Source organism: Simochromis diagramma, unplaced genomic scaffold (assembly GCF_900408965.1).
Source record: "Simochromis diagramma unplaced genomic scaffold, fSimDia1.1 OVJJ01000446.1, whole genome shotgun sequence".
In the NCBI taxonomy this organism is placed as follows: Eukaryota; Metazoa; Chordata; class Actinopteri; order Cichliformes; family Cichlidae; genus Simochromis; species Simochromis diagramma.
The window spans coordinates 288,661-342,634 of NW_024386822.1; the positions used below are offsets into that span (position 1 = coordinate 288,661).

Below are 53,974 nucleotides of genomic sequence, written 5' to 3' on the forward strand. Positions count from 1 at the left end.
CGCCGTCCGACACCCACCACGACGTTTCCCCCCCACCACAAACGCAAAAAGGAAACAAACCAATCACACGAACGAAAAAGGGACGAGCCCCCATTTATGTTACGCCCCCAGTCTAGGCGGGTAGGGACGCACTTAAGGTTGGAGGAGAGAGAGACAAATCCCTGCCCTCGTTCCCAAGCCAAACATCCAAACCAGTTGTGAGTAAAAAGGTGTTTTTATTTAAGGAAAAGAAGCATAGCTCCAGGGTGAGCCCAGGCCAAAATAATAAACAAAACCAACTAAGTCCCACCAGAGAAAACTAACTAAACCCTAGGAAAGAAAAACAGAACAAACAAATGACAGAGCTATCCCTCGCTCCCTACCCGGAAAACAGGAGAAAACGATTCCAAAAGAAAAGGCAGCTCACCCCTTCCGCTTCAACCCAAGAGTGCCTAAGCGCTCAACTAATTCACTAGGAGCGGCTTTCACAATTTCACACTCTCACAAATACACAAGATAAGCACGGGCTGGGAACACCAGGGTCAGGGCCGCGACGGCTGGCTGGCCGGCTACTCGCTCGTTCCACTCTCTCTCTCCCCCCTCTCGGAGCTGTCAGAGCGGCCTTTTGAAAGTAGTCAACCGCTCCATGGTCCAATCAGTCGCTCACGACTCCTCATTAGGGGAGGGACCTGGAAAAGTCTTAAGCACAGTACAGAAAACACAGACAGAAAACAGCCCACACATGGCCACAGCCGTAACAGGTAAAACAGAAGAGGAGCATCTGCGTAACCTTGAGCAGGTGTTGAAGAAGCTCTCAGAAGCTGGGTTGCGTTTGAAGCGCAGTAAGTGTGTTTTCCAAGCCCCTAGCGTGACATACCTGGGTCATCGCATTTCTGCACAGGGCCTGTCCCCACTGGAAGAGAAAGTGAGGGCAGTAAAAGAAGCCCCGAGTCCAAAGAATGTAGCTGAACTAAGATCATTCTTGGGCTTAGTGAACTATTATGGGAAGTTTTTGCCTGACCTCTCCAGCATGCTTGCTCCCCTGTATGGGCTGCTGCACAAAGACAGTCAGTGGAGGTGGTCCCAAGCACAGGAGAAGGCCTTCAGACAGGTAAAAGAACTGTTACAATCGGCACCACTCCTGGTGCATTTTGATCCGGAGAAGGAGGTGGTCCTGTCCTGTGATGCCTCCCCGTATGGCATAGGAGCTGTTCTTTCCCATCGTATGGAAGAGGGGGAAGAGAAACCGGTCGGATATGCGTCACGCACGCTCACAGCAGCAGAAAAGGGCTATTCACAGCTTGAGAAGGAAGGCTTAGCAATAGTTTTTGCTGTGAAACGATTTCAGCAGTACCTGTATGGCCGCCCATTTACTGTTGTTACAGACCATAAGCCCCTCCTGAGTCTCTTTAGTGAAACAAAAGGCATCCCACCCATGGCTTCAGCCCGGGTTCAGCGCTGGGCATTAACACTGTCGGCATACCAGTATCGCATTGTTTATAAGGCGGGACCTGAAAATGCGAATGCAGATGCTTTCAGCCGCCTCCCCCTCCCGGAGGTTCCCGACCAGTCGAACTTGCCCCCAGAAACTGTGTTTTTGCTGGACAAGTTGGCGAACTCTCCGGTCTGTGCTAAAAACATCAAAGCATGGACTGAACGGGATCCAGAGTTATCTCGGGTTAAACAGTGGCTGTTGCAGGGCTGGCCAGCAACAGTGGAGCAAGATCAGCTCAAACCGTATGCCAAACGTCAGCAGGAGCTCAGTGTTCAAGATGGCTGCATCCTGTGGCGTTCCCGAGTCATTGTTCCGCCTCCAGGTCGGTCACAGATCATTGAAGTGTTGCATGAGGCTCATCCAGGGATTTCTCGGATGAAAAGTCTGGCAAGGTCATTCGTGTGGTGGCCGGGAATGGACAGTGCCTTGGAAGACAAGGTAAAAGCCTGTTCTCAATGTCAGTCAAACCAAAAAATGCCACCACCTGCCCCACTCCACCCATGGGAGTGGCCTGGCCGTCCATGGTCCAGGCTTCATCTAGATTTTGCCGGCCCCTTTTTGGGCCACATGTTCCTGGTGTTGGTGGATGCGCATTCAAAATGGCTGGATGCCCACATAATGCCGACCATCACAGCCCCAGTCGTCACAGACACACTCCGGAGAATCTTTGCAACACATGGATTACCAGAGGCAGTGGTCACGGACAATGGGCCCACGTTCACAAGTGGGGTTTTCCAAGAATTTATGGAGAGAAATGGGATCCGACATATCCGCACAGCACCCTACCACCCTGCCTCCAATGGCTTAGCGGAGCGCGCCGTGGAGACGCTGAAAGACGGTCTAAAAAAAATGCCAGGTCTTTCCATAGAAAAGAGGCTCTGCCGTTTCCTGTTTCAGTATCGCATCACGCCTCATACAACCACAAGCTTGTCCCCAGCGGAGTTGCTGATGGGGAGGAAGCCCAGATCTCATCTGGACCTTCTTCGCCCAGATGTGGGAGATCGGGATTGGTTCTTCAGTATCACCAGAAGGGCTGGTGGAGCAATCTAAGTCACCTGAGCCGAACCCGGCCACAGGAGCTCAGCAGGCTCCTAGCCTGGAGAACCCAGCAGCAGGACTGAGAAGGTCAAAGAGGCAGCACAAGCCCCCTGATAGACTGAATTGTTAAAATAATGTGGTGTTGAATTCTCCCTCTCTTTTCGTACTTATGCATAATTGCTATGTTGTGGGTTTTTGCTTAACCCCCTTAAGCAAAAACCCACAACATAGCAATTATGCATAAGTTATGCACACTCCCCCCCCCGGGGAGTGTTATAGACAGTGTGTTGTTAATGTATGTTTGGGGGCGTTGCATCCCGGAACCTTCAGAGGTTTTTCAGGGTTCTCCCTGCTGGAATGTTAGGTGTGGGACAGTTTCCTGTATGTGTGCGACTAGCTGTGGTTGTTTCTAAAAGTGGTCAGTAAACGTCCTAAAACTGGCACTTGAGTTTCCGAGCATTTTTGTCCTGAGGTTATAACAGTAATAAATCCCACAGCAACAGTACATTCATGTAGTTGTAAAAAATATGATAATATATTATCCATCCAAAATATTCAGAATACCTTACTCTCATTGAGTAACGCAACGGAATACGTTACAAAATAGATTTTGGGGCATGTAATCTGTAATCTGTAATGGAGTAGAATACATTTTGAAAGTAACCTTCCCAACACTGAACATAACAAAGGGAGGATTCAGGGTCACCTGGTCCAGCCCTAACTATATGCTTTAGCAAAAAGGAAAGTTTGAAGCCTAATCTTGAAAGTAGAGATAGTGTCTGTCTCCTGAATCCAAACTGGAAGCTGGTTCCACAGAAGAGGGGCCTGAAAACTGAAGGCTCTGCCTCCCATTCTACTTTTAAATACTCTAGGAACAACAAGTAGGCCTGCAGAGCGAGAGCGAAGTGCTCTAATAGGGTGATATGGTACTACAAGGTCATTGAGATAAGATGGGGCCTGATTATTTAAGACCTTGTATGTGAGGAGCAGGATTTTGAACATGAGTTTCGACTCATGGGACTGGGATCTTTCCTCCACCATAGGCAAGGCAAGTTTATTTGTATAGCACAATTCAACAACAAGGTGATTCAAAGTGCTTTATAGAGACATTAAAAAACAAAAACAATAAAAAGCATGATTTAAAATTGATTAAAAAAACAGTAGATAAAATCAGTAGTTAAAATGTTAGTTTTGAAATTTAAGCTTAAAAGTGTGGATTTGGTGCTTTATTCAAATGCAGCTGAGAACAGGTGAGTCTTCAACCTGGATTTAAATAAACTGAGTGTTTCAGCTGATCTGAGGCTTTCTCAAATCAAATCAAATCAAATCAAAATCAAATCACTTTTATTGTCACATCACATGTGCAGGTACATTGGTACAGCACATGTGAGTGAAATTCTTGTGTGCGAGCTTCACAAGCAACAGAGTTGTGCAAAATACAAGAATGGCTACATCTGAAACTAATAAATATATGTACAATATATAATAGTATATGCATTTCTGGATGTGTATACTAAATGTTTTTCTATGTGTGTGTGTGTGTGTGTGTGTGTGTGTACACATATTTTACAAATTAAATAGAGTAAACAATAAATAAAATATATAAAAATATACAGAGTGAGACATGTGCAAAACAGTGGCATTCCTGTACAGTATGGAGTGCATAATGTTAAAGTTCCAGTAGTGAAGCTGAGGTGTCTATGACGTGTTCAGCAGTCTGATGGCCTGATGGAAGAAGCTGTCTCTCAGTCTGCTGGTACGGGACCGGATGCTGCAGAACCTCCTTCCTGATGGAAGCAGTCTGAATAGTTTATGGCTGGGGTGACTGGAGTCCTTGATGATCCTCCCCGCTTTCCTCAGGCAGCGCTTCCTGTAGATGTCTTGGAGGGAGGGAAGCTCACCTCCAATTATCCGTTCAGAGCACCGCACTACTCGCTGGAGAGCTTTGCAGTTGTAGGCGGTGCTGTTGCCATACCAGGTGGTGATGCATCCAGTGAGGATGCTCTCAATGGCACAGTGATAGAAGGTCCTGAGGATGCGGGGGCTGGGAGTTTGTTCCAGATATAAGGAGCATAAAAGCTGAATGCAGCTTCTCCGTGTCTGGTTCTGACTCTGGGAACTGATAAAAGACCGGATCCAGATGACCTGAGGGATCTGGAAGGTTCATACTGGGTCAGGAGGTCACTGATGTATTTTGGTCCTAAACCATTCAGAGCTTTATAGGCCAGTATCAGAACTTTAAAGTCTATCCTCTGACGGACAGGCAGCCAGTGTAAAGACCTCAGAGCTGGACTGATGTGGTCCACTTTTTTGGTCTTAGTGAGGACTCGAGCAGCAGAGTTCTGAATGAGCTGTAGTTGTCTGACTGATTTTTTAGGCAGACCTGTAAAGATGCTGTTACAGTACACTGTAAAAAAAAAACTGTAGATTTTACGGTAAAACGCTGGCAGCTGTGGTTGCCAGAAATCTACCGTAAAATTACGGGTGAAACATTTTCTTCTTTAACGGTAACAACGTATTGTTATTGTTGATTTTACGGTTAAAAACAGTGCTAGGGTCAATATTTTACCGTAGAAGAAAATGTTTTAACTTGAAGAAAAAATCATGTTTTTCCCTAGAATTAACATGAAAATAACATATAAAATAAAGTTTGTGCCAGAAAACACAACATTTTTTCCCTGTAAAATTAACTATCAAAAAATAATAAAATACAATTTTATTCTGTAACCGTTTTTAGACTAGAGTGCTCTTAAGTGTTCTACTCTGTAAGCTTAATACACAAACCATGATTTTATTCAAATTACTAAATGTAACACAAAAATGTCCACCTTAAATTTCCAAAAAAGTATTTTATTTAACATCTTTGATGTTTTGAACATCAAACATTTACATTTGTACTCAACAAATCACAAATAGTTACTAGTTATCTCCATGACAGTAACAGTGAGGAATCACAGAATTCTTACAAGTTCTGTTCAAACTGTGCAAAACCAGTGCTGTAAGTTGAGCACACATTATACTTCACATTACCTTTAGCAGACAATTCAGACACCTTTAAGTGTTTTGGTGCTGTTCTCACTACATAAATGTCAGTACACGTAGAATCTTGACTTTTCAAATTATCCAAATACAAATATAGAGAATTAAACATTTTTTCTATAATTGAAAGAAAATCTGAATTGAAGAAATTACAGGAACAAGTTTACACCTGCATATTTTGCACACAGAACTGAGCAGTAAACCTGAAAATGTACATCTTAAAACTGCATCAGGTAACAAACAAAAACTTTACACTTGTTTTGAGAACTTCAACTGCAAATTTTTGGATAACTACAAAATGCCAGCAATGTACATGCAGCATACTTTTACACTATTGGAATACAAATATCTTTAAAACTGGGAAAATTAAAATCCAAGAAACAAAATCGCAGGTTTACCACATTTTTACCAGATACATTTTTCAGATATAAAACAGTGAATCAAAAGTAGACCATGTACTTTTACAAATTGTGTCTAGTAAAACTTCACATTGTTAAACTTCCCACTCACAATCAGAAATGTAACAATTGTTTCAAAAACAGAACATCTGTAGAGTATGTAACATAGTATACCTTTATCACTTTGTCTCAAACAAGAGGGGTAGGACTAGATCCACTCATGGTCAGCAATGTCTGAGATGAGAGTGAGGACTCTGGGATTGACTGAGAACACTTTTTTCTTCTTGGATTCAACCTTGGTGCCTCTATCAGGATTTATGGAAAAGAAACACCTTCATGAAAAAAGGGCGAGAGAGATTGAGGAAATTAACAACCTGAGGTGGGATATCAAATGGCCAAGTTTGAAAAGCACAAAAATAAATCCATAATAAAATAAATTTTACCGTTGAAGGAACTCCAGTGTTGATCGTAGTTCTACAGGGTAGTGTATGTTAAAGCAGTAGTAACTGCCAAACATTAGGCAGATAGCAGAGGTGAAGGTTGTGATGCGGTCGTTGACAGTCTTCTTGTCAATGCTCAACATGAATGTCTCAGCAGCGAAGCAGGAGGAACCTGAGAATTAAAACAACAACAACAACAAATTAAAAACTTTAATAACAAGAGCTTTAATGTCAGTCATATATAGAAATACAGAGATACTTGTTACATGGATCATAGGATGAGTTATGTTACTAGTTGAACTTATATGGTTGTGTTATCCAGTGTATTAGTGAGGAAGCAACAGAACATGAAACTAAACAAGCCAAGAGTACAAGAACGTGGCAGTTACAACAGAAAAAAAAAAGTTGAATTTTGCTCTTTCAGCTTACCGCAAACAATGATGAAGGGTGTTAGTGGGATGTTGACTAGAGAGAAGTACACAGCCAAAACCTTGTGCTTCTTTTTGGCAGAACCAAGTGGGTTCACTACTTCAAATGCATCCTGGTATAGAACCAGCTTGAGGCAATGTGGATTTTCCTGAAAAAATTTGTTTGACACAAACACGTTACCATCACAACAGTCCCTGAGAACATCTGGTCTTGAAACATTATTAGGATTCACTGATATGAGACCTTGCCAAAAACTTGATTCCAGCATACCCTTCAAAATATTTAGCAGAGGAACACAATAGGCAAATCTCTCCATCCTGTTCTCGTCCCTGCCCAAAAACACTTTTCTGGGTTCAACATACTTGAACACATCTTTAAAGCACTGGACTCTTGAATAAGCAGTTCTCAGGGGCCATGTGTGACAAGCTGAGAACAAGTCAGATTGTTTTACTGTGTCACAGATTTTTATGTCTTCATCTGAAACTGACATATCTTTTAGAAGTGACCTTAGTCTATTCAATGTATACATCTGTCCCAATTCATGTATATTTTGTATTTCTTCAACAATGGTTTGAATGGTAGATGCTGGCAGAAGATGCTGTCCCTGTAGTTTAATGTAAAACATACATACATGTCTGAGATACAGGTCACTGAAATTAGACCCATCCATACCAGGGTCTTCTATATCTGATACACTGGCACCTTCCTGTATGGTGGCACTTGTAGATGGACTCTCTGAGTATCTTTGTTTAAACCACAAATCACATTTTCCTAACGTTTGTGTTTTCTAGACATATGGGAGGTAAATGTAGATTTTACAGAGAACTCACTTTGGCATCCTCTCACTGGACAAGTTACATGCCGTCCCTCTTCTATGGGTTCCTGTAAGTGAGCAATCAAAGCTTTAGTTCCCTCACATTGGCATTCACAAAGTGAGACAGTGCAATTCAAACCCATTAAGGTAGCATTCTGAGAAACAGTTGCGGTACCAGTGTGGTGGCGGTAGAAGTGAGACTTTAAAGCAGCATATCCAGAAAACACCTGCTTACAACTTACTTCAACACATTTAAAAATACACCGGGGTTCATTACGATGCAGTCTGCAATGCAAAACATAAGCTTTCACGGACTGAACCGATTCTCCACATATGCTGCAAAAATACATAATCAATATGACACAGCTGCGAGGCTAGCTAACTTAAAGCTTCAGCCGGATGTCAAACAAGGCGGGAACATCCAGGCCGCATTTAGACAAAGCATTCAAACATAGCTATACTAATTAGACGGTTTCCATTAATACACCGATCTCCAAAACACGTCTCAAAACGCGCACTGCTGGTTTTGCAAGGCTCTTTTCAGCCTGATGTCGCTAACGCTAATGCTAGAAACGAGCTAAAGCTAACGTAAATTTATCATTTGCGCCTTCACTGCCTGCAACACAATGCTGTCGATAAATAAACCAAGTTGGATTATTTTCTTACCGTAGTAACTGAAGACGAGCTGTGGCAGACGTTAAATTAAAAAAAAAGAGAAACAAGTCCACGAAAATGAAGATAGCGTGCTGCCATAGTCCAAAGCAAAACTTGTGTGTGTTAGGATGCCTGGGTCGTTGACCCAGGGTTTTTGAGTTTATGATATTATTTATACTTTCTAGTTTTTGGTTTCTTTGAGTTCTGTCTTATGGTTTATGTCTCTGTCTTTAGTTGCTCTGTCTCCCCTATCACCTGCATCCCCTTGTCTAGTTTGCGTCTCTGTGTGTCCTTAGTGGCTATATCCCCGTGTCCAGTCAGTGTCTGTGTCTGCCCTGGTCCCACGTCTCTGTTCCCTCTGTTGCAGTGCGTGCGAGTCTGTGTCTTTGTTCAGTTTGTGTTATGTGTTTCCTGTTTTACTTTGAAAGTCCATGTCTGATGTTAATGTGTCTGGTTTTGCTTCCCCTTGTCTCGTTAGGCCTGATTTGCCCCAGCTGTGTTTCCCTCCTGTTACCCATTCCCTGATTGCTCCCTCTGTGTATTTAAGCCCTGTGTTTCTCTGTGTCCATGTCGTGATCTACCGTTTACGTTGCTGTGTGTTAGTTTATTTTTTTTTTTTTTGAGTTTTTCCAGTTATGTTATGTTTGCGTTCAGCATTAAAGCTGTTTTGGTTTAAGTTCTGTCTCCGGAGTCTGCACCTTGGGTCCTATTCCTGTCTGCACACAGCCACATCTAACAGAAGATCGCGAACCAGAACATGGACCCCGCAGACTGTTCCACCTCGGATTTTGAGGCTGAGATGAAGGGGTTGGTTGATTTGCTGGACCGCACCGCTCAGGCCGACAGCTTACAGGCTATGGCTGTGAGACTGAGCGCGGTCGAGGCAATGATTACAACCAACCCCCGGCTTCATCAGTTCTCCGTGGACACATATCTGAGCCACACCATAGCCGCGTGGAGGGAGCATGTCAGAGCCAGTGAGCTGGCTATCTCTCTCTCCGCACCAACGCAGCAGCAGCAGACGGAGCTTGCTGTAAAGCAACTGCGTTTGCCACAGCAGGACAGTGTTTCTGCTTGGACGTTCTGGAGAACTGCTCCTGTGTGGTGAGCCGGAGGATCTGCAGCCCGGTCAGCTGGAGGCTTCGCGTCTCGGTTCGCCTGCTCCCCCTTCCCGGAGTAAATAGCGTTCACGCCACTGCCACTCCAGAATGACTGAGCATACTCCAGTTTTGGGAGAAAGTGACTGCTTAGTGTTCCGGCCAGCCCCTGTGGCTGCTGTTATGTCTAGGACTCCTTTTGTTTCTCTGGCAGATTCTCAGCCTATGACTTTTTCCGTGCCTCAGCTGGCAAAAAGAACTGGAAACAGAGTGCCACCTGCCATAACTAAGTTGGCTAAAGACCTGGGACTTGGCGTTGCAGAGCTTATGGATCAAGCTAAGGTTAGTGTTTTTCGGCCTATTATATTTTCACCTGTTTGCTCATCCGTCCAGCCGTCTGTCTCCGCTGGAGGGCCCGAGGGGCCCGTCCAGCCGTCTGTCTCCGCTGGAGGGCCCGAGGGGCCCGTCCAGCCTCACGCCTCGTCAGCTGGAGGGCCCGAGGAGCCCGTCCAGCCTCACGCCTCGTCAGCTGGAGGGCCCGAGGAGCCCGTCCAGCCACCATCAGCCTCGTCAGCTGGAGGGCCCGAGGAGCCCGTCCAGCCTCACGCCTCGTCAGCTGGAGGGCCCGAGGGGCCCGTCCAGCCGTCTGTCTCCGCTGGAGGGCCCGAGGAGCCCGTCCAGCCTCACGCCTCGTCAGCTGGAGGGCCCGAGGAGCCCGTCCAGCCACCATCAGCCTCTGCCTCTGCTATGCCTGGTCCGGCTTCGGCTTCTGCTCCGCCTGGTCCGGCCCCCGAGCCTGCAGCTCCGCCTGGTCCGGCCCCAGCCTCTGCAGCTCCGCCTGGTCCGGCCTCCGAGTGTTCAGCTTCGTCTGCTCCTGAGGTCTCCATGCTGTCTGTTCCTGCACGTCTTGTCCGGCCTACACGTCTTGTCCGGCCTGCTCGTCCTGCTCGTCCTGCACGTCCTGTCCGGCCGATGACTGGAGGTCGTTGCCGTCATGGACAGCCCTCTGAACTACGCCGCCGTCATGGACGGCCCCCGGAACTACGCCGCCACCAGTGCCTCCCGCCCGGCCGGCCTCCTGATCTGCTCGGTCGCCGTCGGTGCCTCCCACCCGGCCGGCCTCCTGATCTGCTCGGTCGCCGTCGGTGCCTCCCGCCCGGCCGGCCTCCTGACCTGTTTTCTGGGCTATTGGACCATCAGCCTCCGGGTCGCCCCCCTGACCTTCCCGGGTTTGGACTGTTGTGCCGTTAGCCTCCGGGCCGGTCCCCCTGAACTTTTTTGAGACTATTGCCTGGGCCTCTGCGCCTTTCGTGAGCTCTTTTGTTTGTTTGCTTTTGGACTATGCCTGGGCCTTGGTGCTGTTGTTTTGGACTTTGTTCCTGTGTTTTGTTCTGTTGCTTTCCAGGCTCCGTTGTTTGTTCTTTTTTTTTTTTTTGTTTCTGGCTCCTTGTTTGGTTTGTTTCGAGCCCTCCATCCTGTTTCCCCCGCCGCCCACCCTGGTTGGGTTGTTTTTGTTTTTTTTGTTTTTGATGTTTTGGTTTTGGGCTGTCTGGAAGCCAGCTCTTAAGGGGGGGGGGGGTTGTCAATCCGCTGGTGTTAGTTTATTTTTTTGAGTTTTTCCAGTTATGTTATGTTTGCGTTCAGCATTAAAGTTGTTTTGGTTTAAGTTCTGTCTCCGGAGTCTGCACCTTGGGTCCTATTCCTGTCTGCACACAGCCACATCTAACAGTGTGGGGCTGTACAGACGTTATCTGCGGTGGAGCCTGATGCAGTGCGCTGATTGGCCCGTTTGAAATCAGGCGCCTTGATGTGAAACTGTGCTCTAAACGTCAGGGGAAAACGCCTAGTTTTGGGAGGAGGTGCTTTTAAAATCTTTTTTCATCATATGATAATTAACTATGAATAAATAGAACAGACAACAGATTATTGTTTTAACACTTTTGGGATTATATGAATTCACTCAATAATATAGTATATGTCTATCATTAGCTGTAGGTCTCTCAAGTTGTTGTTAGCTTTTACATTTTAAACTCATGGTTTATTGAGTTCAACAGAATGTAGATTTAACAGCTACATCCCATATTCTTTACAAAAACTACATCCAAAAATTGCCCTAATACATTTCTAGTATAAAGATCTTGGGACATATGTACCTGTTATATGAATATGTTGTATTAAAGGTGCTATGAATCAAGAATGGATTTAATGTAAAGTGCTTTGGGCTTCTTGAAAACCGCTATCTAATCCATTATTATTATTATGTGAAATTAATGCAAAAATCACAAAGTCATATTACAGCATGTATCCATTACCAGCACAACCATGCTTACATTCAGCAATTAAAACCTGTATTTTTTTCAATAAATAAATGTAAAAAAAATTGTGTTTGCCTGTTCTAAACTTTATTGGAATCTTCCGTTAAAAAAACTATGCAAGAGTGATTTACAGTAGGTTTATGTATTTTTTTCAGAGAAAAAAATGTACATATTACGGTTTTTCTACATTTCTTTATTTACGGCAATTTCACATCAAATCAACAGTTTTAAACTGTTTTATAGTTAACAGGTTTTTCCTGTCGTATTTTTACTGTCTTTCACTGTAGTTAAGGGATCTTTTTATCATTTGCGGATTTTAGCCAAAGTCAAGTCTTACCTTTGCAGGAACGATCTAGAAAGAGTGGTCCATGCTTTTATTACTTCACGGCTAGACTACTGCAATTCCCTCTATGCTGGCCTAGATCGTTCCTGTCTACATCGCCTTCAACTGGTGCAGAACGCTGCCGCTCGCCTGTTGACCGGTTCAAAAAAAAGAGACCATATCACTCCGGTTCTCTGCTCTCTCCACTGGCTCCCAGTTGCCTTTAGGATTGATTTTAAAATCTTACTGCTGGCTTTTAAGGTTTTAAATGGCACTGCACCTTCTTACCTGTCAGAACTCCTTAGTATTTATCGCCCCAGGAGATCTTTGAGGTCAGCCGACCTGATGCTTTTAGATGTTCCTAGGTATAAATTAAAGACAAAGGGAGAGAGGGCGTTTGCTGTGGCTGCACCCAGACTGTGGAACAGCTTACCTCCTCACGTCAGACTCTCCAAAAGCCTAGAAACTTTTAAAACCGCTCTTAAAACTCACCTCTTTTCATTGGCTTTTAGAAAGGTCTAATTTATTTGTTTTATCTATTTTTATTTTATTTTTATCAGCGAGGTGTTACTACGAAATTGTGTTTTATTGTATTTTTATCTGTATTTACTGTACAGCACTTTGGTCAGCTTTGGTTGTTTTTAAATGTGCTCTATAAATAAATTTGACTTTGACTTTGACTTTGTTAAATATACGGATCTTTTTTACAGTGTAATCAAGCCTACTAAAGATGAATGCATGGACTAGTTTTTCCAGGTCCTGTTGAGACATCAGATCTTTTGTCCTTGAAATATTCTTGAGGTGATAGTAAGCTGACTTTGTTATTGTCTTAATGTGTTTTTCTAAGTTTAGGTCTGCATCCATCACTACACCCAAATTTCTCGCCTGGTTTGTGGTTTTTAGGTGTATAGATTGAAGTTCTCTGGTGACCTGTAATCGTTTTTCTTTGGCGCCAAAGACTATTACTTCAGTTTGTTTTTGTTTAGCTGGAGAAAATTGTGGCACAACCAGTCATTAATTTCCTCAATGCATTTATCAAGAGCCTGCACAGGGCCTTGGTCTCCTGGTGACATTGTGCTTGCTCATAGGGGGTCATATGATTGTTGGGTTTTTCTCTGTATCTATGAAGCGCCTTGAGGCGATTTTTGTTGTGATTTGGCGCTATATAAATAAAATTGAATTGAATTGAATTGTGATATATATTTGTGTGTCATCTGCACAGCTGTGATAGTTTATTTTGTTGTTCTTTATAATCTGTGCCAGTGGGAGCATGTAAACAAACAGACAAAAACTTCCTGAAACTGGGGTTCTCAGGAAAAGAGAGGGACAATTTGCATGAAATTATGAGGTCATTAAGGATTAATATTGTGATGACTTTCTGTCTTCAGTGATTATTGTGGTAATACTAGCGTCATACAGCAGGATACTCCGCCGCTGGTCTGCCTTTTGCCAACACACCTGCTGACAATCAGCCACCTGCGACTCATGAACTCATCATCGCAGCCATTACTCAAGATGGCAGCTGAACTGCAGTCTTCGCTGGATCGTTGAACTCTCTCCAGTTACTGTGGCTACTGACCATCGTCTGCTCTAGTTGTCTTGCCTCTGAATGCTAACATGTTCCCAGTCTCCCTGTGCAGAGCTCCCTGGATTGCCTTCCTGGACTTTGGTGAGCCTGTGGCTGCCAGTGAAGAGTGTGTGAAGACTGGATGTTTCTTACCTCTCCCTGGATCCCTGGAGTCTCGCTCCCCCACCTGCACCACTGTATGTAGCACTTTGTGATTGCACTGTAAATAAATGCACACCTAAATGTGATAACCTTGAGTCCTAGAATCTATGACGGTCATTTCAGTAATGTTTCCTGCACTATTTGTGCCATTAAGAATTAAGAGAGCTTCCAGGCATAAGGGGATTTAACCCAGTACAAGCAGGTTGAACCTAATGAAGTGGCTGGTGACTGTAATATCAATACATTTCATGGTAGTACTGCACTAAAGTCATTCTCTAGCTTCACCAGAATAAACACCCTGAGGCTGCTTTTATTGTTGCTGGCGACTTCAACCACACCAACTTAAAGACAGTCCTCCCCAGATTCCACCAACATGTCTCCTGCCACACCAGAGGAGACAAGACTTTAGACCATGTGTATTCCAACCTGGCTGGAGCCTACAAAGCCACACCCCTCCCCCACATTGGACAATCGGACCATCTCTCCCTGTTCCTCACACCTAGGTATTCACCACTCATCCAACGTGTGAAACCTGCTGTGAGGACAATTAAAGTGTGGCCAGAGGGGACAGACGCAGTGCTCCAGGACAGATTTAAAAACACAGACTGGAATATGTTCACCCACACAGACCTGGACCAGTACGCCTCATCTGTACTGGATTACATCTCCGAAACCACAGACAGTGTCACCACCCAGAAACGGATCACCATGTACCCCAACCAGAAGCCTTGAATGAACCGGGATGTTCGTCTCCTCCTGAAGGCCTGCAACACTGCCTTTAGGTCAGGAGATGCACACGCCTACAGCACAGCCAGGGCTAATCTAAAGAAGGGCATCAAAAAAGCCAAACACCATTACAAAAAGAAGGTAGAAGAACACTTCTCCAACTCCAACCCCCGACGCATGTGGCAAGGACTCCAGACCATTACAGACTACAGGACCACCAAACCCTCCCCCGCATCCTCTGATGTCTCCTTCCTCAACGAGCTCAACAACTTTTATGCTCGTTTTGAGCGAGGGAACCCCACAACCACAACCAAAGCAGACATGACGCCAGACCACCAACCTCTGACTCTCTCCCCCACCGATGTAGGAGCGGTGCTGAGCAGGATCAATGTCCACAAGGCTGCAGGCCCTGATGGCATCCCCGGGCGTGTTCTCAGAGCGTGTTCTGGGGAGCTTGCAGGAGTGCTCACAGACATATTCAACCTGTCCTTGGCCCACGCTGTGGTACCGGCCTGCTTCAAATCCACCTCCATCGTCCCGATACCCAAAAACTCCAACCCATCTTGCCTCAATGACTACCGCCCAGTAGCACTCACCCCCATCATCACTAAGTGCTTAGAGCGACTGGTCCTAGCACACTTCAAATCCTGTCTCCCCCCCACCCTGGACCCCCACCAATTCGCATACCGCCAGAACAGGAGCACAGAGGATGCAGTCTCCATCGCACTGCACTCTGTCCTCTCACACCTGGACAACAACAACACCTACGCCAGAATGCTGTTTATAGACTTCAGTTCAGCGTTCAATACAATCCACCCCTCACAACTCATCAGGAAACTGACAGACCTGGGCATCAGTTCCCTCATCTGCAAATGGTTACTGGACTTCCTGACCAACCGCCCCCAACATGTCCGGCTGGATAACCGCTGCTCATCTACAATCACGATGAACACCGGTGTACCACAAGGCTGTGTGATGAGCCCTTTCCTCTACTCCCTCTTCACCCACGACTGCAGACCTGCTGATGGTTCCAACACCATCATTAAGTTTGCAGATGACACCACGGTGATTGGCCTCATCAGTGACAACGATGAGGCCGCCTACAGGGAGGAGGTGGATCGTCTGGCTGAGTGGTGCGACAGAAACAACCTGCTGCTTAACACCGAGAAGACCAAGGAGCTCATCGTGGACTACAGGAGGAATGCTGACCCACATCCACCCATCCACATTAAGGGGACGGCTGTGGAGCGTGTGAGCAGCTTCAAGTTCCTGGGAGTCCACATCACCGAGGATCTCATCTGGACGACCAACTGCTCCAAGCTGGTCAAGAAGGCTCACCAGCGCCTCTTCTTCTTGAGGACTCTGAGGAAGAACCACCTGTCCTCAGACATCCTGGTGAACTTCTATCGTTGCACCATCGAGAGCATCCTGACCAACTGTATAACAGTCTGGTACGGGAACTGCTCTGCCTCGGACCGGAAGGCGTTGCAGAGGGTCGTGAAAACTGCCCAGCGCATCGCTGGAGCACCACTTCCTGCCATAAAAGACATCTACAGGAAGCGGTGTCTGAAAAGGGCTGGGAAAATCATCAAAGACCCCAGTCACCCATCACATGGAATCTTCACCCTCCTGCCCTCTGGGAGGCGCCACAGGAGCCTCCGGACTAAGACCACCAGGTACCGGAACAGCTTCTTCCCCACAGCTGTCAGACTCCTGAACTCTGCCTCCTGACATCTGACCCACGTTAAACTCATGGACTGAACATACACACACCCACAATGGACAACTGTACCCTCAAACACACAATAATAACATGGACTGAACCACCACTCACAACCACTAGCACTTTATATAGCCTCTGTAGAAACTATCTACACCCTCACTTATCTTAACTGCACTACTGTATAGCTCTGTGTAAATAATCATTCTGTACATTCGATAATCTTTAATCCTACAACTGTTTACAACTTGCATAGTTCCCATTTCTGTATAGCTGTATATCTCAGATTCTGTAAAGTTATTTATTTCATATTCTGTATAGTTTTTCATATTTATATCCTGTTCATATCCTGTACATAGCTTGTACTCACTACAGCCTGTACATACTTATAGTTATAGAATATTCACAACATACTTCATACCGTGTACATTATAACATACCATAATAGACCCATTTCTGTAATATACTCACATATCTATATTATTGCTAATATATATTGTAATATATCTATATCACTAAAGCACTTCTGGATGGATGCAAACTGCATTTCGTTGCCCTGTACCTGTGCATGTGCAATGACAATAAAGTTGAATTCTATTCTATTCTCAACAGCCACTGAGACCATATCTGATGATGCTTCAGTGAACAGTGCATCTTCCTGGTCCTACACCAGGTTTATGCTCCTTTTCATAGATTCAACTAAAGAAATGGGAACTTTTTTTGTTATAGGTTGCTAGTAACAAAGTGCCTAACATGTCCTTGGGAGTGACTGAAACATGACTCTATGTTTGTATCTATCTGTATATGAGTGGGCGTATTTTGCCCTGTCCTCCCTGCTCAGGTCACAGCATGGGATGTTAATCTGGCCTTGCTGCAAATGTTCCATCCAGAGAAACAATGACAGATGATGGTAGATTACAGCTGCAGATTATCCTGTGGAGGTGGGGGCTGGGGGGGATTGACACGGGACAAATATGAAAGGAGACAGAGGTGGGACCAAGTCATTGTTTTGCAAGTCTCAAGTCAAGTCTCAAGTAATGTCAGGCAAGTCAGAGTCGAGTCTCAAGTCACTGGTGTAAAAGTCCGAGTAAAGTCACAAGTCTGAAATTTTGAATTTCAAGTCCTTTCGAGTCTTTTAAAAAAAAAAAAAACGAAAAAAGCATGTTGCAGTTATGCTAAATGTAAATATTAGACCATGTAATTTTTAAATCTGTGTTTTTCTCAACACATGACAAAATAGTGAACTTAGAAAATATACACAAATTGTGAAATTGCACCTCTTTAAAATGCAGCTCAATTAAACCTAGCTCCAAGAATAATTTTCACCGACAGTTCTGAGATAAGCTGCATGTTATTCTTGGATGCGGTTGTAGGACCAGCTTTAAAATCGCATGACAAAAATATCATACACATTAAAAAAAACTGCATCACCAACGTAGCCTGGACAACATTTGCTAGTTAGATGAAGTCAGCTATCTCATCGTAGCATATTTATATGCATATTTATAATCATACGGTTCTTGGAGTGAGTGCATACACTCATGAAGTTTAGTAACTTCAGGTCACTGCAACAAGCCCAGGTACAGTTTACCGACGGATGGGTGCAGGACCTTGAAATGCACCGTGTAGAAAGTAAAGACCATCGTACGTATCATAAGTTTACCAGTCTCACAAATCGTCGTCATAAATACACATTCGTTAACCGTTTATTAATAGGACCTTTGAGCTCAACGGTAATTAATTAGCAGTGGAAATAATTTCTGGTTCATTACAGAAATGTAGCAGTGACAATAATACTGTATGCTGTAATCGTACTGGACAATTAGTGATACAAAACAACTGTTTTATCCTGTGAATAAAAGTATATGTTTTTGTCAATGTACCATAATAACAGAAGCGAAACACAATATTGTGTCAGGACAATTCACTATTTATGCACAATAAACAAAGGAGCATAGCGCGACAATTTCTGTTCAGCGCCAGACTTGCTTGTAACCTATATCACCAATTATGTTATGAAAATGACGCATTAACTACTAAAAAACTCTGACCTTCGTGTAAATGCTTGGAGCAGACTAACCTGTGAGCTGGAGTGTTCTGGGACGTTATATTTGGTCTTTGAATGGCTGCAATCCAGTCGCCTCTTTGTTACTTCGGAAACATGGCTCGAACAATTTCTCTTCAACGACGTAATCCGATAACAACCGATCTCTTTACCCGTCGGCTTCCCGTGGCTGTCATGCGACCGGCTATTGCAGTTAATAATACAACGGCTTCTTGACATTTTTGTGTTTCTTTTTATCGCTGTATAACTGATTTCAATTGAAAGCCTGCGTGCGCTAGTACCTCTTGCCACGAGTTCCCAGAATCCTTTGCGGTTTTACCCCTGAATGACGTCACATTTTCAATCTCTATATAATATGTATGTTAAATTTTATATTTGGGGTGAAATATCAAGTCTTTTCAAGTAAACCGGTTCAAGTCCAATTCAAGTCCCAAGTCATTGGTGTAAAAGTCCAAGTCAAGTCACAAGTCTTAGAACATTTTTTCAAGTCAAGTCTAAAGTCATAAAATTAATGACTCGAGTCTGACTCGAGTCCAAGTCATGTGACTCGAGTCCACACCTCTGAAAGGAGATGAGAATAAGAAAGAGACAAATGTGGAAGAGTGGCATATACTAAACTATGAAGACAAAGTTAGATTAGTTATTCTGAAGAGAGAAACAGCAATAAACGTGAACACTGCAATAAAAGTCAACATGCACAGATTTGTCATGTTTTTATAGTAAGCTAAATAATAACATTTAACATTTAGCACCACGTTTAAAAAACACTAATAGTGAAAACACAAAATGGTATGACTTGTATTAACTCATTTGCACAATGACTGAAACTAGCACCACTGGATGAACAATGGGCAGTGAGGTCAGTTTGTTGAACATTCAGAAAGATCAACCGGAGAAAATGAGTCTCAATAAATATCAGTGGCATTGATAGTATCTGTGCATAATGTTACTTCTGAGAGATGGCTATGAGTCATTTTTCTCTAATGGTTAAAACTTTATTTGTGAAGAAGTTCATGAAGTCATTACTAGTTAACGTTAAAGGGATGGCTACAGTGCTGAAGAGAAACCTGGGGTTGTTCTTATTTTCTTAAATCACAGATGAATAGTAAGATGTTCTAGCATTACAGGGGGATTTTTTTAAAGAGCACCAAATGAAGACCTTGTAAATTAGTGAGATGCCCTTTCCTCTCCAGCTAACGAGTTGTTTATTTCAACGTGCATGTTTGAAAGTTATACCAGGTAGTCAAATTCTTCTGATTTGAGGCTTTCTTTTTTAAGAGAAGTTACAATATCCAGAGTCGTATGCAGTGAAGATGTAAGATAATCGACCTCTGTGGGAGTAGAATTCACATAGCTGCTCTGCATTGTGTTGACACATGGCATTTAAGAGGACAACATCTGTCATGGTGGGACGGTCCTTCCCCGGTGACCTGCCTGTGTGTGTGTTTCTCTCTCCTCCTCCCCACCCTTGTTGTCTCCACCCAGCGGCTGACACACCTGCACCTAATTTGCCACCCAGCTGTCACTAATCATCCTTTGTCGTGGGCTGAGGCATTTAACTGTGTGTCCAGACGGCAGTCGACGCTGGATTGTATTTGAAGCTTGGTAGTTAAGAGTGTTTGTCACTTGCAACTTAGCTTTAGCCGGCTAGCCTTCTCACCTGTTGTTGTCGCTCGTTTATAGGAGGAAGAGACACGGAGCAGGAGGTTGGAGAGAAGGAGCCCGCGGAATTAAGCTCTCGGAGGAGAACACACACTCAGATCATCACTTTGGAAACTCACCTGTGCACCACTGGGAGTTTGGAGAAGATCACTGTTGGATTTTGCACTTCGCTTTGTGTTTTGAGACTGTTTTTGGGTACTGTAAATAAACACACTCGCATCCAGAGCTCCGTGACTGAGTCCGTATTTTCCCATTACCCGTGACAACATCGAAGGGATTTTAAGGATTGTTATGCTCCTTAAACGTAGTTACAGACATGTATTGTGATGAAATTTATTAACTATGGCTGTGTAATCAATTATTGTGAATTTAACTGTTATCAGGAAATGATCAGACAGCAGAGGGTTTTCAGGAAACACTGTTAAATGTTCAGTTTCTATGCCATATGTTAAAACAAGATCTAGAGTGTGATTAAAGTGGTGGGTGGGTTCTTTTACATTTTGAGAGAAGCCAATTGAGTCTAATAACAGATTAAATGCCGTGTTTAGACTGTTGAGGCAGCACGGTGGCACGGTGGTTAGCACTGTTGCCGCACAGCAAGAAGGTCCTGAGTTCAATTCCACCATCAGGCCGGGGTCTTTCTGTGTGGAGTTTGCATGTTCTCCCCGTGTTTGTGTGGGTTTCTCACCGTCCAAAGACATGCAGTTTGTGGGGATAGGTTAATTGATTAATCCAAATTGCCCATAGGTGTGAATGTGAGCGTGATTGGTTGCGACAAACTGGTGGCCTGTCCAGAGTCTTGCCCTATGACAGCTGGGATATGCATCTGACCTCGGAGTCCTGTGAGTCCTCCTCATCAACTGTAACATTGAGTCTGAATGGACCATGTTTAGCACCTCCATTGCCAAAGCAGCCGCAAGGTGCCTGTCATGGTGGTAACCCCTGAACCAAATGGTGTTCACCAGAGGTGTGGGGAGCCACCAAGCTGAAGAAGGAGTCCTGTTGGGCTTGGCTACCCTGTGGGACTCCGGAAGCAGCTGATAGGTACCGACAGGCCAAGTGGAACGCGACTCAGGCAGTGACTGAAGCAAAAACTTGGGTGTGGGAGGAGTTCGGAGAGGCCATAGAAAAAGACTGCCTCAAAGAGATTCTAGCAAACCGTCAGGTGACTCAGGAGGGGAAAGCAGTGCTCTACCCTGTGTGCTGTGCAGGTGGAGCGCTGCTGACTTTGACTGTGAACATTGTCGGGAGGTGGAAGGAATACTTTGAGGACCTCCTTAATCCAATTGGCACATCTTCCGTGGATGAAGCAGAGTCTGGGGACTAGGGGGACTGCTCAACAAATCCCCTGGTGTGGATGAGGTCCGCCCTGACTTCCTGAAGGCTGTGGATGTTGTTGTAGGGCTGTCTTGGTTGACACGCCTCAGCAATGTTGCGTGGAGATCAGGGGCAGTACCTCTGGATTTGAAGACAGGGGTGGTGGTTCCCACCGGAGCGATCCCTTCCGTTGAGAACCGGATGATCCCGGTTCCCCCTATAGTGTATTCCAACTATAAGGGGATCACACTCCCCAACCTCCGTGGGAAAGGCTAAGCCAAGGTGCTGGAAAGAAGAGTCCGTCCGTTAGTTGAACCTCAGATACAGGAGGAACAATGTGGTTTTCATCTTAGTCGTGGAACACTGGACCAGTTCTTCATCCTCTCAAGGATACTTGAGGGTGCATGGGAGTTTGCCCAATCAGTCTACATGTGTTTTGTGGACTTGGAGAAGGCATTTGACCGTGTCCCTTGGGGGGTTCTGTGGGGGGTGCTCAGGGAGTATGGGGTGTCTGGCCCATTGCTACAGGCCATTTGATCCTTATACAACCATTGCAAGAGCTTGGTCCGCTTAGCCGGAAAAAAGTCAGACTCGTTCCTGATGGGTGATGGGCTCCACCAGGGCTGCCCTTTGTCACTGATTCTGTTCATAATTTTTATGGACTGAATTTCTAGGTCTAGCCAAGTGGTGGAAGGCTTTCACTTGGGTGGTCGCAGGATCTCATCTCTGCTTTTTGTGGTTCTGTTGGATTCATTTGGTGATGGCCTCCACCTCGCTTTGGAACTGTTCGCAGCCGAGTGTGAAGCGGTGGGAATGAGAATCAGCACCTCCAAATCTGAGGCCATGGTCCTCAGCCGGAAAAGGGTGGAGTGCCCACTCCGGGTCAGGGACGAGTTATTGCCCCAAGTGGAGGAGTTTAAGTATCTCGAGGTCTTGTTCACAAGTGACGGGAGAAGGGAGCTGGAGATCAACAGATGGATCGGTACTGCGGCTGCAGTGCTGTGGACGCTGTAATGGTCTGTTGTGGTAATGAGGGAGCCTAGTGTAAAAGCGAAGCTCTCAATTTATCAGTCGATCTACGTCCCTACTCTCACCTATGGTCACGAGCTGTGGGCAGTGAACAAAAGGACGAGATTACGGATACAAGCGGTGGAAATTGGCTTCCTCTGAAGGGTGGCTGGACTCTCCTTTAGAGATAGGATGAGGTGTTCGGCCATCCAGGAGAGGTTCAAAGTAGAACCGCTGCTCCTCCACATCAAAAGGAGACAGTGTAGGTCCTCCTGGGTGAGGCAGGGCTGGAGGTCCTCCTGGGTGAGGCAGGGCTGGACCGGGACAAAAAATCGGCCCGGGCATTTTGACTAGAGACCGGCCCACCAGGTATTATAGGAAAAGGCATAAAACCTTTGAATGAAAAACAAATGCTGTTGTGACAGTGATGTACACTATCTTGTTGGTATATACAGTGGGGCAAAAAAGTATTTAGTCAGCCACCGATTGTGCAAGTTCCCTCACTTAAAATGATGACAGAGGTCAGTAATTTGCACCAGAGGTACACTTCAACTGTGAGAGACAGAATGTGAAAAAAGAATCCATGAATTCACATGGTAGGATTTGTAAAGAATTTATTCGTAAATTAGGGTGGAAAATAAGTATTTGGTCACCTCAAACAAGGAAGCTCTCTGGCTCTCACAGAACTGTAACGTCTTCTGTAAGAAGCTTTTCTGTCCCCCACTCGTTACCTGTATGTATGGCACCTGTTTGAACTCATCATCTGTATAAAAGACACCTGTCCACAGCCTCAAACAGTCAGACTCCAAACTCCGCCATGGCCAAGACCAAAGAGCTTTCGAAGGACACCAGGAAAAGTATTGTAGACCTGCACCAGACTGGGAAGAGTGAATCTACAATAGGCAAGCAGCTTGGTGTGAAAAAATCAACTGTGGGAGCAATCATCAGAAAATGGAAGACATACAAGACCACTGATAATCTCCCTCGATCTGGGGCTCCACGCAAGATCTCATCCCGTGGGGTCAAAATGATCATGAGAACGGTGAGCAAAGATCCCAGAACCACACGGGGGGACCTGGTGAATGACCTGCAGAGAGCTGGGACCAAAGTAACAAAGGTCACCATCAGTAACACACTACAACGGCAGGGAATCAAATCCCGCAGTGCCAGACGTGTTCCGCTGCTGAAGCCAGTGCATGTCCAGGCCCGTCTGAAGTTTGCCAGAGAGCACATGGATGATACAGCAGAGGATTGGGAGAATGTCATGTGGTCAGATGAAACCAAAGTAGAACTTTTTGGTATAAACTCAACTCGTCGTGTTTGGAGGAAGAAGAATACTGAGTTGCATCCCAAGAACACCATACCTACTGTGAAGCATGGGGGTGGAAACATCATGCTATGGGGCTGTTTTTCTGCCAAGGGGACAGGACGACTGATCCGTGTTAAGGACAGAATGAATGGGGCCATGTATCGTGAGATTTTGAACCAAAACCTCCTTCCATCAGTGAGAACTTTGAAGATGAAACAAGGCTGGGTCTTCCAACATGACAATGATCCAAAACACACCACCCGGGCAACAAAGGAGTGGCTCCGTAAGAAGCATTTGAAAGTCCTGGAGTGGCCTAGCCAGTCTCCAGACCTCAACCCCATAGAAAATCTGTGGCGGGAGTTGAAAGTCCGTGTTGCTCGGCGACAGCCCCAAAACATCACTGCTCTCGAGAAGATCTGCATGGAGGAATGGGCCAAAATACCAGCTACTGTGTGTGCAAACCTGGTAAAGACCTATAGTAAACGTTTGACCTCTGTTATTGTAACATAACCTTTGTTGGCAAAGTATTGAGTTGTATTTTTGTTATTGACCAAATACTTATTTTCCACCCTGATTTACGAATAAATTCTTTACAAATCCTACCATGTGGATTCATGGATTTTTTTTTCACATTCTGTCTCTCACAGTTGAAGTGTACCTCTGGTGCAAATTACTGACCTCTGTCATCATTTTAGGTGGGGGAACTTGCACAATCGGTGGCTGACTAAATACTTTTTTGCCCCACTGTATGTAGCGAGTAAAAGCTACAGAGTAACCGCTAGGGGCCTCTATACTACTTGTGCAAACTTTCAGGCCCAAATTTCTTGCAGGAACGAGCCAAGAATAAACGGGACAAGAGGGTCAATATCAGCCAGGATACGTTAAAGTTTATTATTTTAAAGAAAACGGGTTTGCAATACGCCTAAAACATCACAATAAAAAGGTCACTAATGACCACAATATACTCTTACTGGTGCAACCTGCCAGCAATGCAACTATCACCTGATGGCTTGCTCTCCCCCGGCAAGCCCAGATGCTCGTTGCTTTAAAAGAAACAAATCCACCCCAAATAAATACGAGCCCAACAGAACACTTATTGCATGCACTAAGTGTTTTAGTTCAGGCAATAATTGGTAGCACTACAATCACAGCAAATTCACACGGAGCACCTCTGCGAGACCTAATCTCCCTAAGGTAAGAGCCCAGCTCAGGGATTGCACATTGCCCGGCTAATATTGCACCAGCCCAGTGAAGATAAAAACAAACCCTGAATAAAAAAAATCAGTTTTAAAAGGTGGCCCTACTCTAAAACTAACTTGGGAGAAAAACGCAACGAAAAGGAGAAGGAGGAAAAGACAGTGACAAATCCATGTGTGCAGCCTGTCCTGCAGGAGGCAATACAATATAAATTAGATTGCAGTGCATAAATATCCTTTTTTTAATGTCAAATATATTAAATTAACATACCTCCAGCTGACTACTATGTTTACTGCACAACTTGCTTGTGGTCTTCTAAAATCACTACTAAAAACATGAAATATAATAAACATGGGTAAGTTTCTGGACCTTGTCGGTGAAGTCGGTGCAGTTCTTGATGTGATGTGGGGTGTTCCCCACAAGAGGTGCAAGGATGGTAGTAGGGTGTTTCGAAATGTTGGCTGAGTTGATGCTACTGACAATAGGTCTGAGTGGGACAGCTTCTTTATGGATCTTAGGAAGTCTGTAAATGCAGGGTATGGCATCCCCTGGGTAAAGGCGGTGATATGTGAGGCGGTCAATGATTTTGTCCCTTTCAAGGTCCTGAAGGCAAGCTATAACTTTCTTTTTGTAGCTGCTTGTGGGGTCTCGCTTTAAGGCTTCGTAGGTATTGTTGTCACTGAGGAGAGTGGTGATTTTTGTGTGGTAATCCGTTGTGTTTAGGACCACGGTGCACCTTCCCTTATCCGCTGGTAGTATAATGATTTTGTGGTCTTTGATCAGGGAAGCAACGGCCTTCTTTTCTTGTATTGTGAGGTTAGACGGAGGGACTTTGGCACTGGAGAGGGTGGCTGAGACTTTCATCTTGATTTGCTCTGCTTCTGTCTGTGATAGTTTATTAATCCGTATGGCGGTTTCTGTGGCTGTGATGAGGTCTATGGGCAACTGTTGCAGAGAAATGGCAAAATTGAGTCCTTTGGCTAATACTCTCTTTTGAGGTTCAGTGAGATTCCGGTCTGAAAAGTTCTTCACCCATTTTTCCTGACTGTCCTCAGGTGTGTGTTCTTCTCTGAGTTGTGTAGGTTCAGAATGAGGAGTGTGTTTTCCAAAGAAAAACGATTACAGGTCACCAGAGAACTTCAATCTATACATCTAAAAACCACAAACCAGGCGAGAAATGTGGGTGTAGTGATGGATGCAGACCTAAACTTAGAAAACACATTAAGACAATAACAAAGTCAGCTTACTATCACCTCAAGAATATTTCAAGGACAAAAGATCTGATGTCTCAACAGGACCTGGAAAAACTAGTCCATGCATTCATCTTTAGTAGGCTTGATTACTGTAACAGCATCTTTACAGGTCTACCTAAAAAATCAGTCAGACAACTACAGCTCATTCAGAACTCTGCTGCTCGAGTCCTCACTAAGACCAAAAAAGTGGACCACATCAGTCCAGCTCTGAGGTCTTTACACTGGCTGCCTGTCCGTCAGAGGATAGACTTTAAAGTTCTGATGCTGGTCTATAAAGCTCTGAATGGTTTAGGACCAAAATACATCAGTGACCTCCTGACCCAGTATGAACCTTCCAGATCCCTCAGGTCATCTGGATCCGGTCTTTTATCAGTTCCCAGAGTCAGAACCAGACACGGAGAAGCTGCATTCAGCTTTTATGCTCCTTATATCTGGAACAAACTCCCAGAAAGCCTCAGATCAGCTGAAACACTCAGTTTATTTAAATCCAGGTTGAAGACTCACCTGTTCTCAGCTGAATAAAGCACCAAATCCACACTTTTAAGCTTAAATTTCAAAACTTACATTTTAACTACTGATTTTATCTACTGTTCTGATTTTATCTGTTTTGATTTTATATACTGTTTTGTTTGCTTGTTTGCTTGTTTTAATCAATTTTAAATCATGCTTTTTATTTGTTTTTGTTTCTAATGTCTCTGTAAAGCACTTTGAATCACCTTGTTGTTGAATTGTGCTATACAAATAAACTTGCCTTGCCTTTTGAAAGCAAGGTGTGGAATTTCCTGCGTTGTTTTTCTTTTCCTTTAGAGCGTTGGGCCCGCTGAGCCTTGTTCACAAACTTGTAAACCTCTTCTAAGATTGGAGAGGGTAGAAGGGTTTTCAGTTCCTGCAGAGTCTGGCTAATCTTGCTCTGGAGGGCATATATAGTGAAGTGGACCTGTCTTATCCTTTCACTTAGCAGCTGATTTTGTGCTCTCTGTAGAATCAAGTCTGCTCTGTATCCCCTGACAGTGGATCCAAGGCGCAAACTCTTAGGAACAACTCTGCTTTGTCTTCATCTTAGGTTGAAACGGAGATGGTTCCTATAATCCGCTAGTTTCCTTGATTCTCTTTCATACTCCCTGCACCAGTTGAAGGGTGTTCCTCCCAAAATGTACGGCAATATGTCTGTGAAGTTTCTCAGTCATCCAGGTCATTGTGGTGGCTGTAGCTCAGGTGGCAGAGCAGGTCAGCCACTAATCAGAAGGTCGGTGGTTTGATCCCAGGCTACCTCCTGGCTGCGTGCCAAATATCCTTGGGCAAGATACTAACCCCATGTTTGCCTACTGGTGGTGGTCAGAGGGCCCGGTGGCCCCTGTGTCCAGCAGCCTCGCCTCTGTCAGTGCCCCCCAGGGCAGCTGTGGCTACAATGTAGCTGCTATCACCAGTGTGTGAATGGGTGAATGACTGAATGTAGTGTGAAGCGCTTTGGGGTCCTTAGGGACTAGAAAAGCGCTATACAAATGCAGGCCATTTACCATCGTAGTCTAAGGAGCTTGGAAAGAAAAGCGTCTGGACTTCTTTAAGTTGCTTGAAGACGTTTCACCTCTCATCCGAGAAGCTTCTTCAGTTCTAAGGTCAAATGGTGGAGCGTCCCAGATTTAAACCTAGTGGGAGTGTCCCCCCAAAGAGGGACAAAGGGACCCCCTGATGATCCTCTACCTAATCACATGAGCCAACATGTGTAGGTCACAATCAGCCAGAGTTTCGGGTGAGCTCATTGTGAAACCTGGCCCCACCCTATCATGTGATTTCCTGAGGTCAGATGGCCCAGGGTGTGAGTGGGCGTTAAGGCGTCTGGGAAGGGATCTCAACACTGGATTATAGATGGCAGACAGTTGGTGTCATAAACCCCGCCTCTGTTCAAAGATGGTCGCTCACAGTGGACATAAATGGCTTCTTTTACTCCTCTTTCAAGCCATCTGTCCTGTCTTTTAGTTATTTGACATTTTTAATAGGTTTTATTTATATTTTATGCATTTTTATTAATTAGTTCCAGTGTACAGGACTTTGTGTCATCTGTGGTTGTTTTATAAATAAAGATTTGCTATGGTATTTTCCATGCTTTCATCTAAAAAGTGCTTGTTCCAGTTTATTCCACTCATTATGTTTCTCTCCCCCTGCAGCACTTCTTGGTTTGAATGAGGAGACTGTAGGGAGGAAACCCTGGGCATCTCTGATTATGCTGATGCATAAGGAGAAAAAGTGGAAGGCAATCTCCTCTTGGAGAACAACAAAACCACTTCACATAGGTAATTCAACACAAGCACAGGACACTTCTGCCAAACCATATTAGTAGTGGGTCTGCACAGTGAAATTTTAATGGTATATTACTCTTGTTTTCCTCCCTCTGCTTTTAATCTCTTCTCTCAGTGTCAGATCCATTGTTCTCTAAGCCCCTTCTGCTGTTCTATTACTATCACAGACACGCACACACACACAGCACACACACATGCATGCGCACACACACAGACACACACATGCACACACACGCACACACACACACACACACACACACACAGACACACAAACACACACACATACACACGAGGAAGACTGTAATGGACATGATCACTCATACAAACAGACTTTTGTTCCAGGTCTGTAATTGTGTTTGTTGAGAGAGGTGATAGAAGTCAGGCGGATATGATGATGTATCATCAGCATAAACCCAAGAAATGACTGACACTGTGGTTCTGATTCACCTGTCGCATAACAAAACTAACTGAAACATCTGAGTACCAAAACATATTTTACAATCATAAACCTGTTAAAGGGTTAAATTAAAATCACAAATGAATTACATATTTGGTCCATTTTATTAGAGCTCATAAAATGAATAAAACCAAAAATATAGCACACTTACTTGTCTTAATTTCATTTTATGCTTTATGTATACAGTTACCTTTGGCCTGCTCTTGTGTCACAGCTTATCATCTATTGAAAAATAGCTCAGAATTACAGTTACAGATATGGAGCTTAGTTATGTTTTTTTTTCTTTTGTATTTAAAAGGCCTAAATGAAATTTAGGTAACATTTTTTATTTATTGTGTTTACAAGTCTTTGCTTTTCAAAACAAGCTAGTCAGTGGCAGAGAATTTACTGCCAAAGCAAAATTATAAGAAAAAACTAAATCCAATAACTTGATTTCCCATCCTGCTTCTTTGAACCTCACATCCACAGAGACTGAAACCTGCAGGTGCAGGAGTCACTGTTCAGGGATTTAAGTAAAAATAAATTCATTTTAATAATGCCAATGAAAACTTCTAAGAACTATTTTATCACCATATTATTAAATCCACCATAACCCATACCATTAAACCATAAGCAGCTACTGTAATGAGTGTCACATTTACTGCTACTACTACCCAACAATCCACCATACTGTAGATGCACAGAATCACCAAGATGTCTGAGAAAACAAAAAGTGACAGATGCACAAAAAGGGGTGAGGGGAGGAGAGTAGGAAGATAAACCTATAAGAAACAATGAGCTCATAAAGAACTGCATGGGGGGAGGAGCGTGGAGGAGATTACTTACTATATTAAATGAGAAAATCTGTATTGGATGAATCTGGTGCAGAGAGGGAGGGACGCATGAGAGCGAGTAAGAGGGGCTTAAAGCAGCAGCATACCACTAAAGATAACCAAGAAAGACAAAAAGGAGAGTATTATTTTTCATATTAATGATTTTTCTTGCTTTAAATCATTTTTGTTCTTTTACTGGAATCAGTGACGTCAACAAGTTTTAAAATGCCTCAAAAAAAAGTTGGAATCTGGAGCTGAAATAGACAAATGCAGGTGAGTGTTTTATATCTGTGTGTGTGTGTGTGTGTGTGTGTGTGTGTGTGTATGTGTGTGTGTGTGTGTATGTGTGTGTGTGTGTATGTGTATGTGTGTGTGTGTGTGTGTGTGTGTGTGTGTACACTCTCTGTGGAAATGTTTTAACAGAATAAATAATGAATCATCAAATTTCTGCTTGTAGAGTAGGTTCAGTTCAGGTTTGTCTCACAGAGTAACCAGTTGTGTGTTTGCTCTGGATGACTTTAGCGTGTTTCATCTGTGTGAGCCATGTCCAGACATTGATCCTGACACTGACCAATGAGAACATTTCCTGACACACACAGATATATTTAGCTGTACCTTCTGTTGTTTGGGCTGTGATCCTGTGCTGGCACATGCCAGCTGAGCTATGACAGCGCATAGGCTTTTCTCTTTTCTCTGTTTTGGCCATTTTGTAGCTCGTTAAAAATAAGTTCGAGTTGCCAGAAGTGCAAATCCTGTCGCCAGGAAACATAAGGTTTGTTGTTTACAGCTGTTTGTGTGATCTTAAAAAATACCTGTAGCCTTACAGGTCACTCACAGTATTCAAATGCTCTTCAGACTAAGAGGACGGATGATGTCTATCATATCCATCACAGCGGTCATTACATTAAATATTCATAATTGTAGATAATGTATATAAAGCTTATGCATAAAAAGGAAGATCTGTGATCACTCCTTGGCCTTTACATTATGAAGCAACTGTGTTCGTGATCTGGTGCTTCTAAATCAAATATAACTGAACTGTCTGCTTTCCTGAGTGTTTAGTTGCTAATCTATTCTCACCCCAACCGGTCGCAGCAGATGGCCCCGTCCCTCACTGAGCCTGGTTCTGCCGGAGGTTTCTTCCTGTCTTTGCTCACAGGGACTCATATGATTGTTTGGTTTTCTCCAGATGTATTATTGTAGGGTCTACCTTACAATATAAAGCGCTTTGAGGTGACTGTTGTTGTGAGTTGAAGCTGTGAAAATAAAATTTAATTGAATTTAAAGTTTATATTACTTCCACTTTCCCACACTGTCAAACTCAATGCTGACGTTCTTTCTCTAGCGCTGTCATTTTCTTTTACACCTTCATTGAGCCAATCAGCGTGCAGCCTTCCTCCTCCCCATCTCCCCTTAACCTGCTCACCCAGAGCACCATCCAACCACCATCATCATCTAGACTCCAGAGGGGTCCTGTCCTAATTTCTGTTAATGCTGCAATTCTGTTCTGCTATTATGGATCAGCACATCAAATCTTTCATTAAGCGTGTATTAAGGCTTATTCTTTAAGGGTAAGGATGTCACATGTGAAACGGTATTCACGAGCACAATCACCGTACATATGCAGGACCAGAGGGGTCATGTGCATCAAAATAAAGAATTTTGTGCTTCATTAATGAGTTGTGCAGTCAAATATGCAATAATTTAACTAATTTACAAATTCATTTTAAAATTATTTTATTTAGAAATTACTAAAGATATTTATTATTTTATCATTTAATGTAAAATATAAACATTTATTATAAATCAGAATTTCAAAATGAATTGTTAGTCTGTTAATAAATGAATAATACAAAAGGATTTTACCATTTGCCATATGCAGCAGCAAACTTCCTGATATCAGGATGTCAGGTTCTCATTTGCAAAATGGAGAAGCAGGTTTTCTACCACTGGGATGCCAGCTTCTCCGCAGAAGACATTCCTTTCAGCACTAAGGTGCCAGGTGCTCTGTGTCTATGTGTCTATCCCTCATTTGCAAATCCAGAAATTAACTTTTATAGCACTGGATTGGCAGCTTCTGCCATCAATCATTTGCACCCTATTGATCATGTTAACATGATCAATAGGGTGTAGCATCTAACCCTGCTACAGGGTTAGATGCGCAAAACTGACTTCACTGTAAAAACAATAGAAAAGGATTGTTTTGTTTCATTTCAGACATATAAGTACAGTTTTTGTCAAAACTAAATATTTTTTATCCCAAAGCAGGAGGATATCCACCTTCACCTTCCTAACATGGGTGTAGTACTGTTACTATGACAGTTCATTAAGCCTTAATTATGCCTGCCTAATCAAACAGGTAGGTTGAAGCCAAGTGTAAACACAGAGACAGAATACGTAGACCGAGCTGAGGAAATACACCTGAAGACAATTCGTCCTACAGTGTGAGCAGGTAGATAAATCCTAGGATGAGTTTTGGGCTAGAAGGCTGTAACTGTAGCAGAGGTCAAACCTGAGTAGGATCCTGTCCAGTTTTTTCTCTCTCAGTGAGAGACGCAAAGGAAACAAGAGGCCTGGGAACTGTGGATGAGCCTCACCTGAAACAAAAGAACAGGGCCTACAGGCGTGGTTTACATTAATGGTCACCAAGAAGAAGTTAACCGGCCTTTGCCTTGAAGTTCCACGACAGTGAAAAACTTTACTTTCAGCACGAGATAGTAAAAGACTGAATAATTGTATGTACATATTTGATATGACATATGATATTTGCGCAACTAATTTATCACAGTTATGCAGACAGAAAAAAACTGTATAATCGTTCCACCCTGGAAAACGAACAGCTTGAGAAATCATTAAAAGGCCTATCAAAACCATTATATTCATACCTGTGTGTATGCAATCCTGTGACTGTCAGTTGAGACAACATGGTGATAACATAACCTTCCTCATAAGGTTATGAAGTGGGCTTCATTGTACGAGTGGTTGAAGCCCGTCCACTCACCCTGTGGGGGAGGACGAGCCGATTATCTGCCAGCTGAGTATGGATGAGGTTTGAAAGTTTCATATTGGCTTCACTGTGCTGCAGGAGACCTGCAGTGATGGAAGGTGTCAGCTGTGTCACTGTGTGGTGGGGACGAACAGGAGAGCTGCTGCTGCTTTGGATTTCCATCACAGGTGAGTCATTATTGTGTATTACTGTGTATCACAGCTGCTCACCTGTTGTTATTGTTGTCATACTTTCATTCTCTCAGATCATTATCTATGTTCACCTTATACCAAAGATGTCACCTGTGAGTGTTTAAGACGCCTAAATTATGTGAAAATATTTAATAGCTGCTATTATAGAAATAAACAGAAATCTTTGCACTTGTATGATTGTAGCTACATTTGTCAAGCAAAAGTCAACAAACTTCGGTCGATGTGGGTGCCTTGAATGAGAGGGGAGAGAGTCACAACAGTCTTATTATCTAAGGGAGAGTTTTGTTATTCCCGTCAGCTTTTGCCTTGAGCATCCAGCTGGCGCCAGGGTCCCGCATGAGATGAAGATGGTAGTTGTTTTGTTGAGTGCGAACAAACTGCTTCCAATTTTACAGTTGGTCTAATGTCCATCACTGGTCACCAGGTCTCTCAATTCCTGTTCTTCTTCTTCAAGATGTTATCCATATAACAGAGCCCTGAGCTTCTCCAAGATCTTCTCCATATTGCATTCAAAAACAGTCTGAGTACTCACATCCCTGCCCATCGTCTATCATGTCGGCCAGCCTTGTGGGATTTTGAACAGCTGTAGCCGTTTCTTGCTCTTCGATAAGCCAGGTCCGAGCCGGCTCCAATCAGCCAGAACTCTGTTATCGTGATTCCGAATTGGTAGATGTCGTTCAATGTCCTCCATCGAGAGTGTCGCCAGACAAACAACGCAACCGACCATCGAGTATCCGGCAGCAAACGTCTCCGCAGGACAATCGGGCTCTCCCGAGCCCAGGAGTTGTCAGTTTCATTAAGGGACCAGTTGATCAAATCCACAATTCTTCTTTACGTTTTTAGAGAACAAGTTTGGGAGACTGTCTTAGGGTTAGTGAGTAAGCAAGACTATACAAAGACATGAGAAGCCAAGCAGGAAAGATAAGGGAGAGGGAGAAAGTGCTTCCTCAAATGCTGTAAGACTGCTTCTTCCTTCTCTCACCCCAACCAGTTGCAGCAGATGGCCCCGCCCCTCCCTGAGCCTGGTTCTGCTGGAGGTTTCTTCCTGTTAAAAGGGAGTTTTTCCTTCCCACTGTCACCAAAGTGCTTGCTCATAGGGGTCATATGATTGTTGGGTTTTTCTCTGTATGTATTATTGTAGGGTCTACCTTACTGTCACGAGCTGGGATGGACTCAAGCGCAGACGAGGCAGCTAAAATACAGCTCCTTTTTATTGATACACAACACCAGGTGCGACTATATACAGGTGAGAGGGCGAGGGGAATCCAGGGCACAGGGGAGTCCGGAAAAGGGGGCTCTTCACACACGAGGGAATCTTCACACAGTTCCAGAAACACAGCACACCAGCAACTTAGCACATCCAGGGCTCCAAGGGAAAGAGATTCCTGTTCACAGGAAACAAGCGGTTAATCTAACGAAGCAACAACGCGAAAAGACAACTAGAAACTAGCCTTAGCTAGTTTCTAGTTGGAGCTTACGGAGCTTACTACCGAGGTTACTCAATAGTCCAGCGATGAGATGTTTCCAGCCACTGCCTTAAGTAGTGGACACTGGTGAAGCGATGAGCCACAGGTGTGTGATTATTTACAGGTGCGATGGCCAGGGGCGGGGAGCCAGCAATGAGCTACGCCCAGGCGAGACACAGCAAGCGTGAGAGAGAGGGAAAGGAAAACAAGAAACATATATAGCCAACCTGGGTCAGCCGGGCAGACACGGCGACCATGACGCTTACAATATAAAGCGCCTTGAGGTGACTGTTGTTGTGATTATGCACTATACAAATAAAAAGGAATTGAATTAAAAATGTGGATTCCATGGATGGTCTGTGAATGGCGTCAATATGGCAGCAATGTAATGGATGACGTTGGAGATAAAAGGAGAGAGACTGCTTTACTTTGATACATTTGAATTTATGTTCATTTTAGATTTGACAAGGCATGCGCTGACATTACCACACATGGACTGGCCATCATAGAGTCCAGAATTTAACCCTACTAAGAATCTGTGAGATGTAGACAACTTTATGCTCTGGACAGAGGCAAATGTAAAACAGCATAAGCTTCCTGAAACAATGTCACAGCGAATGCCTGCCATCAGCAAAGGCCGTCCAACTAATCAAGCACTCTGATACCACAGTGCTGTTGGTGTGTTAGGGTTCTTTGGACAAAGTATGGGTTGATGCCTTGCCCAAATATAACAGAAAGGAAGGCAGTTAATGCAAATCTCAGCAAGTCTGACATTTATGACCTTGTGATAGTAACATGTCCTTTACACCTGCCTCTTCTCTTTTTTTACTGACTCAGTCCCTCCATCCCTCCTGCAGCCTCCTCTTCCTCTCTCCCTGCCAGTCCAGATGTCAGTCACCCCCCCTTCTTGGCAGTTTCTCCCTCTGTCCCAAGCAGAGCTGGGCCCTCTTTTCTCCAACTTTAGCCCTTTTGCCTTTTCTCAGAGTATGTTCATGCTGCCTCCGACAGGGTGGGCTACCAAGCCCGGCCTCAGGGCTTCATTTGGCCCTCACTCTGTGACACAGGTAAGCAGAGGAGAAAAGATGATAAGAGATGGAGATGAAAACCCCCACAGATTCATCTGTATTTTTTTTCATCCACAGCTTTTATCAGAGTCCGTCCTCCCTGCCTCTCCCCCTCTATCTGCCTCCCTTCTCTCAGAGAGCGTGGAAGTAGAGCGGGATAAGAGAGGTCAGGAGAGGTTCAGGGTGAGGGTACTGTTTCACAAGCGAGGCAACATCAGTTCTGATCTTCGGACCTGCATCACTCTAATGGCTTTCAAGGAGACAGAGGAGCACAAGGCTTCCTGTATCACACAGGTGAAGAACAGATTTTGTAATGTTTTCTTTGTCTAATGTCTCTCTTTCTTGGTCAGTCGTTTCACTCCGTTTTCTTTTTACGACTACACGACTGTCTTGTTTCCCAGCCGCCTCTAGGTTTGTGTGTGGTAACTCTGACACTGCCCAGTTCCTGGTACAGCAATCCACTTGTCAACCAGTCGCATCCATGGTACAGTAATACCCGCCATACACATCAATGGATGCAGAAGCGAAAATGGCAACGGAGCATACGCCGTCACGGCAACCACCAGCAAGCAACTGCGCAGTTTCTGAGGTGACGTGATTGCAGGACTAAAAAAGCACCAGCTGGAAATGAATTCATAGACTTACATTATTATTTATATGGTTTATAAAATCATAGCTGTACTGGTGACTTATTAAAGCACTTTAGATTGTAAACTACATGAAGTTAAACTTTAATTGGTGATAATGAAGGCAGACATGGCACTGAGATGGATATGTTCATGTTTCATTTTTATACTATGGTGTACTGCTACATTTAGCTTTTATTATCATTGCCAACTTTTTCACCTCAGGAAAGCTTAAAAACATTGTAATGTTTACATTTTTGTTTCGGTATTTTTATGAGCAATTTGAATATCAGTTAAAAAACCAAACCGACCGGAAGAGACATGCACCTACTGTTATACTGCACTGGTTACATTAGTCTGATGTAGTCTAACGGCCATTAAACTAAACTATGACACATTTAATTGCAAACAGTATTTTCTCCATATTTTTAATAATTTGTGATAATTGGAAGAGGAAGTGATGATTTCGGCTGCCTGTCTGAGGACCTGTTGGCTGAAAACCTGCCAGAGTCCTGACAGGCCGATGATTTTAGAGCACACTGATGCGGTGTGCTGCAGTCTGTTCCTGTATGAAGGCTGAGGGAGTGGAACCAGCAGGTGATGGAGGTCATGATGCTTTCCAGGAAGGCGTAGTAAAAAGTCATCATGATGGGTGTGCTGACTCCAAAGCAGTTGAGTTATAAGGAGGTGTAGCCGTTGATGGCACCTCCTGAGAATCTCCTCTGTGTTGGCAGAGAATTTCAGGAGGTTGTCAAAGATGGTTCCCAGGTATTTGTACTCCTCAACTACCTCCACTGGCTTCCCGTGGATGGTGGTGGTGACCGAAGCAGCCAGATCCCTCTGCCTACTGGAGAAGGTCACCACCATGTCTTTGGTTTTCCTCATGTTCAGTTCAGTTATGCTAATGATTAAATCCCTCTAGTAAAGAGTAAACCTCACAGAGAGACGTTTGGCGTAAGAACATGAACATTTTGTGGAATAAGTGCATTCCACAAAATGTGAGCTCTTGCTTGAAGTAGTTTTCTATAAATGCCCAGTCCCAAAGTGTACTCGTGTCTCTTTCAGATACCATCCAAATATAGATGGGGACATGGATGGTCCACGGGCCCGCAGAAACCAACGGGGTCCCATGAAAAACCAAATACAGCTGTACTACTCAGTGGCGGACCTACAGATGACATCAGCAGGGTATGTTATAGTAGAATACTATGTTATTTTGTAAAGTGCTTTTTACTACACACTCAAATATGTATGCAGTCTTATTCTATGTGCTGTCTAAATATCACACTGTGCTGTCCAAAAACACCTGGAGCATGTGGACTGGAGGAGTCGGGGATCTAAACGCACAGCTTCTGATTGGTAGATGACCTTCGACTCAGTCTGCGTCACAGCCACTTGGACACATGATGAACTCATGATGAAGATTTTTAAAAAAGATTTTCATAAATAATAAAGAGACTCCATTTATATAGTCTTATCACTTTTTCAGCCACTGATAAACACATTGATGGTTTGCTTCAGTGGATGTGTTGACTGTTACAGAGATGAAGTTACGTGGGGGTGGCTGTGGCTCAGGACCTAGAGCAGATGTTGATGTTTTGATCCCATCTCTGCTCTACATGCCAAAGAGTCCACAGGCAGATAGTGAACCCCAAGCTACTATCCAATGCATTCACCTGCATTTCAGTGTTAGAAGCACTTTGGTGAAGAAAAAACTGCAACAAGTGAATGAGGCATATTTAGAAAGTGTTCAATTAGAGCTGAAAAGTTCCTATATAAGAAAATAGCCCTGCAGTAAAAAAGATATGTTTAAACATGATACATTTTATAAACCAAATAATTTCTGAGTGGTGCTAATCTGAAGTGTTGGTGGAGTCAGCGTTTATATAAAGAGGAATATGGCAGGAGAAAACTCATCTGTTACAATGATGAATGAGAAATCCTGTTTACTTGCTAATGTTAGCTCTGTTTCGACACAAACCACAGATGGAAACTGATATCAGTACAGTGCAAATGGCAGTTTGGATTGCACGCTAAGCTCCCATCAGTCTCATCAAAGATCAGAGGCTTATCTACAATGTGCATCCAGAAAAAGCTGCTGGCCTCTCAGCTTGACAAAGTCCACCCATTAATAGGACATGGACACACCCATGAGAATGCCGACTCCTTTCTATAACCGAGTGAACTTAATCCTGATTCCAGGGACGATAGAAAGCTGGGGCCAAAGGGTGATGGTGATCTATAGCATGGGAAACTTTATGATAGAAGACAGATCCTTTTACTTTGGTATGTCTGTTATTAGATTTCACCAGGTGAGCACTGCTTGCCTTCCTTTCCATGATGGAGCTCCACTGGGGCATGGCAAAGAGCTGAACAGTGAGAGAGCATTAGATGGGTGTAGCTTCTCTCAGGCTCAGACCACTTTGTCTCGTGCCTTTTTTCTCTGTGTCTGTTGTCACTTGAGTGGAGGTCTGGTGTTGGGACACAGGGCACAGACTTGTGGCCTGTTGCCTCTGGTTCTCTGGTCTCTCACCCTGTGGCCGTGGGCGCTCCATGTGGAGCCTCTCTCCGCCTGCTGGGATGGGCGTGCAGTTGTTGCTGTGATGTGTGGCCTCAGGTCTTCGACAGTCTTTTGCTGGGTCTCTGTCTGTTTGTCTTTCATCCCCTGAGGGCATCTGTGTCACATTTCATGACAAATGCACACACACACAAACATGCACACACACACATACAACACAACAAGATTAGATAAGATAAGATAAGATAAGATAAGATAAGATAAGATAAGATAAGATAAGATAGAACTTTATTAATCCCTCGGGTGGGTTCCTCTGGGAAATTCGATTTCCAAAAAAAAAAAAATTACTGATTACTGATTGTGTTGTATGTGTGTTGTTCCATCCATCCATCCATTCGCTTATCCTTTTCAGGGTCGCGGGGGGTGCTGGAGCCAATCCCAGCTGTCATAGGGCAAGAGGCGGGGTACACCCTGGACAGGTCGCCAGTCTGTCGCAGGGCTAACACACAAGGACAGACAACCATTCGCACTCACATTCACGCCTAGTGGCAATTTGGATTATCCAATTAACCTATCCCCACAAGCTGCATGTCTTTGGACGGTGGGAGGAAGCCGGAGTACCCGGAGGGAACCCACGCAAACACGGGGAGAACATGCAAACTCCACACAGAAAGACCCCGGCCTGATGGTGGAATTGAACTCAGGACCTTCTTGCTGTGCGGCAACAGTGCTAACCATGCCGTGTGTGTTGTTAAATATCCCAATTCTTTGATCTTTGGGCTGAAGGAAGAACAACACTCGGTGTGTAAATGCTCAATCAACATCATGTCTCGAAGTGTCTGACCGTTTCTCACATTCTTATAGCTTCAGCCCCCCTCCAAAGTCACAAAACCTAAACATCCACATTCTTTCTCTCTCAGTGAGCCTAAGCTATGGCCTTGGCTTCCTGTTCAGTATGTTTTGTTCTTTCTAATCAGAAAAGGAAGGCCATGATTCTACACAAACAGCATTTCTTATAACTCAGCAGTATAATGCATCATAAAACAGTGTAATGATTTCACAAACTTTAATCTAAGACATAATGTGGCCTATAGCCGTATAATGATTCAACAATTCTTTGATTAGAAGTATAAGGTGGCATAGGATACTGTAATAATCTCACAGTGTGTGTGTGCATGTTTGTGTGTGTATGTGTATGTGTGTGTGTGTGTGCACTTTTACAAATGTTTCTATTTCAGGTGCTGTATGTTTTTTGTTTTTTAGTAGGTTCTATTTGTGTTCTATCCTTCTACTTGTATTTTCTACTTCTTCTCCCCATTCCCTTGAATATTTCCCTTTACTTGTTTATATGAAAGTTTACCTTTTATGGAGTTTCACAGGTTTGGGAACATTTCTATAAACATTATGCATTTCCATAATTTCCTTAGGCAGTATTGTTAAGAAGAGTAGCATAAATTTTCACTGCTTTGCAGATGATACCCAAAAAATCTATGAAGCCAGATTATAGAAACCTAAGACAGAAGTCTGGATGAAGTTGATGAATTTTCTGCTTCTTAATTCAGATCAAACTGAGGTTATTGTACTCGGCCCTGAAAAGCTTAGAAATATGGTATCTAAGCAGATTCTTACTCTGGATGGCATTACCTTGGCCTCCAGTAACGCTGTGAGGAACCTTGGAGTCATTTTTGACCAGGACATGTCCTTCAATGCACATATTAAACAAATATGTAAGACTGCTTTCTTCCATTTGTGCAACATCTCTAAAGTTAGAAATATCCTGTCTCAGAGTGACGCTGAAAAACTAGTTCATGCATTTATTACTTCCAGGCTGGACGACTGTAATTCATTATTATCATGATGTCCAAACAACTCACTGAGAAGCCTTCAGTTAATCCAAAATGCTGCAGCAAGAGTCCTGACAGGGACTAGAAAGAGAGAGCAGATTTCTGCCCTACAGTCGACCCCTGGTATTTGCGGGGTTAGGGACCACAACGGCCCGCGAGTAGCTGAAATCCATCCTTTTTCACTCTCTATTGAATTTGATCATTAGTTATACATTTTAGAATTTGGCTTGGTGTGTGGCAGCACGGTGGCACGGTGGTTAGCACTGTTGCCTCACAGCAAGAAGGTCCTGAGTTCAATTCCACCATCAGCCCGGGATCTTTCTGTGTGGAGTTTGTATGTTCTCCCCGTGTTTGCGTGGGTTCCCTCTGGGTCCTCTGGCTTCCTCCCACTGTCCAAAGACATGCACCTTGTGGGGATAGGTTAATTGGATAATCCAAATTGCCACTAGGTGTGAGTGTTGTCTGTCCCTGTGTGTTGACCCTGCGACAGACTGGTGACCTGTCCAGGGTGTAACCCTGCTTCTCGCCCTATTACAGCTGGGATAGGCTCCAGCGCCCCTGATAAGCGAATGGATGGATGGCTTGGTGTGTGTTTTTTGTCCAGTTGCCTCTGCTTTCTTTTCCCTCCCCTGACCCCCGAGTCTGTCCATATGGTCGTCGTCTGATGGGGTTTCTCTCTAATATTGTAGGTGCTACATAAATGAAATTGAATTGAACTGAATTGAATCCAAATGCTGATGAAATTAATTTTAGGCTTCAGGCCTCTGACTTTAAACTGTCCATTTGTCCTAACTCATCCTTGCAGATGTGTGGAGGACAGAGATGTGAAATCCCAGAGGCAACTTTTCTATATCAAAGCAGTGACCCTGAAGGAGGCAGAGGACAAGGGGAAAGAGCAGAGCAACACCAAACAAAATGAGCCCTGTACGAGCGGACAAGAAGAGGAGGAGCTCAATCTGGACTCCCATGTGGTGATTCGCTATCACAGAGGCCCAGTCCTAATAGGACAGCCAATCAGAGTCTCAGTGAATCTGAGAGCTAATGTCAGTGGTCATTTTGCAGCCATTAGGTAATTAAAAAGAACATTTGTGCAGCTCTTTGTTCATGTCCACAGCTGCTGTCAATAGCCACTCTTTGTGTCTTCAGGATGAAGGTGAAGAAGGGCCTGGTGTCAATAGTGGCCCAGAGAACTTTGACCTCTGACATGTGGACAGTGACCCTGGAAAGAACCCAAGCCTCCAAACACGATGTGTTGTCCATCCTCTGCCACAGACAGAGAAAACTAAAGCAGCCACATGAGTAAGTTCAGCAACACCTTTTTCCAACATGTTAATAGAATATTAAAGTCAGCCATCTTTAAGGAAACGTATGCAATGACTTTACTGCAGTTTCCATAAAGTGAGGTTGGGGTGCACCCTGGAGGGGTTTTCAGTCTGTTGCAGGGCTAGTACAGAGAACGGCAGCTGGATAGTGTAGTGGAACGACTACACACCTTTGGAATGGAAGTCCCAAGTTCAATTCCCTCCCAGTATCCAGTAAGAGTCCTGGCTAGGCCCCCCCCATGCCGAAACACCAAGCCCTGCAATGGCGCAGCTATGTCCGCAGCTTGGACACGACACATTTCGCTGTGTGGTTGTGTATGTGACTAATAAAGCTCATTTCTTCTTTCTTTGAATGTGATCTTTGTCTGCCTGCAGTCCCACTCTCCTCCAGCAGGTGGCGTGTTTGTCAGTCGACGGCTTGAGGCGCAGCTTCGGTGTTGCCATGATGGTGCCTGCTAATTGGTGGGTGGAGTACTCCAGACGTACTACCGTCCCACCATCACATGTAGGAGCAGTGAGCATCTTTTCATTCACAGATCGTCACATCTTTGGCATTGCACCTATAACAGAGGTACGTGATTCTTTTAAAGTCCATCAGATGCCCATCACATGTCCTCTGATTGCTCTGAAGGTGTGTTTCCTGTTGGTCTGTCCACAGAGTAACACGTTGATCAACACAGCTATACTGAACAACCAGCCCGTGCTGCTGCCCGTCATTGTGCTGGCTGTAAGCCATGACGAGAAGGTGTCAGATGTTACCTCTGCAGTCACATGTCACTCCATCAATGAGAATAGTATCAAGGTGCAACATGTCTCACAACATGTCTCACAACATGTCTCACAACATGTCTCACAACACACATTTCACAATTTCATGAGCAGTCTAGTTCTGCTGGAGGTTTCTTCCTGTTAAAAGAGAGTTTTTCCTCAACAATGTCACCAAAGTGCTTGCCCAGAGCTGGTCATATGATTGTTGGGGTTTTCTGTGTTGTATTATTGTTGGGCAGGGGTCTCAAACTCGCGGCCCGGGGGCCACTTGTGGACCACGTCATGTCAATATGAGCAGAGAGTACAAACATGCTGAGGACTGTGTCAGTTCAGTGAGAGTCACAAACTAATGTGTACGCTCATGTCTGCATTTTATTTTGTTAAATATGAACATAACGACAGCAGAAGTGCTGCCACGTATGTGGGCAGACAGAGAGGACCAATGTGTTTGTTTGGTAGATCAATGAAAGGATTCAGTTAGTTAAGAGGGAGTTTGCGTTTTATCTTGTTATACAATATTTGAAAAAACGCAAAGAAGCAAAACATTTTCAGTATTATTTGTTTGTGTTTTCTTGTTTGTTTGTTTTGTACTCCTTGAACACTAAAGTGTCCTCCAATGAGACGACAGTGCCAGCAGTGGCCCACAGCTCATTTCAGTTTGTAGGGTCACCTTACAATTAACGTACCCGGAGGCAACTGTTTAAGTTTTATATAATTCATTTTAAATTCCATTTTTAGTTAACCAAAACAACTGCACTACCTCAGTGCTTAAAGTAAAAGTCAAAAACAGTTAAACAACATCTTGGAGTCTTTTTCAGTGGCTCAGTTTTGCCAGGTTATCGTAGAGACGGCTCGATTGCTGTCCCTTGACATTCAAATTTGACCTGCACCTGGTTCATCTTAAATTTAGTTTGTGCTGTTAACTAGGTCCAAAGTCCAGACTAAACTTCAGTGTTTCTAAACCTCTCTGGGTAAATGGACCTTACAGTATACGGGGCCTTTCTGCTTCATTTGAACACTCAGAGCAATTCAAGCCTCATTCAGCCAGTCACACACATATTCACACAGCACTTTTATTTATGCCTAAACTTTATTGTTTGGCAAGGTGGAGTACACAACTGATTAAAAACAGCTCACCCAAAATGAAACATGCATGTTTATCCATTTTTATCATTTCGGTGATATTTTCCCAGGTTTGTAATGTTGGCTTTAGAGATGTCTGAATATAACAGAATTCAACTCCACTCTGAGCGTAACGTGCCTTTTCAAAAATCACAAACCAAGCATTATCATCCATCTACCAAACTGTGTTTAGAGAGGTTTAGCACAAATCTGAAAAGCATGTGAGACAGCTAATTGAACTTTAATGCCAAAAGGAAATCAGTGCGATTACTTTAAACTGTATAGATGAAACAAATATCATATTTTGTATGTGTCTCTTCCATACAGGTTTCCAGTGATTGCTCTACCCTCTACGTTGATGGCAGTGAATCAGGATTAGGGTCGACCTGTGCAGTGGTGGAGTTTCATCTGGGCATGCTCAGTGGGTCTGTGTGTCTGGAGGTTTGGGCTCCATCCGTGCCCCTACATGTCTCCTTGGCAGACCCTACTCTCAATGTCATTGATGGATGGAACCTGATCACAGAGAAAGGGTAAAAACTAGGCCCGCTGTGTCTTCAGTCTGTTTTAACTTGTTGTACTATAGTTCATTGTATCTGTGTTTATCTCCTCTCTCCTCTGGAGATGTAACCATTTCCTTAAAGGCCTGTTGAACTACACTGACTCTTCTACTGCTTGGTTCAAACTACATAATACCTAAATGAAAACAGAGTGTGAAAACTGAAAAGGTTTATGTAATTAACTCATCATGAGCCCACAATCATCCGGTCTAGCATCATTTTACCGGAAAGAAATACTGCGCAGTATAAAACTAGTGTATTTAATATGGAAGCCCGTTTCCGCCACTAAATAAAAACAAAAAAGCTAGTATCCATAACTTGAAATTTTGAGTTATTTTCTCGAAATTTTAACTTATTAACTCAAATTTCGAGAAAAGTAACTCGAAATTTCGAGTTACTTTTCTCAAAATTTAGAGTTAGCTCTGCCAATCAAAAATATACGTGAATGAGGTCGCTTTCTTGTTACCCGGAAGCATATGGCGCAGAGGAACGTGCACTCAAAAACGGATCCCAACAAATTGGCGCTTTCGCGAGTACGTTTGCTGACAGTAACACCATGTGATTCAGCTAATAACACAGGGATTTCATCATTTGTGAAGCCAGGCTGAAAACACTCAGCAATCTGTGCATTCACGACTGGATGTAATACCGGTAGCTTAGCTGTAGCATTTGTAGCTGAGGGCTTCAGCTTCTGGGTAACGAGGAAATGACGTCATTCACATGGATTACTGATTGGCAGCGCTAACTCGAAATTTCGAGTTACTTTCTCGAAATTTCGACATATTAACTCGAAATTTTGATTTATTAACTCAAAATTTCGAATTAATATGTCGAAATTTTGAGAAAATAACTCGGAATTTTGAGTTATGGATCCTTTTTTTTTTTTTTAGTGGCGGAAACGGGCTTCCATAATTTAATGCTTGTTATCATGGGACAAACTGCAGACGGTTCACAACATGTTCTATGAGAATATACTACATTCATATACTGCATGGACAAAAGTGAAAAATGTGATACATAGTAATCTCGTAAGCTTTTTACCAGAAACATGATGAAACACAGTAAGAGTATAAAAACGTTTGCTTACCAAAAAGTACCACATTGCTGTGGCCTGTGTTAAATATCCCAATTCTTTGATCTTTGGGCTGAAGGAAGAACAACACTCGGTGTGTAAATGCTCAATCAACATCACGTCTCGAAGTGTCTGACCGTTTCTCACATTCTTATAGCTTCAGCCCCCCTCCAAAGTCACAAAACCTAAACATCCACATTCTTTCTCTCTCAGTGAGCCTAAGCTATGGCCTTGGCTTCCTGTTCAGTATGTTTTGTTCTTTCTAATCAGAAAAGGAAGGCCATGATTCTACACAAACAGCATTTCTTATAACTCAGCAGTATAATGCATCATAAAACAGTGTAATGATTTCACAATCTTTAATCTAAGACATAATGTGGCCTATAGCATTAGCAAACAGGCAGATACGGCCTTGTTGAGTCAAAAGTTCAGCCATCTGTCCAACAGCTAAAGCTTGGCCAAAACTGGGTCATGCAACGGGATGATTATGAAAAATATATGTTTCACAGTTTGTATATTTTTAAAAAATCCTCATTCAGGTCAATGAGAGAGAGGGAGAGTGTGGGAGGAGCAGAAAAATTGCACTGAAATCTTTTCAACCTGCCAGTAATCCAATAATTACCACCACACAACCATCATTTTACACTCAGGTCAAAGCTGAATTTCTCTTCTTTCAAGCAAGGTCTTCCTCAGATCCAGCAGATGAATAGTTTTTGGAGGCATATGAGTGAGTGGTCAGAGGTTTACAGACACTCATCATGAGGCACAAACATGGACTTTATTTACACTGCCAGTCAAAGTCTGGACACACTGAGATAAGATAAGATAAGATAACTCTTTATTGTCATTGCACAGTTATACATAGCACAATAGTACAATGAAATTGGAAAACTGCCCCATGTCGGCAAACACAACACAACACGACACAGTAACTTGACTTAAGTAATAAAAGTAATAAAAAGAAGAAGAAGTGTATGTTTATTGCACATTGTTATTATTGCATCTTGTTATAAATATAAATATCATTATTGTTATTGTTGTTACTGTTGTTACCCCCCCCAAAAAAACACCAATCTGACAGCCTCTGAACCTCAGCTCTGTACGCTGCCTCGTCTCCCCCTGAGATGAGCCCCACCACGATGGTATCATCTGTGAACTTAATGACTGCGTTGTCTGGGTGCGAACTAACACAGTCATGTGTAGAGTGTAGTGTCTACACACTTTCTCGTGGAATGGTTTTTCTTTATTTTCATGACTATTTACATTTTAGATTCTCGCTGAAGCGATCAAAATTATGAATGAACATATATCGAGTTATGTAGTAAAGATGTTTTATATTCTACATTCCTCCTAATATCCGCCCTTTGCTTTGATTACTGCTTTGCACACTCTTGGCCTTCTCTCCATGAGCTTCATGAGGTCGTCTCCTGAAATGGTTTCCAACAGTCTCGAAGGAGTTCCCAGAGATGCTGAGCACCTGTTGGCCCTTTGCCTTCACTCTGCGCTCCATCCCAAACCATCTCCATTGGGTTTAGGTCAGGTGACTGTGGAGGCCAGGCCATCAGGTGCAGCACTCCATCACTCGCCCTCACACAGCCTGGAAGTGTGTTTGGGGTCATTGTGCTGTCCTGGCGTGTTGCTGCAGGATGCTGTGGTAGCCATGATGGTTCAGTGTGGCTTCAGTTTTGAATAAATCCCCAACAGTGTCACCATCACATCTCCTCCTCCGTGCTTCACAGTGGGAACCATGCATGTGGAGACCATACGTTCACCTTCTACGTTCAAGACACGGCAGGTGGAACCAAAGATCTCAGATCTGGACTCACCAGACCAAGGCACAGATTTCCACTGGTCTAATGTCCACTCTTTGTGTTTCTGGGCCCAAACAAATCTCTTCTTGTTGCTTTTCCTTAGTTGTAGTTTCTTAGCAGCTGTTTGACCATAAAGGCCTGATTCACACAGTCTGCTCTGAACAGTTGATGCAGAGATGTGTCTGCGACAGGAACTCTGTGTGGCATTGATCTGGGCTCTAATCTGAGGTGCTGCTAACCAAGGTTGTTGTTATCATTGTTTTAATTATTGTATAATTAAAAACAATATACAAAAAACAATAATAAGTTCAGTGGGAGCATGAATGTTAATGTAATTTGGGGCTTTTAATAAATCCCCCCTACCAAAAGAAAAAATGGACTACATTATTGTGCCTCAGAGCTCCTGACGAGACGTAATTTGAGAAGGAGAATGTGTTGCCATTAAAATATCAGTGTTGTCATCAGCAACATTTGGATGGAAAACATGCTTCTCTCTTTCTTTCAGAGTAAACTTGCACGCACATTTCTCCAACATGCAGACACAGATACGTCAGGATCTTTAATCCCTCGTGTGTTTTCTTCTTGCTCAGGTGTGTGCCGGTGTATCAGCGCTCCTCAGTCCAGGTTCTGACCCAGTTCACAGCTCAGGACTCCCACAGCAGAACCACACACCACCTGGGTTCCTCAGATTGGTTTGTAGATGTGACTGAGCTGGTCAGTAACTGGCTGAGAGTAGAAGACCCCCGAGTGGCTTCCCTCAGGCCCCAAAACATCGTGATAGGATTAAGACCTGGAAAGACATCACTGCATGTAGGCGACAGTTGTGCATGAGTTAACTGCTATTGTTTCACTTCTTGAGCATCTCCTCTCACTCTCACCTTCATCCTTAGGTTATCTCGGAGCAGTGGGATGGCATGTTGGGCACATGTGACATCACTGTGTCCTCTGACACTGTCAGCGCTGGCGATCTGTCTGTACAAGCGGTCAGTGGCCTGGGAATGTCAGTGAAGTCCAGCCCTGCCCACCCCTCCATCATCACAGCAACAGTGACAGCCTACAACACCATGTACCACTATCACCAGGTGACAAACACTCTTTTCATTCCACTTCCTGAAGTCTCATTAATCCACTGAAGCTGAGATAAATTTGCCCTGTTTTCCCTGTAGGAGGCCTCCGTCAGTGTCTGGCTGCAGTTCAGTGACGACACTGCCTCCCTCCTCTCCTCTTTCAGTGACCTTCCCTTCTCCCTGCGTCTCTCCTCATTGGCTGAGAGTGTTATTATGGTGACACCCAGTTCCAATCAACGCGTCTTTGCTCAGGGTGATGGAGGTGGGCCTTTACTGCGAGCAGAGCTTCTGGTTTCTACGTGCGCCGATCAGCTGATTGTCTCAAACTCTTTTGATGAAGAGAACGAGGAGCGGCAGGCTTCTACAAGACGAGAAGGGACCCGCAGGCTGGCGAGGGGATCAGGCTGGATAAGGGTCAACTTAGACCTAGACTTCATGCAGCCGGTAGCCAAGAAGAGCGAGGATGGTGTGGAGTTTGAGTTTGACATTTCAGACACACTGGTTGAATCACACGGTGACATTTACTCATCAAACAAAGATGAAAGTTGGAACGTGAGCACCAGCAGTAACTACTATGAGAAAGTAAGTCAGACCATGACTAACAGAAGGTGGAATGAGGTGGACAAAGGAGGCATGGTCAGTCGAAACACTCTAGAAAGAGCAGTGCTGATGCCGAGCCTGGACGAGGGCAAGGTGTACTTCTTTCCAAGCCAGGATAAAGGAGGAGCAGAGGAAGACAAGCAGGGAGCTCATGAGTTGGAACTTGGCGTGGGTGCTGTCCTCTCTCTGCTCTGTCTCTTTGCTGTCCTCTTTCTGGCTAACTGTCTGCCCTCCACCCTGCGACACAGGTCGAGGAGGACAAAAGAGAGAATGGAAGGAGAACTGGAGGCAGGTGCGACGGAAGATGGAGAGGAGATGGAAAGGGAAAAGGCCAAGGACTGGAAGACATAGAAGATGAAGAACATAGAGCTAAACAGAGAACAATGGAGAGAGTTTTAAAGAAGTAGCAGCTGATACTGACACCTTCTCTTTGCTAGACTCATATCAGGATCTAATGAACTGAAACTCAAACTGTTCTATTCAAACACTTTAAAGGTTTAATTCAACCAGTTTGAGCATGAGCTGAGCTTTAATTTGAGAAAAACAATTTTTAATTTCTTTTAGTTTCACCAACCAACAGGTTGATGCTCATCTACATGACTTTTGTCCCCCTACCCTGACCCCTTTAACCTTTAAGTGCACATGATATCTGAGTAAGGTAGGTGAGCAAAGCAGCTTTTCAAAATGTATCTAAGTGTGTATAATTTAGCTTTGTAGAACCACTTCTTATTGTTAATCCCCTTCCCCCTGTAGTAGGCACATTTTGGAGACATTAGGTTTGATCTTAGTAGGCCAGATCTTTGAAAGGCAGCCATTGTGTGAAACAGGCAGAATAAAGACTTTCTATTAAAACAAATGACACGTTTAATGCTAAACGTGGTGCTGTCATTTTTGTCAGTCGTTACTTATGGTTTCATTGTCGTGTCTAAAATAAAGTTTGTTTTAAGAGTCTTTTTGCTTTTCAAAGCACTCCTCGTACTGAGTGGTACTGAGAAAGGTTATCTGAGCTGGAGCTGCTTACCTCTGCAGCTCAGAGTATGCTGGAGGTGGACTTGAGTGCAATGATCAGTGACTTAGGCTACGTCCACACGCACACAGGTATTTTTGAAAACGTTTTTGGTTTTGTTTTTCAAATCCCGTCCACACGTGCAGTTTTGGAAAAATATCTCCATCCACATGTAAACGTTAAAAATGAACTGTTGGCCAATCAGAAGTCCAGGAGCCTGGGAGGGACTAAACAGGGTTTTGTGCTCATAAAACCTGAAGTACTTTCTGTAAAGGCAGCTAATTTTGTTCTAGTTTTCAAGTGCCTTCATCATTTCAAATGTTAATAACTAAAGACAGTACTTTCATTGTTGTGTAGACTCACAACTCAGGAATGAACAAATGCATACAGCATACATAAATGCAATTGATTCAACACTGACGTCTGGATTTAGGTTGTGACAGCGTCTGTGTTGAAGGAAGAAGCCACGTCCAAAGAGCCGTCTGACGCATCTGTCTTTGTAAATGGAGGGACACTAACTGAGTGTGAGTGTGTACAAACTGCAGACAGACAGATTAACAGCAGCAGTATCTTGTCTCTATCCGCCATTGTAGAAATGTATCTCATGTAAACAATAACATGGCGCACAGCGTGATGTGAAAAACGGCGCACACCTTTGCTGTTGCGAGACTAAATCTCCACACGTAAAAAACACAAAGACTGAGTTTTCGAAAATATCCACCCTGGCAGGAGTTTTAAAAATCTCTGTTTTCAGTGACCCAAAAGGCTGTTTTCAAAAATCCCAGCGGACGTGTGGACTGCAGTGGATTTGAGAGCTCAGTAAGTAAACACTGTGTGTTGTGGAGGCTTGCAATACTTGTTTCAGAGGTTAAAAAGAAAAAAACATGGGTATTGCTTTGTCATTAATCTTTGCATGGAGACCATCTGTTAGATTTCTCAACCACTTATCCAGTTTGGAGGTCACAGTGCACCCTGAGTAAGGCAAGGCAAGGCAAATTTATTTGTATAGCACAATTCAACAACAAGGTGATTCAAAGTGCTTTACAGAGACATTAGACACAAAAACAAATAAAAAGCATGATTTAAAATTGATTAAAACAAGCAAACAAACAAACTAACTAAACACACACATTTCACACCTGTTCGCACGATCTGAACCCTTATCGTAAGGGGAGCTACCAGTCCTTCTGTGGACGAGCTACTTTCTATTTTAAATTCCCTGAATTTAAAATACTCTCTAGACCCAGTCTAGACCCAGCTGGGGAGCTACCCAGAGCTCTAATCCCACTTAACAAACAAACAAGCAAACAAACAAAACAGTATATAAAATCAAAACAGATAAAATCAGAACAGTAGATAAAATCAGTAGTTAATGTAAGTTTTGAAATTTAAGCTTAACTAATTAACAAACAAACAAAACAGTATATAAAATCAAAACAGATAAAATCAGAAATAGATAAGATCAGTAGTTAGTGTAAGTTTTGAAATTTAAGCTTAAAAGTGTGGATTTGGTGCTTTATTCAAATGCAGCTGAGAACAGGTGAGTCTTCAACCTGGATTTAAATAAACTGAGTGTTTCAGCTGATCTGAGGCTTTCTGGGAGTTTGTTCCAGATATAAGGAGCATAGAAGCTGAATGCAGCTTCTCCGTGTCTGGTTCTGACTCTGGGAACTGATAAAAGACCGGATCCAGATGACCTGAGGGATCTGGAAGGTTTATACTGGGTCAGGAGGTCACTGATGTATTTTGGTCCTAAACCATTCAGAGCTTTATAGGCCAGCATCAGAACTTTAAAGTCTTCCTCTGACGGACAGGCAGCCAGTGTAAGGACCTCAGAGCTGGACTGATGTGGTCCACTTTTTTGGTCTTAGTGAGGACTCGAGCAGCAGAGTTCTGAATGAGCTGTAGTTGTCTGACTGATTTTTTAGGTAGACCTGTAAAGATGCTGTTACAGTAATCAAGCCTACTAAATGATGAGGAAGTTCTTAAATGGGACTAGTTTTTTCCCAGGTCCTGTGGAGACATCAGATCTTTATCCTTGATATATTTGAAGGCCCTGACCAACCCAAGGACAAATCCCAGCCCCATAATGCCGCAGCACTAGAGTAGGAAAAGGGACCAGTCTATGAGCTTACAGACGGGTAGCCACCTACCCCCACCTGAGAAAGTGCCCCACTGATTGGCCGAAAATCCCTATTGAAATGCAGCATGAACGGCTATGCAGTGACTGCCATGTTAGACACCGGGGCAAATGTGAGCATCATAGACCACGCCTGGAAGAACAAGTACCTACCTGAAAAGAGATCCGTCCACTGGAGTGAAACTAATGGATGAGGAACTCAGTGTAACTGCTGTCACGGGGGGAGGCAGTGCCATGATGGGTGGATGGAAGTGGTGGTAAACCTGCAAGGCAACAACATCCAGATCTATCCATTAGAGACCTTTTCTAGTTAGTCGACTATTAGAAAGACCATTGGTTGGTTTTATGTCATCCAAGAACTCATCAAGAGTAACGAGAGCAGACCCAAAATCATGTCCATCCTCGTCAACCTGCTGACTGGTGCCCAGAGATCAACAGTGCAAGGCAGAGGCTATTGTAAGCTTCATACAGACCAAACCAAAAGTAGAACAGAATGCGACTGTAAGGTGGGCAGGAAAGGTGCCACATTAATCCTGGTCAAGTAGCGTATAGAGGTGTGGAGTATCTTTAGACATTAGTGACTCTAGCCCACTCGTGCTGTTTGAACCTAACCTAGAGACACACCACTGTTGCCACTGAGTATAGGTGAAGGGCTATTGGCATCCAGCAGGAAGAACCCTTCGTGAAGGACCAGTTTCCAACACTCTACGAGACGGTGGTCCTGCCCAGCTCCACGGTCCTCACGATTGAAGCTATTGATGGAGTAATAGGAACAGGCAGCCCAACGGCGAGCCACAGTCAAGCCCGGGGCAACTGACCCCCACCAAGCTCCATGAGTGACCTGCCCCCCTACACACTGGGGCACCGGGGGGGGGGAGCCATGGATTTAGTCACCTAATGATGAGCAACAGAGAAAGGTGAAAACAAATGCTATACGAGGGTCAGGAGCTTTTGCTGTGATGACGAGACATAGGGTGTATTCCAAGCCTGCAATGTCCATAAATTTAAAGGACAACATCCCAGTACAGCGAACCTATGCTGCAGTGCCCAAACCCCTCTACAAAGAGGTTAAAGAATACATCCAAGATCTGCTTGCCAAAGGGTGGATAGTTAAGTCAAAGTCACCGTACGCAGCACCTGTCGTGTGTGTCAGAAAAAAAGATGGAACATTGAGATTATGTATCGATTACAGGCTTTTAAATCAAAAGACTGTACCAGACCGCCACCCACTGCCTCGCATCCAGGACCTCATAGACACACTAGGAGGCCACAGCGGTCACCATCCTGGATCAAGGCAAAGCCTATCACCAGGGCTACATGGCAGAGGGATCCAGACACTACAGCATTCATCACTCCTTGGGGTCTCTATGAATGGGTGAGGATCCATTTGGGCTCTCCAATGCCCCAGCCGCTTTTCAACGCAGCCATGGAGGAGATGTTAGATTCCCTGCTTGAAGCTGCTCACTCCCTATCTCCGACGACATCCTCTGCTACGCAAAATCTTTTGACGAGCATGTCGAGGGAGTACGTCAGGTCCTGAGGTCTCTAAAAGCCCATGGTGTCAAGCTTCGGCCCACAAAATTGAGTGTTTCGGCAGAGGTCAGGTATGTGGGGAGGCTGGTCTCAGCTGGTGGTGTCAGGATTGACCCAAAAGACACTGATGCGATCAGGCTGCTGCAAGAGAAAACACCCAATACAGTGGGTGAGGTGAGGAAGCTGCTTGGGTTCCTGAGCTATTACAGAATGTACATCCAAAACTTCTCTAGCATCGCTAAGCCAATCTACGAGCTGCTGAATGTGAAAACGCCCCAGCAGTAGCAAGTGGAAAGCTCACAAGGGAAAGGGGGCCCAGCTGCCATCAAAGACACCTATCGTGTGGACAGATGAGCACCAGAGGATACTAGAGCAGCTGATAGACACTCTGTCGCACCCACCCGTGTTGGCGTATCCAGACTTTGAACTCCCGTTTGTACTCCACACAGATGCCTCTAAGGAGGGACTAGGTGCGGTGTTGTATCAGCGCCAGGGTGGAAGAATGAGGGTCATCGCTTATGGCTCGAGAACTCTGTCCCCTGCTGAGAAAAATTATAACCTGCACTCAGGGAAACTGGAGTTCCTCGCCCTTAAGTGGGCGGTATGTGAGAAATTCAGGGATTACCTGTTTATGCACCCCATTTCACAGTCTATACGGACAATAATCCCCTCACCTATGTGCTGAGCA

At 44.0% G+C, this 53,974-nt stretch overlaps 2 protein-coding genes and 1 pseudogene across 8 annotated transcripts; 2 read left to right on the top strand and 1 right to left on the bottom strand.

Annotated features, from left to right (window-relative positions):
• Nucleotides 1-2,698, top strand: part of LOC120730759 — a 10,237-nt pseudogene extending 7,539 nt beyond the window's left edge.
• Nucleotides 2,699-5,194: 2,496 nt separating this feature from the next.
• On the bottom strand, nucleotides 5,195-8,401 carry LOC120730760. 3 transcript variants are annotated; one of them, XR_005695192.1, is made up of 5 exons: nucleotides 8,299-8,401; nucleotides 7,649-7,700; nucleotides 6,819-6,966; nucleotides 6,393-6,561; nucleotides 5,195-6,281 (listed from the first exon to the last, which is right to left on the bottom strand). XR_005695192.1 is itself a non-coding variant. In XM_040027232.1 (4 exons), the coding sequence occupies exons 2-4, from the start codon at nucleotides 7,486-7,488 to the stop codon at nucleotides 6,158-6,160; spliced, it is 963 nt and encodes a 320-aa protein (XP_039883166.1). In that variant the 5' UTR covers nucleotides 7,489-7,700; nucleotides 8,299-8,401; the 3' UTR covers nucleotides 5,195-6,157. The 3 variants fall into 3 exon arrangements, 2 of the variants coding, with proteins under 2 accessions (XP_039883166.1, XP_039883167.1); XM_040027232.1 differs by having other exon boundaries at nucleotides 6,819-7,700; XM_040027233.1 differs by lacking the exon at nucleotides 8,299-8,401 and having other exon boundaries at nucleotides 6,819-8,142.
• Nucleotides 8,402-29,497: 21,096 nt separating this feature from the next.
• tmem132a (transmembrane protein 132A) lies at nucleotides 29,498-50,219 on the top strand. 5 transcript variants are annotated; one of them, XM_040027236.1, is made up of 14 exons: nucleotides 29,498-29,845; nucleotides 32,658-32,746; nucleotides 35,074-35,300; nucleotides 35,379-35,594; nucleotides 35,702-35,889; nucleotides 36,992-37,114; nucleotides 41,094-41,357; nucleotides 41,435-41,587; nucleotides 41,986-42,181; nucleotides 42,269-42,412; nucleotides 43,828-44,030; nucleotides 47,531-47,750; nucleotides 47,831-48,022; nucleotides 48,107-50,218. In XM_040027236.1, exons 2-14 carry the CDS (start codon nucleotides 32,671-32,673, stop codon nucleotides 48,956-48,958), a joined length of 3,054 nt encoding a protein of 1,017 aa, XP_039883170.1. In that variant the 5' UTR covers nucleotides 29,498-29,845; nucleotides 32,658-32,670; the 3' UTR covers nucleotides 48,959-50,218. The 5 variants fall into 5 exon arrangements, with proteins under 5 accessions (XP_039883170.1, XP_039883171.1, XP_039883169.1 ...); XM_040027237.1 differs by lacking the exon at nucleotides 29,498-29,845 and adding an exon at nucleotides 29,944-30,344 and having other exon boundaries at nucleotides 48,107-50,219; XM_040027235.1 differs by lacking the exon at nucleotides 29,498-29,845 and having other exon boundaries at nucleotides 31,398-32,746; nucleotides 48,107-50,219.
• Nucleotides 50,220-53,974: the final 3,755 nt, after the last annotated feature.

What these genes read in the sequence shown, in the direction of transcription:
- LOC120730760 (XM_040027232.1), bottom strand. Translation starts at nt 7,488, where the DNA reads ATGGATGGGTCTAATTTCAGTGACCTGTATCTCAGACATGTATGTATG. An exon ending in ACCCTTCATCATTGTTTGCG is followed by an intron (nt 6,562 to 6,818) that starts GTAAGCTGAAAG and finishes TTTAATTCTCAG; the next exon opens with GTTCCTCCTGCTTCGCTGCT. An exon ending in ACACTGGAGTTCCTTCAACG is followed by an intron (nt 6,282 to 6,392) that starts GTAAAATTTATT and finishes TTTTTCATGAAG; the next exon opens with GTGTTTCTTTTCCATAAATC.
- tmem132a (XM_040027235.1), top strand. Translation starts at nt 32,617, where the DNA reads ATGAGGTTTGAAAGTTTCATATTGGCTTCACTGTGCTGCAGGAGACCT. An exon ending in GCCCTCACTCTGTGACACAG is followed by an intron (nt 35,301 to 35,378) that starts GTAAGCAGAGGA and finishes TTTCATCCACAG; the next exon opens with CTTTTATCAGAGTCCGTCCT. An exon ending in TCAATGAGAATAGTATCAAG is followed by an intron (nt 42,413 to 43,827) that starts GTGCAACATGTC and finishes TCTTCCATACAG; the next exon opens with GTTTCCAGTGATTGCTCTAC.